This window comes from Carassius carassius, chromosome 6, assembly GCF_963082965.1.
Source record: "Carassius carassius chromosome 6, fCarCar2.1, whole genome shotgun sequence".
Classification (NCBI taxonomy): domain Eukaryota; kingdom Metazoa; phylum Chordata; class Actinopteri; order Cypriniformes; family Cyprinidae; genus Carassius; species Carassius carassius.
This window is the reverse complement of record NC_081760.1, coordinates 34,138,131-34,201,850: the sequence shown is the minus strand read 5'-3', so window position 1 is coordinate 34,201,850 and position 63,720 is coordinate 34,138,131. Positions and strand designations below refer to the sequence as shown.

Sequence of the window (63,720 nt, the reverse complement as noted above, 5' to 3'; positions counted from 1 at the left end):
GCATACTAAACTATCGGAATGGACATTAGCAGAAAATACTGAATCTGTCACATGATCTCGTCATATAGATGTTTTAATTAACAACACACTTTTATTCAAGAGCATTTCTCATGGACTAAATGCTGAATGCTGCAGTAAATAAGTTATTGTATTTCCTCTTAAATAAGCATTAAAATAAGGTAAGTGTAATTATAAATAACTAAATGACCCACTAGATGAGCATTTAATATTACAGTATATTGCACAATAGCAACAGTCGCTTACGAAAATTAACCATGGGTTTATGATTCTTTTTTGGGGCGTATTGATGGCCTTTTGTATAACCAGTTTAACTACAAATACTTTGGGTAAACTGGTTAGTGTATCAAAACCATGGTTAATTTGTGGTGAATTAGGCTAGTAAACCCATGGTTAATTTTCGTAAGGGATACAAAGAAAATGAAACCACGATTCATGCATTTTAAATCCATCTCTATAGGCCTATTTTTATTTATATAATGCTACAGGCTACTTATAGCGATACTGTATATAGGCTACTATCATCTCAAGGTTCCAATTTGTTTGATCTCAAACACATTTAATGATATTAAATAGCCTAGGTCAAATTAATATAAAACACAACATTAACTTTCACCCAGGTTTAAAAAGTCCAGTTAAAATGATGAACTGTTCCTCACATAGCCTATTGTGGAAGTGGATAGTACTCAGAATATCAACGATTACGTTAATATCTTTACAAAGTATAATCATGACCGTATGTAAATACAGTAATATGGAAGTTTGAAGTGTTTTGACTTCGTCGCAATGTTGTGATCAAAACAACAACCCCGTGGCCTGTCCCCAGTGTTGGGGAGTAACTAGTTACATGTAACGCCGTTACGTAATTTAATTACAAAATTATTGTAACTGTAATTAGTTACAGTTACTACGAAAAAATGAGTAATTAAATTAGTTACTTATGAAATTTTTAACGATTACAAAGGGGATTACATTTGAATATTTACACACATCCACATACAGATTTAACTGATTTCTTTCCCAAATTGCGCTGACTATTCTGAGACATACCGCCCTAATAATTTCCGGGATGCGGAAATACAGTCTGGTTCGTAGAATCCAGTCATAAAAACGAAATGCCTAACGCGGACGGAATATCCCACATTTTGGATGACTAAATCAAAAGTAGGTCAGTACACTTGAATCAAAACATGACATGGACTAGTGTCTGTGAATATTAAGCCCCAAAAATGCAATTTATGACTTGCACATTCTGCGTGTCTGTGGAAATCAGGCGCGGACTGGACACCGGGAGAACCGGGACAATTCCCGGTGGCGTGGCAGCCGATTTTGCCCCACTATTTAATATCATTATTGTATAATTGCCTGCCGAATGTACTAAAGCGATCATTTGCGAATCCGCCATTTGATAATTAAATATCTAATAAGTCATTAAGTGTTAGTCATGACTCGCGCGCTCTCCGCGCCTCCGCCAAACGGTTTGGATCAGACTCAGAGTAATCAATGCGAGAGAGAGAGAGAGAGAGAGAGAGAGAGAGAGAATAGAGTGGACTGCTGGAGCAGAGAAGCAGAACTCCTGAGTCCTGTTCAGGGTTTCAGGTCAGTTTCATCTGTAAAGATGCTTTTTTGTCTTTGTTTTTTTATTTATTTAATCAAGCAGCAGCAGGTTGCTCATCAGTCATCACTCAAAATACTATATAAAGGACATCATTATTATCTGTTGTAATGTTACAGTAGGAATTTATCTGAAAAAAAATCCGCTTTTTTTATAGGTTTAGGGGGAGCTACGACAGACAACAACACAACCCTCACGAAAATTTACATTTTAATATTTAACTATAAATCCAGAGAAAATGGTTACTATTGTTTAAATCTGGTAACCAAAAATGTAAAATTATTTTACAAATGTATTTATTTAAAAATAAATACAGATCCATTTGCAAAAAAACAAAAACAAAACAAGGTTATTTTACTTTTATATAGGCTAATAAAAGCAAGGTTAATTTTTGTAAGGGAAAAACATGACTCATGTACAGTATTAGGATTTTTCTATAAAGATATTGTAGTATTGTAGAGTATTGTATTGTAAAGTATAGTTTTGTTCAATCTTGAGTATTAAAGTCATGAGAGAGATGGATAACAGGGCAAAATAAAGAGACTGAAGAGAAAAATGGAAGTGAAGGTGCAGTTCAGGAGAGAACTTTTAATTATTTTGCATGTCCCCAAATTAAAGATTTAAACCTTTTTTATGTCAGGTCCATACAAAAAATAGTTTTGTCCATGAATTTGTTTGTATGAGTTTGAATTTTCCAGTCTGAATTTTTTCCCCAGTCCGCCCCTCCTGTAAATTAATGGCAAAGACATGGTTTCATTTACTACACATAGGACTGAAGCTTGCAGTGTTTTCAACCTCTGCCATTTTAATATAGGAGTACACGAGCACATAATTTCTAGAACTGCTTTGTGTCACTTAATGTGCTTTTTACTTATTTTGAGAAAACTATCATCATATACAAAGAGACAGCAGTTTAAAAAAAACACCAATGTTTCAGGAGTTTATTACACAGAATACGTCACATGCTTATTAGATAACTGTATTTAAGTTGATGTATATGCTTTTATTTATTATTCTTTAATTTTCACAAATTTAGAAAAGTACTCAAAAGTAATTAGTTACATTACTTTAATAAAGTAATTGAAAAAGTTACACTACTATTACATTTTAAACAGGGTAACTTGTAATCTGTAACCTATTACATTTCCAAAGTAACCTTCCCAACACTGCCTGTCCCGCACACAACAGACAGCTGTGTGTTTAATAAGAGCTCATTTCCTCGCTCGTGATGTCATTTACTCACTCCAGCTGCTCAGATGCGTGTCATTTCCTGCGGTCTGCTCGCTCTTCCGTGGGCACCTGCCAGAAACCCGTGTCTGAGTGACCGGCGGCCACAGAACAAACATCAATATGAGGAGAAATCAAAAATACAGCTTTTTGGTATGGAAAACTCTGAAGCAGGAAACTGTCCGCTGTTCCCATGAAGTGTTCACACGGACAGAATTCCCGGAAAGGCCTCGTCGTCCGGAAAGAGTCGAGTTAAAAAGGGAAGTTATTCTGAGAAATGCTCGGAAATCAGTTGTTTGCATCCTTCACTTGGTGTAATATCTTGTTTGATGCAATTAGACAATACATTTTAAAAGGAATTTAGACGTTTTAACGATTAAGAGTTCATATTTCTGAGATGTAAAATTAGGTTGTTTGAAAAAAAAAGATTTATAAAAGTTTTGAATATTTACATAGTTTCATTGATAAATAAACTAAGATCACAACGTCCTTAAAACCTGCATGCAAACTTAAATTAGAAACGTGAGGTTATATTGGACATTGTAGAGAGCTGAAGATATATTCATGAATTCTTCATAAGACAAAGTTCTTACACAATGTGAAGAGACTCCACAGCAAGGGTATCCGAGGACACTGAGTTTGTGATTTTCGGTTATGTAACTTAAGAAACTCAGAAGCCATCAGCAAACCACATTTCAGAAGTCAGAAAATATCCAAGCGCCAAAAGTTGAAATGAAGCATAGAGCATTTGAATGAACCTGAGATTATGTACATCATGTGCATACAGTGTCCACAGAATGATGGGACCTATACAATAAATGTCACTTGCTGTTATATTTTGTTATCTTACATAATAACATTTATAAATGTTTAAGTGTGACACAAGTGAATTTCTATATTTTTATGGAGGACTACATTTCTGTGCTAAATAAAACTATTTTGATAGTTTCCTTGACAGGGAGCCGAGTCTGAATAAATAATGAAACAGCGACATCTATGGCTACAAGTCATATTAGAAACCAGGTTACCTCGCAACATGAAACCATTTTTCTATGGCCAAATAAACATCTGTTACGAATGATTGACAGAGATAATCAAACCCACTATATTTACTTAAGGCTTGTCTTTGAAATGCATTCTTTTCCTGCCAATGCCAATTCATGTTTTTGATAAAACAATGACTGCAGAAATGACAAAACACATGACACAATGTTTTAAACCTTTAAAGCCATGTCACTGACAGAGAGAGGGGACAAGTTGCTCAGCCTCTCCAGAATGTGTAAAGGTGAGATTTGTATATAAAAAAAACCAGATTGACTATTTTAAGGCATCCTTAATTGGAACTGCTTGCCAATATTTTAAGGAATTACACATCAACTTAATTACTTTTAACAAAAGATTCAATTAAATTAAATTCAAGTTTATTTTATAGCGCTTTTTACGATACAAATCATTATAAAGCAACTTTACAGAAAATTACATTTCTACAATATTTAGTAGTAGCTTATAAGTGGTGATCAGTTTATGTGCATATGACAGGATTTTTCAGAAAGATTAATACAAGACATAGTCAGCCAGACGATGAACATTATTAACAGCAATTATTATATGATTCAGTCACACTTGTAACAATATTTGTTAGTTCTGTATCTTGATTCAGGGTTAGCATTATCTGAGGTCCTCTGAGGGTCAGCATCATCTCTTCTCAGGTGTTCTGGATCCAGACTGGAGCTTGTGTAAATCCTAGTTGAGGCAAAACATAGAAACACATAGAGACAACATTAGCGTAGCTGCTGTTCCAACAAAGTAAAATTAATTAGTTTAACCCAAGCTAAAGAATAAGAATGTGCATTTGATCAGATACAACTGCAGTCACAATTTAAGAGATACATTATTCGAATGCTTGGCGAAAGAGATGTGTTTTTAATCTAGATTTAAACAGAGAGAGTGTGTCTGAACCCTGAACATTATCAGGAAGGCTATTCCAGAGTTTGGGAGCCAAATGTGAAAAAGCTCTACCTCCTTTAGTGGACTTTGCTATCCTAGGAACTACCAAAAGTCCATTGTTTTTTGACCTTAGGGAGCGTGATGGATTGTAGCGTGGTAGAAGGCTAGTTAGGTACGCAGGAGCTAAACCATTTAGGGCCTTATAGGTAAGTAATGATAATTTGTAACTGATACAGAACTTAATAGGTAGCCATTGAAGAGACTGTAAAATTGGGGTAATATGATCATATTTTCTTGACCTTGTAAGGACTCTAGCTGCTGCATTTTGGACTACCTGTAGCTTGTTTATTGAAGAAGCAGGACAACCACCTAGAAGTGCATTACAATAGTCCAGTCTAGAGGTCATGAATGCATGAACTAGCTTTTCTGCATCAGAAACAGGTAACATGTTTCGTAGCTTGGCAATGTTTCTAAGATGGAAGAATGTAGTTTTTTTAACATGGGAAATATGATTTTCAAAAGACAAGTTGCTGTCTAATATAACACCCAGATTTGTGACTGAAGAAGAAGTAACAGTTTATGTCTAGTTGCAAACTGTAGTCTACTAGATTAGTATTAATCAAGGCTATTTATGGGTTGCTAAATATACATCTAATGAAAAACTTGTGAAGTTGTTTAACTATGGAAATGGTAAATGAGTCAATAAATGAGTGATCCCTTGTGCACGTGCATTCATCTCCATCTGAAATATTACAAAATGGAGTTTTACAAAGTGCTTGATGTTGTGGATATGCAGTTCAGAGAACGTTTTGAGCAGGAAGGGTTGCTGATGCTAAGGAATCTGGAAAACATCCTCTTAACAGGGGTGGTCGATAATGGGGTACAAATGTACCCAGAACTGGACAAAATATCCCTTAACACACAATCGGCAATGTTCAGATCAAAGCATGATATGCAGTCCAGCAGTGAAGCAGCTAGCATCCTTCAGGGGATGTGTCCAGAAGTCCGTAGTCTTTTTAAGGTGGAAACACTTGTCCGGCTGTTTCTTGTCACTCCCGTGTCCTCAGCAGAAGCTGAGAGAAGTTTCAGTGCTCTCCGAAAACTAAAAACATGGCTTCGTAGTACCATGACACAAGCAAGGCTGAATAGTGTTGCTATGTGTCATTTACACAAGGAAAAACTTGATCAATTAGAGATCAATTAAAATGCTCCAAAATTTGTGGCCTGCAAGGAAAGCCGAAAAATTCAGTTTGGAAGTTTTGATTAAAAATTTCGCTTTGATCTTGAAAATATTAAAAACTTGTAAATACATTGATTTAGGTTTTATTTATATATTTTCATAAAATGTATGTTGTATAAAATTACTGTAGATGTAATCTGTATACTCATTTAACACTTGTTTTTGTCCAAATGTTAAGAAGTAAGTTAAGTTATTGTTCAAATGTAGTGTAATTGAAATATTGTAAATATCATAAAATATCTTTATTTCATAAAAATAAAGTATACAGTAGATGGTCTCACATTGGTCTCAAAGTCCTGCAGTATTTTTAAATTTTGTATGATTTAACAAAAATAGGTTCCAAGGCATGCTCCCAAAATTGCCACCAAATTGGGTGCTGTAAAATGCCAATTGGTATTCTATTTAGAATTTATTGTTATGACCATCAGTTTTGTGTCACATCACCATAAAGCTGCCCCCCCCCACTTTTAAAATGGCTGCTAAGCCCCTGATTGGGATGGGGTTGAAAAAATGCAGACCGCCAAAGCGATCGGATCTGTCCGTGGAGCTGGCGATGTCTGCTATTGGCAGGGAAGATGTGTTGCTGGTGAAGACCGTGTGTCTGAAGAGACAGCAAACATCTGACTGATACAATAGTTAATCAAGCTTCACCATTCAAGCTTAATAAAATGCAACAAGAATGCGATTACTTTTGGTGCATAGTACAGGTATGTAAATTAGCATGCATACATTTACAGCAAAATTAAACACTGAATATAAAATATCTTTTCACAGCTCTTCAGAATACTAGATTCTGATTGGTCCATTAGTGCATTAACTATTTTTGTATAATGACGCTGAACAGTATAAGTTGTCATGAATCCGGACCCGGTGGTCCTCCCTCTCACCTCCAGAGGGCGCCACTTCCATTCTCCCGGACTCATTACCTTGACTCTGCACAGCTGTGTCACGCACTCACACACTTACACCCACACCTGGTCACTAGTTCGACACACCTGTCACATACTCTCACACACAGCTGTTCCCCATTTGTTTACGAGTATATATTCTCCACACTCCCACCTCTCTGTCTGCCTGGAGTAATGTTACTTGTTACTTGTGAACCGTGTCCCTAGTGCTTGTGTTATTTCAGCTTGTTCCCTGTGATTCGTTTTGTTTTTGTCGTGTTGGCCTTTTGGTTTCGTTCTTATTAAAGTGATCTTCCCTGCATCTGGACCCTGACCTTGTTCCTTCCACGGCGCCGTATCTACCGTGCCGTGACAGAGGCCATCTTTGCAAACTCTTTGCGAATCTTCGGCCACAGTTTATTATACAAATATTATATTTGTTAAAGAATTGTTTAACACAATTAGAGATCTATTACCATATTTTCCGGACTATAAGTCGCACTTTTTTTTCATAGTTTGGCTGGTCCTGCGACCTATTTATCAAAATTAATTTGACATGAACCGAGAGAAATGAACCAAGAGAAAACATTACCGTCTACAGCCGCCAGAGGGTGCTCTATATACTGCTCAGTGTAGGATACAGGAGCACTGAGCAGTATATAGAGTGCCCTCTCGCGGCTGTAGACGGTAATGTTTTCTCTTGGTTGTGCGATTTATATATGTTTTTTTCCTCATTATGACATATTTTTGGACTGATGTGACTTATACTCATGTGTGACTTATAGTACGAAAATTAGGGTATAACATCTCAAATAAATAAAATGTGTTTTTACATAATTCTTGATGAGTTTGATGGACAGCAGTGTTGCGTCTCCACAGACTGTATAAATACAGGTTTTCACCCAGTTGGACTATAATTTGCTGCTGTGTTAGAAAATGATAGAAAAACAGCAGCAATGCAGAATTCTGTTATATAAATTAAGCAGTTATTAAATATTGCCAACATTAAAAAATTGGTAGTTTGAGCACATCTTCAGAGTTATGCATTAATTTCCTTTTTGTAATATATATGCTTTGCTTGTAATATATATATATATATATATATATATATACATATATATAAAGAAGTGTTTATAAATTTCATACAACATGAGGTACACTAGGTATTATTGTAAACCATTTATTTCCATAAAATGTCATTGTTTTTAAGACACAGAAAATAAACATAAAAGAAACTGAAATAACAGTTGGCGTGAATCATTAGAAAAAGAATGCATGCATTTCTAATATAAAATTGTGTATTAAATTAATGAAACCCTGTTAAACGACACATTTTATGACAAATATATATTTAGAGGACAATTAAATAAACAGACAAGGAAAAATATGACAACTAAGAAGCATGCACAAACTAATAGATCTGTTTTGACGGAAAGCAAGAGATTTTCCAAAAACCCATCCTACCATCCTACTATAACACTTTCAGTAGGCCCTTCAAATACTTACAAAAGTGTTTATTTAAAAGTCCACAATGACTAAATATAATTTAATGTAAAAAATATCAACAATGACTTTTTTGAGTTTTACAATATTTTTGTTATGCTTGGCCCAATGTTATGTAATGAGATGTAATTAGCAACAATAGCCAAACAATAGCCAAAGTCTTTGGTCTCTGGTATGCTGTAAACACTGACATAGCCACAAGCGAAATCTAAAACATTTCCACATGTTGGTCAAGGCATTGTGATGAATTCACGATGTCACTCCTCCCGGCCGCTCTGCACCATGGAATATTTCTTACAGGGGTTCTTCAGACAGGCAGGCGGCCATGTGATTGGCCAGCAGAAAGAACAAGGCACATGGGTCTGAACGTTCCTCTCAAAGAAGTTAAAAACGGGGTTCCACCAGGTGTGAGTGAGGTAGTTGTTCGGCGAACACTTTAACGTCTGGAGAAAAAAGGAAAATATGAATTAAAATCATAATTAGGAGCAATTCAAATAATCAAAACCAACCAACAAACAAAACAGCATTGTTTTGTGTGGTCAGATGACTGACTACATCTGGCTGTGCACAGGATATAAATGCAATAGAGTTTAGAGATTAAATGACAAAAAGCAGTTCTGGGAAATTTGGTTAGTTGTATTGTGATGACATTTTAGATCCAAAGCAATTTAATAAAAATCACTGTTATCATTGAGGACAGAAGCCCTGGAGCCACTTCAGGAAAGTCTCAACCTTACACTACATTTCAGTTTTCATTATTATTATTATTTTGTGGATGCATTTTAACAACCATAAATATACTTACTGACATGTGACAGTTTTGATATCATAGGCTGCTTTGCTTGTAACAGTATGAACATGATGTTTTGATAGTTTAAAAGGATTTTTCCTGTTTAAAATATCTATATGGGCTTCAATCGAATGTGCAGCACTTTACCACTATCAGGAAGTCATTTCTCAGATGCTCGGCCTAATGGATTTGGATATTCTCAGTGTACTGAGTCATGTAAACACTCACAGTAAAAGGCTTAGGGCCCTTTTTGTTGCCTTGGGTTTAATGACACCCTGAATCTAAATTGCAACTTGAGCTGAGAGCTTCGCTGTGGTTTCAGATGTGTGTGTTTGTAGTTGTCTACATGAGGCTGGAGGTCAAAAAGATCAACATGCAAAATGAAAGCATATCAAAATATGCGAACAAGAATGTATTTTAAAATGAAAATTACATATTTATTCGCCATGAAGTACCTTTTGGCTTACTTTTCACAGCTTTTAGGTAATCTAGACGATTGTTCTACAGTTTGGCGTCAGTTCGATTTTTTCTTAAGAGATGTATCCTTTTATTTAGCAGTGATGCATTCATTTCAACAAAAGCAATAAAGACATTTGTATTGTTACAAGAGTTTTCTATTTCAAATAAATGCTTGTGAACTGTCTATTCTTCAAATAATCCTGAAAAAAAGGATCACGGTTTCCACAAAAGTATCAAGCAACTGTTTTCAACATTGATAATAATCAGAAATATTTCTTGAGCACCAAATCAGCATATTAGAAGGATTTTCTGAAGGATTATGACACTGAAGACTGGAGCAATGATGCTAAAAATTCAGCTTTGCATCAGTGGAATAAATGAGATTTTATATTTGATATAGTCCACTAAGATCGCCTATTTTAACTGGAAATAGATAACAAGAAGACCACCAAAATCCTTATTTAATAAAAGCCTTATTGAAGCATCTCTATTGTTTCATATTACTGATATATGTACCTGCAGATTAGCCATAGTGTGATACCAGTAGAACAGTCGGGTGGTGATGAAATACGCCACCACCACATCCACACTGTAGTGCTCATGGGCCACCAGGATACACACGGCACCCACAGCAGCCGTTAACCAACACAGAAGATGGTACCACCAGAAAGAACGAGGAGAATCTAGAGAGAAACAAAGATTCAGTTATCAATCATTTGAACCTGTAAAATGAATGGTCAGCAAGTGTCTCAGTGTGTTCTGTATGGCTAAAAACAGAATCTAAAGATGCTTACAGTGACCTCAAGTCTGTAATTAGCAGACAGTCTTTGTATTTGTGTCTTAAAATAAAGTTGCCATCTGAGAAAGTGACATACACTCCTTGAGGAAGAGGTACGTGAGTGTGAGAATGACTGTGTGGCCGCTGTACAGGAAGTCGCCGCACAACAGATGAGACCCGGTGATTGATAATCCACCGCCAGAGAGCAACTGCAGAACACGCTGCAGCTTGGCCTGGGAATCTCCTTGGAGCTGAATGACAGATGCAGGGAAGAAGAAATGAGTGAGGATATTGAATGCTGAAAGATGAGTGGTTGGTGACATGATTCATGAATTGAAAAAACATTCCATAAACTGATAGAATCTGAAGCCTTGTAAAGCCTGCAATATTTGTCTTGAGGAAGGATGAGGATATTACAGATTTAGAAGCCAAATGCATTTGCTTATCTAAGATTATCTAGGTATAAGATCCTGAGGGGATCATGTGAAAGAGGCTGAAACGGCTGAAATAAAATATATATATATATATATAATTTTTTTTCTTTTAATTGGCGTTTACCTTTGGTGCACAGACCATGTGCATGCCTGGCACGGGTAGAGTGGTGACGTACATGGTTATGCATCTATACATGTACAATGTGCCCAAAAGGAAGAAATATCGTCTTGCTATAATAGCCCTACATGGAAAAGAAAAATTAAAACAAAGTTAATTTTTGTCATCATTAAACAGATGTGGGTTAGGATGGGATTTCTGATCCTTACAAAGCCTTTTTGTTTTTTATAAACTATGGTACAAATCACATGTTGTAATTACAAATTAGATGATAATAGTCACACATCTTGTCATCATTTTGTTCAGTCATTTTATTATTATTTGTTGTTGGGTTTTTTTGTGTGTAAGTTGTTAATATGTAGCTGTGTAATAATATAAAAATATGTTAGAAGTAACATCAGTTGGACCCTTCCTGGCAGGAGGGCAGAAAGACCAGTAAATAATTCCAATTTCCAATTAAAATTGTAATGTTGACAGTTCAACAAGATCCAACATTAAACCCACTTACCAAAGTTGTTTAAAAAAATTATGGAACCTTTTTTTTTTTTTCATTATGAGAAATAAAAATTTCCCATTACCATTTATTTGTTTGTTTGTTGATTTATGAATGCTATACCTCATTAAATACACATAAATGATATTTTGTTAGGTAAAAAAATGTTAGCCTGAATGCACTGTAAGTTGCTTTGGATAAAAGCGTCTGCTGAATGCATTAATTTTATTTTATTTTATTTTATTTGACAACCTGAAATTGATGAACAACATTTTCAGAAGTTTAAGATCCTATTATAAGTGACTTTAATTTTATACCATTTTTGTGCCTTAAAATGGCTTGATAATATTCATTAGATTTATTCCTTCAATGCAAAATGTATTTTTATAACTGCCGTCAAGATGATTCATTAGCCCTGCTCTACATCATCTTAAACATAACCCCAACAATCCATCAAATGTAATCTAACAGAGCTGATTAACAGGCTACAATGTCAGCAGTAGAATGTTGAGTGATGTCTCTTACTTGTATCTGTGAAAGAGCAATTGAATGGACCATATAGACACCAGAACCATTCCATTGACCTCAGTCACTGTAAATGCCCACTGCACGCGGTCTATATAGTCAAAGAACTTATCCGGCAGAGGTGGGCTGCTCTCCTTGGGTGGTACTCTCTCATGAACCACTGTGATCATAACCGTGGTCAAAACCAGGTTCAAAACAGCATAAAACAAAGCGATGAACGTCTTCCACCATTCTGAGGGCAAACGGTTGCCCTTTCCTTCAGGCACTGATATTTTGACGTAGTCTCGATGTCTGACCAGGGCTTTCCTCAAGCCATTCTGCTTTGCTTCTTCAGCAGCGTGACTGTGGACGGGGCAAGATGTACCAGGGGACGGCGTTCCATCTGGTCGGGAGGTGTCTGTGGGATCCTTATTTCCTTGGTGGTCTGACGATGCCATGAGTACTCGCAACTTCCCACAAATGACTGACTTCCTGCCAAGACTCTCTCCTGTAAGGCACTGTAGGTTACTCTCCTATGCGGTGATAATGAAAGGCCAGCGTTTTCAGCTCTCATATGATGTGGCTGGAACTGTCTTTTACAAAAAGAAAACAGAAGTGCATTAAATATAGAACATTATAGACATATTTGAACATTAAAAGATTTACATCATCTAACATGCACATTAATAAATCAATAGACGCTATTTCAATCATGAATATCACAGGCCAAACTTTTATATTAAAAGCAAAACTAATATACATAATATACTTGCTTCATCACATTAAAACAAAAGATTATGTCAAAGAAATGCACATATTATGTACTAATTTTGCACTTTAAATGAATACTTGATTGATTAAAAGTGACAGTAAAGTCATTTATAGCATTGAAAAAAATATATATATTTCAAATAAATGCTGTTCTTTTGAACTTTCTATTCATAAAAGAAAAAAGATTAAGTTTTCACAAACATATTAAGCAGCACAAGTGATTATAATAATGAGAAATGTTTTTTTGAGCAGCAATCAGCATATTAGAGTGATTTCTGCAGGATCATGTGACACTGAAGACTGGAGGAATGATGCTGAAAATTCAGCTTTGATCACGGGAATCAATTACATTTTACAATATATTTATCTAGATTCACAATGAAAATCGACATTTAAAATTTTCTGTTTTATTGTATGATCAATTATATTGACTAGCTATTAAGTTTCTCAATTTGTAAAAGCAAATTTTGGTATGTTTTTAATGCTTTTTTTTATATATATATTCTCTATAGTCTTTTGGCTAGAAATCTTTGGTTTATATATACAAAACATCTTCTGACCCTCTTTATGTGCTCGATGCATTCAAAAAAAGCAAAGCATATAATTTAAAAACGGAAACATCTGATGCAACTTTAAAATGCCATCTAGAGAAAAGCCAAACAGAAAAAAAAGCATCCATGTTCAGGTTTGAGCCCAGCATTGACTTCTGAACCCAGAAACAAGAAGATTTCAGGAACGGCCTTTTCTGTTTATTAAAGCTTTCAGGTCTGAGAACATCTCTGCTCCATCACACCCAAAGTGCATCACAATAACCCTCATTACAGCGACATACATTATTTACAAACAGTAAACAGAGCTTCAGGACGGACGCAGAGCGAATGATGGATTGTACAAATCATTCAACACGAAGGCATCAATTTCCTCCAAATCAATTTAGGCTGAAATATAATTACATTGGAAATGAGTTCTTATACAAATCTCCCACGAATGAACATTGGATTGTACACAACATGTTCACTCATCGGCAACTAGAGAAAACCTATCATTATCTCTAATAACTTTTGTGCTATTACATTACATGGATGCAACTAAATTACAGCTCAAAACCAACTAAAAGATTTTTTTTTCCAAGCAAATCGCTTTAAAGAGAGATTTCTCCAATTCGAAAGCACTTGCCTGTTGTGTCCCGCAGCTCTACATGCAGAACTGAGCTCTATCGGCCCCACACTCCTCCTCTGACAATGTCTCTGAAACTTCTCTTCATACAACCACGTTCAGAGGAGCATGTTTTCCCAGTCTCCACCCTGCACTCTAATGGTGATGCTTGTGGTGGAGACCTGGCAGGGGAAAATCTCTTCCACATGCTCCCAGAGACAGTAAATGGATGGCTTGGCTGGCTCAGCTCCGCGCGTCCCCTGCCCTGCCTCCGTGCTATTTCCAGCCCTGCCTCCTGTCTCCAGACCAAGCCTGTATTTTTCTCCCAGGGAGCAGTGGTGCCCGGTCGCAGACAAATTGGTAATGATATGGTTGCGAGGCCTGTTGAGCATCCCCCCTCCCAGCTCACGCAGAGGTTAAATTCAGCATCAAAGAGAAGGACAGAAAAAAACGAAGAGACCCCGCCTTACACTTAAAGAGATGAGAGAGAAAGGCTTTTCTTGATTATATTATCCCTTGCAGGCACACTCATGCACTTGTGTTTTTGAACTTGCCCACTTTACTGAATCCTGAATTTGTAGTATTCTACACTTGTGTGTGTGTGTGTGTGTGTCCTTTGCATAAAAGCATGTGCTTAAGGAATAATGAGAATGCACATCTGCATACTACACTAACCTACACCTGGAATGTAAAGTAGTTATGTTTGTATGTATTGTATTGTACAGATTGTATTCTCTAGTTATAGGTAATTATTTATATATAGTATATTTACAGTCAAACTCTCTCAGTAGGTTAGTTGTGTTGTATGTCTGTATTTATGTAGCACCGTGGTCCTGTGAGGCATGGGTATTTCGTTCCACTATATGCCCCCACTTGAACTTGAACTTTAATTTTTTTGTGAACGTGGATTCACAACCAATCTTTAGATATCACCATTTAAATTTTTACTGTGTTTCGTTGTGTTGCAGCTGCTTACTCAAGGGGTTATTTCTACTTGTTCTGGCCTTTAATAACGTCTTTAGTTTACGTAATCTAATGTATTCAGTGATATTTTGACTTGAATACAAAAGTGATGTTGACTTGATGGATATGTGTTTGTGTGTGTGGTCTGTCTGTACCTGTTGTATATTTCGAAATTTTGAAAATTTGAAAATTTGAAGCAATGATCACTATTTAAAAGATGTTTAAATGTATCAAAACGTATAAAATGTATCAAAAGTCTACTGATATCAACAGGTTTGTGGTTTAACATTGGAGTTTAGCAAACATCATCACTTCTATGAGATATCCACACTGATATAGTAAGACCAACATATTTGTGTGTGTGTGTATGTGTAACCATACAATTATCTTCAGCTGTAAATTATGAACTATATACACACCCTTTGAAGGTTTTATGGGAAGCCTCCTCGGCTGGGCCTAAACCACCGTGCCTCCCAAGTGAACTGATGGCTGAACAGGAGAGATGATGGTTACAATGATCTGAAGCTGAGCAATTATATGCTAGAAAGAGTGTACCTTTGTAAAATAAAGCAGCTTTTCAAGTATACATGTGTTCATTGAATTGGATAGACTCTGAGCTAGATGCAACTAGAAAAATAATACAATTAGAATGATCTAGAAACAGGATTATTCTCTAGAGACATCCCACTTTCCTCCATATTTCCTGTTTTACAATTTTTAATCTTACAAAAATTAACCATGGTTTTAGCACAAATAATAATAATAATAAAACATGGTTACTATAGTTAAACCATTGTATTTGTTGTAAAACTGTGGGTAAACAAATGGTAATCAGTACGCAAAAAGTTACTACACTTTTACTACAATAAAACCATGGTTAATTTTTGTGAACGTTATTTCTAATGTAGTCAGCTTTATATTAGGGGCCATAAACTGACATATTTATAACTCAAATAACGTATTAAAATGGAAACATTACCTTATTCAGGCTTAGTTTAAAACGTTTCAATGACCACAAAATATTTATTTAGTTATTTATTTAGCGTGAAGAGGTAACCATAGCAACTGGTAAAAATAAATAACGTTGTGAAAAAAAGTGTTCTGTAGTGCCTTTCCATTGACAGTTATAAAATATATAATAATAAATAAAAAAGTTCATAGTATAATTCACGCACTGCTAGGTAGAAGAATAATCATGTGTCAATAATGAAAAAAGTTTTATGCAACGTTGTTTTGACATTACTTTGTCAAAACAACGTTGTAAAGTCACTGCAAAACGAACTGAAGTTTCGACGGTTTGCAAAGTTTCCCACGTAAATAATTTAATTACTGGAATAATGCAACCTAATGATTTTACATGATAAATTCCTCGATATATATGAAAAATAATTGTTTTAAATGTTATTCGTTAGTTGTGTATGATTTTAAACGTCATAGGTCAAGTAAAGCGTTGGTGGAACTCAAAACGCGATCTTCGGTTTATAGTCGGACTGTTTGTAATGTAACACGGAGTTTTCACATGCGTTTTCTTGTGGATGTTTTGCACAAACACTGTGAGTAGATACACTTCACTTTTCTTCATTTTATTTTGATTATTAGTGTTCGCTGATTGTTATGATGTCGTGACATGAGTTAGATTGCAACCTCAGTGACTTAAAATACAGCTAAAAATTCAAAGACTATTCCGACCACTTATGTGCAGTTGCTTTTTGCACCAAAAATTCATGCTACATAGTTGAACACATGCTCTTTCACTGACATGACTTGACCTCTTGTTCATATCACTGAACTTGTGTGTAACTGCTCCAGTCATTCACTCTCATAATAAAGTCTGTCCCTGGCATGATGCTGCCTAAACGTTAAGATTTTGCATTTTAAATGCGTCCCTTCGTTTCTGTTGCAGATTTCAAGCTCTTCATGTGATCCCCCTTCCACTAGACTGTCAGAATGAAGCCACAAAAAGACAGAGAGAGCCTCTATCTGGAGGTGTCCACTGTGAACGAAGCCGTGTCTCTACCCCTGCACTCTTCTATCGTCCTCTTCCTCTTGTCCTACACTGAGTGCTCATCTTTCAATGTCTGTCTGGTCACAGATCAAGCAGACATCTTGCCGTCTCTGTCAGGTCTGGTGCCCGGGGTTCTGTCTGTCTCTGAGGTGAGGAGAGACGAGCTGCCAGGGCTGGTGAGGATGTGCCGTCTGCCGGCTGCGCTGGAGCCTGCCGCTTGCTTCTGCAGAGCTGGACTAGCTGTCATACTGAGACACATCATTCAGAGAGCATGCCAGCTGATGCCAGGCCGCAGGGATGTAGCGTCACTCTTGGGCTTCAAGAATACCTGTCTCAAGGCGTGTGCCGAGGTGAGACTTCATATTAAAAACAACCAGGAGACAACTGCTTCAAATCCCTTTGCATAATCATAAGTGTGAACTAATAGTGTAGCTGTAGGGTGACAAGCATGTTGACATGTTTTGACAAGTGGAATCACTTCAATATTGGAGGTCAGCATCAAACATTTACATGTTGAAATTTGAGCCCAGTGTTTTGCAGATAGTAGCTATAAGGCATAACAGAGCAAAAACAAGCTTGGGTTGCTTTCCTGTTTCTCTTTCAGCTGTTTTCAGAGCCTTGGGCTGTCAGTGGGACAGGTGTGATGTCTCAAGACACCTATTTCAGTCATGTCTGTCAGATATTAGAAACATTTATGGTATGAAAATACTGTAAAGCTATTTTTATAAGTGCATTTCTTAAAGACATTTTCAGGAAGGTCAAATATATACAGATGATTGGGACAAAATACGAACCAGTGAAACAAATTTGGAGTTTTTGTACATTTATGGTAATGTACGGCATTGTTCTAATTGTTAAATAAAGCTATTAAAGCTATAAAAAAAATCAATCAAGTTAAATAAGTTAAATGTAATAAGTTTAAGTTGAAGGAGTTGCTGATATGGTGTTAAAATATAAATACATAAATAACCCTTTTAATATGCTTTATTTTAATTTAAGAAGATAGCATCAGTTTGTAACATCAAACATTTGTCAGTTATTGACCGTAACTTGTCAATAATTACCAGCTTTTCATTACTGGCTGCAATTTTAATATCAGTGCATCTTTAGTTTGCTTAATTATATGAAACTCTGGAAATGTACAAAGACATGTCACATTATCCGTCCATATATTTCATGAGTCTTACCTCACACATGTCTGTTATTAAATGATTTCTGACTGTCGCTTGCTCCTCAGGTGAGTCAGTGGACTAGACTGTGTGAGCTGGACATTCCCTCCGCAGTGGAGGAACACTTACGAAACCCTGAAGACCAGATGTGTCGACTTCCTGCTGCAATCCTGAACTTAGAGAAGAGGTTAGGGGAACCTGTCAAAGTCCACAATGATGACAAGATACGCCGGCACAAGCTACAACAGCAGAAGAAGAGCGATTCTCATCTAAAAGGCCCTAGTTCAGAGATGGAGAGTCAATCGAATGAATCCCATCCAGGTGTTGAGCTCAGTGCTGCTCTGGAGAAGCTCTCTGCAGATGCAGGTACTGCTCCCTCCACCAGGGAGCGCTCTGACATCAGGAAAGTCAAGACCACAGATCTACCAGCGCTGGAGCATGTGTTTGCAGAAGGGCTGTATTTCACCCTCACCGATGTCGTCCTGCTGCCCTGCATCCATCAATACCTGGTAAAACAAACAAATCGAAAGCAGTTCTTATCTCACTACTTATAAATCACAATTCCTCACAAAGAGAGCCATTCATTCATTAGTTTTAGCAGTGGAGTAGACCTTTGAGGCTCACAGGTGCTTTCAAGTTATATCAAACACCGACGTCTCTCGTTCCTCGGTGACTTCTCCTACTTCAAGGTGATTCTCTCAGTCCTGCATTAATAAGGCCAGTAGTTTCTACTGCACTGTGATGTTCCTGAACTCTTTCAGTCTAAGAGCTTGACTCAGTCTGACACCAGTGTTTGTTAGACTATTACTCTTGAGAATCAGAAAAGCTGTGGCAGCTGATTTAATAAAGGCTGTTCACACCAAGAATGATTCCTAGAAGGATAACAGTTGACCACGTCAACAGACGATAACAGTTAGAGTGCTATTAAAATCATTGATTTTAGCCAATCAGAATCCTCCACTTCATGTAAGTAGACTTCATTTGCTTTCTTCATTTGGTCGGCGGTGTTAAAGGAGTACAGTCGTGGCCAAAAGTTTTGAGAATTACATAAATATTGGCAATTTGAAAAGTTGCTGCTTAAGTTTTTATAATAGCAATTTGCATATACTCCAGAATGTTATGAAGAGTGATCAGATGAATTGCATAGTCCTTCTTTGCCATGAAAATTAACTTAATCCTTAAAAACTTTAAAAAAAAAACCTTTCCACTGCATTTCATTGCTGTCATTAAAGGACCTGCTGAGATCATTTCAGTAATCGTCTTGTTAACTCAGGTGAGAATGTTGACGAGCACAAGGCTGGAGATCATTATGTCAGGCTGATTGGGTTAGAATGGCAGACTTGACATGTTAAAAGGAGGGTGATGCTTGAAATCATTGTTCTTTCCATTGTTAACCATGGTGACCTGCAAAGAAACGCGTGCAGCTATCATTGCGTTGCATAAAAATGGCTTCACAGGCAAGGATATTGTGGCTACTAAGATTGCACCTAAATCAACAATTTATAGCATCATCAAGAACTTCAAGGAAAGAGATTCAATTCTTGTAAAGAAGGCTTCAGGGCGTCCAAGAAAGTCCAGCAAGCGCCAGGATGGTCTCCTAAAGAGGATTCAGCTGCGGGATCGGAGTGCCACCAGTGCAGAGCTTGCTCAGGAATGGCAGCAGGCAGGTGTGAGCGCATCTGCACGCACAGTGAGGCCAAGACTTTTAGAAGATGGCCTGGTGTCAAGAAGAGCAGCAAAGAAGCCACTTCTCTCCAAAAAAAACATCAGGGACAGATTGATCTTCTGCAGAAAGTATAGTGAATGGACTGCTGAGGACTGGAGCAAAGTCATATTCTCCGATGAAGCCCCTTTCCGATTGTTTGGGGCATCTGGAAAAAGGCTTGTCCGGAGAAGAAAAGGTGAGCGCTACCATCAGTCCTGTGTCATGCCAACAGTAAAGCATCCTGACACCATTCATGTGTGGGGTTGCTTCTCATCCAAGGGAGTGGGCTCACTCACAATTCTGCCCAAAAACACAGCCATGAATAAAAAATGGTACCAAAACACCCTCCAACAGCAACTTCTTCCAACAACAGTTTGGTGAAGAACAATGCATTTTCCAGCACGATGGAGCACCGTGCCATAAGGCAAAAGTTATAACTAAGTGGCTCGGGAACCAGAATGTTGAAATTTTGGGTCCATGGCCTGGAAACTCCCCAGATCTTAATCCCATTGAGAACTTGTGGTCAATCCTCAAGAGGCGGGTGGACAAACAAAAACGCACTAATTCTGACAAAATCCAAGAAGTGATTATGAAAGAATGGGTTGCTATCAGTCAGGATTTGGCCCAGAAGTTGATTGAGAGCATGCCCAGTCGAATTGCAGAGGTCCTGAAAAAGAAGGGCCAACACTGCAAATACTGACTCTTTGCATAAATGTCATGTAATTGTCGATAAAAGCCTTTGAAACGTATGAAGTGCTTGTAATTATATTTCAGTACATCACAGAAACAACTGAAATGAAGATCTAAAAGCAGTTTATTAGCAAACTTTTTGAAAACTAATATTTATGTAATTCTCAAAACTTTTGGCCACAACTGTACAACAGTATGATTTGATTTATAAACCTTTAAACTTCTAAACCTTTAAGGACAGACCTACTTGTGATTTCTGAGGTTGTTGATCAAAGGTAAATGCTTTTGTTGAAGTCGTAAAAACTACATTAGCTATGTGTGTATATATATATATACAGTACAGACCAAAAGTTTGGAAACATTACTATTTTTAATGTTTTTGAAAGATGTTTCTTCTGCTCATCAAGCCTGCATTTATTTGATCAAAAATATAGAAAAAACAGTAATATTGTGAAATATTATTACAACTTAAAATGAAAAAAATAATGAAAAAAATGAAAAAATTAAAAAAATAATAGTTTTCTATTTGAATATACTTTAAAAAAATAATTTATTCCTGTGATGCAAAGCTGAATTTTCAGTATCATTACTCCAGCCTTCAGTGTCACATGTAACATCAGTCTATCACATGATCATTTAGAAATCATTCTAATATTCTGATTTATTATGAGTGTTGGAAACAGTTCTGCTGTCTAATATATTTGATGAATACAAGGTTAAAAAGAACTGCATTTATTCAAAAGAAAAAAAAATCTAATAATATATATTCTAATAATATATTTTCTTTACTATTACTTTTTATCAATTTAACACATCTTTGCTGAATAAAAGTATTGATTTTATTTAAAAAAAAGAAAAAAATATTACTGACCCCAAATTACTGACCAGTAGTGTATATTATTACAAAATATTTATATTTTAAAAACATAGCTTCTTCTTTCTTTTTTTTAACTTTTTATTCATCAAAGTATCCTAAAAAAGTATCACATGTTCTGAAAAAATATTAAGCAGCAGAACTGTTTCCAACTTTGATAATGAATCATCATATTAGAATGATTTCTAAAGGATCATGTGATAATGATCCTAAAAATTCAGCTTTGCATCACAGAAATAAATGATAATTTAAAGTATAATAAATTTAAAAACAATTATTTTAAGTTGTAATAAATATCACAATATTACAGTTTTTTCTGTATTTTTGATCAAATAAATGCAGGCTTGATGAGCAGAAGAAACTTCTTTCAAAAACATAAAAAATAGTAATGTTTCCAAACTTTTGGTCTGTACTGTATATTGTGCAGAGAAATCTTCACTGTTCAGAAAACCGTAACAAACGAATCATGGCAAAACAATATTATACCGTCCATCAATGCTGAGTGACAGTCAGTTTCCAAACAATCTCAAACTACTTAAATATTTGTGTATTTGCATAAAATGTGCATATTTTGTAATAAACTTTAAAAAAAAAAGCAGTTTCTATATACAAAATGAAAATCGATAACACTATATTTTACGATGTCTTTTTTTAAACGTCTCACATGTACATACTACTGTAATAACAATAAATTACGTGCAACTAACCCTAAACCAAACCCTCATCGTAACCATATCATAAGTAAATGTAGTTAATTAATATTACTCAGTACAGAGTAGGGCTTGTATAGACTAGTCGAGTAATCGACTACTTCAACCACTAGTCGGCGCTGTCGGAAACAATCCACTACTCGACCATGCATTAACCATAATGCGTACAAAGAGTTTGCAAGTACGATGTGAATTTTAGGATTACAATATTGCTTGTAGCTGTTACTTTCTATGAACTTATCTATGTTGCATGTAAAATTAAAATATGTAAATAGGGGTGTGCCTGAAGCCGAATACCTTATTCCGAATGGCACGTATATTATCTTCAAAAATGAATAACAAAGAAGGAATAATTCTGTCCGAATACTCGGCTGAAGCTGGCACAGTCCGGAGTTTGCTAGATAACAGATGAGCCAGGGGATTAGCGCAATATTATACAGAGACCGCTAAAGTCACGAGTGTGAAGTGAATCAATGTAAACTTTATGAGTAAAAAGAGTGCAAATCAAACACAGCACACGGCATACTTGTTCAGTGATAACTATGAAAAAAATGATAGCCATAACGGTCTTATCAAGTACTGTACAACGTTGTATCCGAATGCAGATACGAAAAATTTTGTGATTGTTACAGACACAAATACAAATACTGGCTTCATGAAAATTTTAATATGTAATGTCATAAGTTTTTACAATTATATATGTAATTGTTGCATAAGGCTATGAATTAATAAGCGTTTATTGATAAAAAAAGAATTAATGTCTTTTCATTTACAGTAGCATGAACCACGAGTAGTCGAGTAACTTGAGTATTTTTTAAATAAAAAATTGACTAGTAGAAATCAGTAGTTGTGCAACCCCTAGTACAGAGTATAGTATAGTTACACTGTAGCAAGGACACTGTATATTACACAAACACAAACGCATTAATTCACTTGAGAATGCCTTTATTAATCCCCAAGAGCCCCGTGGAGCATGTTTTATGATGGATGGATGCACTTTTTTGGGCTTCAAAATCTTGACCCCTTATTCACTATAAATCTTGGAAGAGCCAGGACATTTTTAAAGATAACTCTGATTGTATTAGTCTGAAAGAAGAAAGCCATGTACACCTAGGATGTTGTATAAGTGAGTAAATCACAGGGTAATTTTCCTTTTGGGTGAGCTATACTTTTAATGCCACGCACATGGTTGATTGAGCAAACAGCTATTTAATATTCCTATAATGCTTATTTTAAATTGTATTACTATTTTTAATGGTTAAAATTTGAATTCGTCATACATCCCTGATATTATTGCTCATACTCAGGCTTATGGACAAGAATGATACCTTAATGTATTCTCGACACAGATCTCCACACCAGAGACGTACTTTGAAGTGATAGCTAGGGAGCAGAATATCATAGTGAATTTGTCCCTTCAGACACCCTGTGGAGTGTCTTTGAGGTCTCCATCATCCATTTCTCTTTCTCTCTGGCTCTTTTCTTTCTCCTCTCTGCATTGTTCATCCTCCTCTTGTCGTTCTTTCACTCGTGGCTCTCTGTAGTCAGAGGCGCATCGGTGCCTCCTAGTTTCCCACTCCGTCTAGCATGTCTCCCTCCTTCTGTCCTCCTCATCCCTTTCTCCTTGTTTTTCCTCTGTGGAGCGATGATAGAGCGTCACAGCTCTGCAGCTGATCTCGGTTCAGTGGGCACAGCTCTTTGATGGGTTACTTAAGATAGAGCATTTTGCTGTCAGAGTGCATTTTTGTAAAAAATTGTAAAATTTACAGACAGAATGCCAAATAAATTGTTAATATTTATTTATATATATATATATATATATATATATATATATATATATATATATATATATATATATATATATATATATATATAATAGCTATGTGAAGATATAATTTAAATATCATATATATTATAATATTCATTTAAATAAATTAATAAGTGTGTGTGTGTGTGTGTGTCTGTGTGTGTGTGTGTATATATATATATATATATATATATAGCTTACATTAAAGTCATAAAAATAATTCCATGATGCATAAACATTTTGCAAAAAAAATACAATGTGCTTATTTGTCATGAAAAATATTGCAATACAAAACATGTGATCTTTATAACAGTCCTAAATGTCATAATTTTCTTAAAGCAAAATAGGCTATAATTTCATATGTGAATTTCATAGTCAGACGTTGATTTTTTTTTTTACATATTTTATTATGCCTTTCTGTTCCAGATCTCGCTCCAAAAGCACACCCCCTCCACACTTTCCCATCTCCCCTTGCTGCTGAGATGGTACCAGCGTGTACAGGAGCTCCCCAGCGTACTGAGGGCTGCAAAGGATTGTGGGATGGCCCTCCTCGGTCTCAGCACGGCTGACCTTTGCCCTTCGCAACCAGAGAATCCACAACCCAGTGAAGCAGAGCAGAAAGGGCCAAAACTCAAGCAAGAGCCCTTCACCGGGGGACCGCGGCCAACTCTCACCAAACTGCAAGTAATTGAATTTCACTCACTTTCTTTTTCTCCCACTCTCTTGCTCTCTTATTTGATTCTCCTTGTTCCTCTTCCCCTAACTTTTCCCTCTCACATGCCGATTACACATGCCGTGCACAGAAGTGCTTCATTTTGCCACTTCACTAAACATGTCAATAGTGAACTCACATAATCCCTAAACAGTGATCTGCTCTCAGTATGTTCAGGGCTGTGCTCTCGTCCCTTTACGGCAGCCCTGTGTACCACTGGGGGCCTGAACCATGATGATAAAGGATTTATGCACTCCAGCGAGGCAGAACAGCAGCCGACTATTAACTGATGGGGCTCTCTGCCACTTGATACTTTAAGGAGGCTGGTATTACTGGGCTGTCTACACTGCGATTTCTTACAGCTGTGAGTCTGACGTTCATTAGCTGTCGTAAAGAATATGTGGAGGGTAAACTTTATCATATAATGAAATGCTTACATGCATCATGAAATGTTCTAATCTCTAAATAAAAGAAAGCATTCATGAGCTTTATGTAAAAAGATATGAATGTGATCACAGTAACCTAATTTCATGCTTAAAGAAGTCAAAAGAACATGAGACTCATGAATTCAGTGCACATTTGCTTATTTTTTTCATAAAAATAAGATATTGCATAAAATAAATATAAATTGTGTAATTCTTCATACTCCTGCAGACTGTAAATCACAATTAAGAATACCATTGCTATGTTCATAATTTAAAAATAAAGCCTCTCTGGTAAGTGGGAACTACAAACATAAAAAAATTTGTTGAATTGTTAAATTCTGTAGCTGTTCAGTCTTGATGATAATAATAAATGTTTCTTGAGCATCACACGGTTTTTGAAGGATCGTGTGACACTGAAGACTTGACTGAAAGTTCAGCTTTTCATCACAATAATAAATTACATTTTAAGATATATTTAAATAGAGACCTGTCCTTTTAAAGTGTAATATTTCACTGTATTACTGTTTTACTGTGTTTTTGATCAAATAAATGCAGCCTTGGTGAGCATGAGACATTTTTTTTTTTTTATCTTACAAATCCCACACTTTTTATCAGTAGCGCAGCTAGGTATTAAATATTAGGATTTATTTTTATTGAACAGTTTTCATTGAGAATGAGTTGGTATAATGGCCTTAAAAATAAATGGCTCTCATGAGTCAGACTCAAATCTTCCTCGATTAATAAGAGAAAAAGTAAACGAGTTTCATATTTTGGTTCATTAATTTTATTATAAAAAAATAAGTACCAGTTAAATTTATCTTCATTGCTTTAAGAATCCTGTGCACCACATTTTCATCTAATTAACAGAGATGCATTATAACAAAACTCTGAAAAAAATGTTTATTTTCTCACAGTAATCTTTTTTTTTTTTTTTTTGGATATAGTGTTCAAATTAGTTTGGTCCCAAAGTACGACTTACTTTCCAAGTGCTGTTTACCCTATACCTCTGTACAATTTTGTGCTTTTCCCACCAATTTTAAACCGTTGTAATGCAGCATTTGTTTCTATATGTTGAATCACTTGCTGTAGTCAGTCACAGACCCCCATGTTTCCTCACCTTTCCAGATAATAATGCACCCAAAGGCTGTATTTCATGGAAAGCTCAGCTTGTGACATCATTACTGTGTCCTGATAAGTGCCCTCTTTTTCCCAGGAGGTACCGCTGATTCAGTCCATAACCTCCTGTGCAGTCTTCTGCCTGCTTATTCAGTTTTCCACCACTTCCATAGCAGACCTGCTGATTTACCCAGCATCTAAACGGCCCACAAACTCCTACAACACTACACCGTTGCCGAAATCTGCCAATAATGAGTAAAGAGTCTCAAACACTTCTGCTGTATGATTCCCACAGGAGAGGCAAACAGAGTAACAGTGCTGGCTCTCTTTTCTGTCTGCCCCGGACCAAAATGCAATAGTCGGGTCCCCAGCAGGTGATAAAAACACACAGCTGCCGTCGAGTTTTCAGGCCTGCTGCAAAACTTCTCTTCCAGGTTTTTCTGTGTGTGTGTGTGTTTGGTGTTTGCCATCTCTGGCATTCTGCAACTATAAATCAGATATTTCCCGTCACGCTAGTGGATATCAATTTGGTGTGTGTGAATGTGTTGGAGCTCAGCAGGCTCTCTTAATGCATAGCAGTCCACTGGGATCTTCCAGGCTGCGTGCTTTCTGCTTTAGGTCTGCTCTGCAGCTGTTGCTGGTGGCTTATTGCTTTAGAGCAAATTACATTTTCATGTGCAAAGCCAAACGTTATGGTCAGCCCGGATTTGTAATGACAGAGCAGCAAACCGAGATGCATCCTCACTAGCTACTGTTTAACAACCAGAACCAGACCTGTTCTAAATCAATGACCAAGAGTGTCTCAAAAATTCAATTTAGTGGTTTAAGAGAGAATTAATAAGATTTGTGAATTTAGGTGTAGCTAAAGGGTGTCGTTAGGCATGACCCACAGCATTACATTAATATAGTGCATTTTAGCATGTCTGTAGTGTTGTGTTGACCAATCAGAAGCCAAGACTGGAACTATCCTTTTTATAATCTTGTTTTGGGACTCTCTGGAGTGATTTTCAATCATTTGTAGGAGAAAAATGGGACCTTTAATTAACTTGATGTACAATTCTTATGACCTTACCCTTTTGCTTGTAGACGTAATGTTTTGTACACAGTTAAATTAATATTTTTTTATAATAGTGAAAGAAAGCATCCAACAAATGATAGTTCTTGCTATACCATTTAATAATAATAATAATAATTATAAACTGTTCAGTTAACAGTAAAAATCTGGATAGAAATTCACCATAAAAAAATGTGACAATGTCTTGGGTATTACAGGATTGTCGGTTGTATATTTAACTTAAAACTGTATATTTCATTAAGTGATACAATTTTAAGATGCTGAGTTTAACTGCCAAAATATGCTTTTTAGTTTAAAAATGTCCTGACCACTGTAATATTACAAGTCACAAAATGGATCAGAGTTGATTGCAAGTGGCAGTGTCCATAAAACAGGATCAGTAATACACACAAAGACAGAACACCACTAGGTGTTAAAAATAAGAAACAAACCTGAAAACTATTCCTTTAATTGCTTATTGTCTGTATGTTTTGTTAAACATAAAACATTTCCTAGAGGTTTTAACACCAATCTCACTCTGTCTTCAGTCTGTTCCACATGAGTTTGTTTGGTAGTTCAGGTTAATTTCATTCTAAACCGGTGACTAACCTCATCTTGCCAGACAGGTGAAAATTTGTTGCTGCTACTAAAAAAGTACCGGCATAAAATCTCCTAAAACAACACCATATATATTGACTAGTGTTTGCATAGGCGGAAATCGCGGGGGGGTCGGGGGGTCCGGACCCCCCCTATCTGAGGGTTGTCCCCCTCTAAAATATAATTGAAATATGTGTATTGTAAATAATATAATGATATATAGTTAAACTAATAGTAAAACAATACAAATGCAAACGGAGCAACAACAACAAAAAAAGCTTTAAACATCTCGAGTTCTCCCTGCTTTGCCTCACGTTGCTTTGGTCCACTGCCTGCTCCCATTTTCATCTCACCTCACCACCGACATACACACAGTCTTGTACGTTAGATTAGATTAGCGCGGGTGCGCTTTTAGATTTTCCCGCGTTCACTATGATTTAGTCGGTTTACTTCATTTAATATAGTCAATCTAATATAACATCACAATAAGAGTGCAGTTGTTCTCCAGATGATTCCTCCATGTGATTTAGATTTAAAAAAAAATTAAATTGAATAAACAATAAGTTAATATTAAGTGCATTTTAGGCACCATATTGCCTGTTTTAGCTCTATTTCACCAACGAAAAAAGTTGAAAACTAATCTACAGCAGTAACAGCACCAATTTTGAGAAACACAATGAGGAGGTGTTTCCTAACTGAATGAATCCACTTTTTGAACAAATCAGTCATTGACGTAATAATTATTTTTGGTTTTCTCCCCTCTCTTTTACTTCTATACCGATCTCACTATACAGCAGGGCCGGCCCGCGGCATAGGCGGTATAGGCAAATGCTAAGGGCGCCACTCATCCATAGGGGCGCCAGAATGAGTGAACGAGTGAATTTTTTTTTTTTTTTTTTTTTTACAAATTTTTTTTATAATAGGCTACTATTTAAAAACCATTAATTCGAAATACTACCAAATAAAGCAAAAAAAAAAAAAAGTCCGGCTCTTCAATCTTCCCCCGCCCATCGAGTGCTTGAAGTGCGTCAGAAACAGAGCGCGCGCGATCAGTTGTTGGTAATTTATTGTGTAGCGTGCCCGACGCCGCATCCAATGTAGACAGCACTGCTTTTGTTAACACACAGCTCGTAGAAACGGGCCTGGCAGCTCGCGCCAGTTCTAGACACGGTGAAAGTTTCCTGATTATGACGGAAGGCCGAATTTACATGACACATTATAAATGAGCATAGTCTGCGATACAGTGCCAAAAAGAAGAGAAGAGGATAAAGACAGAGGTAAAGAGATGTAGTGAAAGAACAATTTATTGCATAGGAGTAAGATACTATAATTTTATGGCAGTTATTTTTACCTTAAACTTAATGTTAGAAGTTGTTCTGAGTTCTGAGTCCCCTGACTGTGATTTTGTACAATCATGTCAGTTTTAAGACGCATTTTTTATTATCACTTTTTAATTAATGTTTTATTCTACAGTTGTGCAGTTTTGGGGGGATACAGTACAGGCCAAAAGTTTGGAAACATTACTATTTTTAATGTTTTTGAAAGAAGTTTCTTCTGCTCATCAAGCCTGCATTTATTTGATCAAAAATACAGAAAAAAATGTAATATTGTGATATATTATTACAATTTAAAATAATTTGTTTTCAATTTATTATACTTTAAATTATCATTTATTTCTGAGATGCAATGCTGAATTTTCAGCATCATTACTCCATTCTTCAGTGTCACATGTGACATCCAGTCTATCACATGATCATTTAGAAATCATTCTAATATGATGATTTATTATGAGTGTTGGAAACAGTTCTGCTGTAATGTGTGTGTGTGTGTGTGTGTATGTATATATATATATATATATATATATATATATATATATATATATATATATATATATATATATATATATATATATATATATGCTAAATCATGAACACAATGACAGGGTGAAATGGGCTGTGATGCATGGGGCGCCAGGTAAAATCTTGCCTAGGGCAGCAAATTGGTCAGGGCCGGCCCTGCTATACAGTTGTGTGAGGATGTATGTCTAAGAGTGTGTATGCCTTCATTTTGCTAGGCATGGCAAATGTTTTTATATATGCATGTTTTAATTATAACTGTGAAGCAACAACATTGCTATTAAATGTGCTATACAAATAAATAAAAGTTGAAGTTAAGTTCAAATTCCATTGTATTTTGGTGGCTTGATTTTGTAAACAACTTCAAAAACATTGCAAAAAAAAAATGTTTTGCAGAATGTTTTGGTCAATTTAGTCAGCTTTTTCATTGAACCAGAAAGAAACTTTGAGAAGAAGGATAATGGAACGTTCTCCATGCAATAGTAAGGCTTTCCTCTCTGTACACATATCCTTAAGTACAATCTTGCCTGTTTTATTGGTGTCCCCTTCAAAACTTGCTCGTGAGAAATGTTATGTTTATTGTCCCCCCCAACATTTAGATGAGATTTTCGCCCCTGAGTGTCTGTAGCATTCTATCTGTTAGTGCTTGGTTTGCATCTCATATTCTCAATGTGGAATAATCAACATAGCACACTTTTTACCAATTCCCATCTCTGATTGTTAAGCACCAACTAGGAAAAATTTAAAATCAATTGTAGGACTTCAAACTTTAAAGGAGTTTCTAAAGTGTGTTGAACTGCTCCGTAACTAGTTCCTGATTTAATTAGCACCTTGTCTCAGGTGTTCTGAGGAAGTGTGAAAAGTATTCAGCTGCAGTAAAAAGCTCTTGCCTGGAGGCTTCTGTCAGTAGTCTATGGTTAAACCTGTGTTTATATGTTCTTTTGTCCTGCAGGAGAATGGGATAGACGCTGTTTACTCCGCTCACCCTTGCCCTACATGGACAGTTGATTGGGAGAGCCTGCCGGCAGCTGTCAACCCCACTGAAGGTAACCTTGGGTGTTTTTTTCCACACGTTATGCAGCCAATGCATTTAGTCAAAACAGGGTTTTATTGACAACATTAAGTAGAGAGAGGCAAGGAAAAGATGAGTAAGGAAAGGGGAAATTCCTAGTCTCTCTCTACTCTACATGTCAATAGAACCTTTTTTTTTTTTCATTTTCATCAGCCAATCCTGTAAGGACGCTAACAACTGTTTTCCGGCTCTCCTTTGAAGCATTCAAAATTGTAATCCACTATGCATGACAAAAAACATCACTTGTCAAAGAAATAACAGTATTGCAGTACTTGCTTGGTTTCCTATATTTCATTTTCAACTGTTTCTGCTTCACACGGTGCCTGAAATAATATCAACAATTGATGTGACCCCTAAAAACAAGAAAATTGCAAGGAAAGCAGGCAGCTGTTTTTCACCAGGAATGAGCAAGATGCCAATCAACTCGCACAGACAGTCAAGTGAGCTCCATGGAGAGACAGAAGTCCAGTACATTTAAAGAGTCTAGAAACAATCCTCATCGACTCACGCCTCTGAGAGCATAATTTACTGGAGTCAGAAGACTACATATAAATACAGTTGGTAAGAAAAGTCAGAGTTAGTGCTTTAGAAATTTGGTACCTAATTGTCTGCTTTTTTAGGGAAGATTTTGAAAATAAACCCCTTTCTCAAATATGTAAGGAGGTTAAAACATTCTTTCCAGTGTTATCATTAATTAAAACTAAAATAAAAAATTAAGACTAAAATTATATTAAAAAACTGTTACTTAAAATAAACGTTACCTTAAAACATTTTAAAAAACCTTAAACTTTTTTTATTGTAGCTACGTGCCAAGCCATGATTTCTCATTTCCTTTTATTTAAATTTGAAGTACTAAAACTAAAACTGAAATAAATGTTTATTAAATGTGCCTTAGAAAAAAGACGCGTTTCCACTGTCACTTCCGGGGCTTGATTGTGCCTCGTCGGGCTTCCTCGGGGCCAGTGGCCTGGGTTTTTTGGCCCGATGAAAACCTTGGGCCAAAGTGGGCCAGCTGGGGCTAGAGGTGTGGTTATGAACAAATGCGGATTTTCTCTGCGTCTGAAGAGTGCCTGCGTCGCTGATCATTTGATAAAGATAACTGCTACAAAACCATCATTAAAAACTTTTTAAAATAAGTTGAGGTCAAAACTCACTTTCAGTCACCAGAGAGTGTTTGAAATAACTTGATCCAATGTGGATTATTTTCACCATACAAGGCAGAAATATTTATAAGTGATGTAAAAGACATTTTATGGTTAACATGGTTAACATTACCATAGTAAACATGGTAAATGTGGCCTCTGGAGAAATCAGACGTCAGCTTCTTATTCTCTATCACAATCATGTATTTATTTAGTATCATATTTTATTTGTCACAAGTCTCGTCTTGTTTAGTTTTTGTTCAGGAGCTTTTATAAAAATATAGAAAATTATCATTCTTTCTAAAAGTGATTTATATATTAACAGAAATAAACAGAAACAGACTCAAATGAATAGCAGACTATGTTCATAACGCTTTATTTCTGTGTGACCATTTTTCAATCCTGATAAATTAATTCGTTATGATGCCTCACCTTATTATAGGAAATATTGATGCTTTTGGATTTAAATATTTAACAAAGCATGCAAACAAACTGGCGCTTTTATCGTGTTAATTTTGTGATCGCGCTATTTCCAGTGAATAATTTCTTATTCGTTTTCTGATAACTTCTCTTTGTTGCTGAAATGATGGGGTTGTATGACGCTGTTCCTGAGAGGCGTGTAAAGGGTGGGTTTTTGTGAAGCGCAGCAGAGCTTCTGGCCCGACAGTGGAAACACAGCACTATTTTGGCTTTGGTGCTACTGGCCCGAGGCTATTAGCCCCGCCCGGCCTGTTTTAAGCCCTGGCTCACACTGGCCCGACAGTGGAAATGCGGCTATTTATACTAAAGCAACACACTTCCTCTCTTCTTGTTCCCCCCTGCATATTAAAGAAATACAGTAGTTCTCCCAAAAATTAAAATTGTCAAATTCAAGATTTTCAAAACTGTATCGCTTCCTTTTCTTCAGCCTCAAAGACCACAAAAGGAGGTATTTATTGCATATTGCCCAAGCTGCTCTTTTCCATGAACAAAGTGAATGGGGACCACAGCTATCAAATTAGATTACACAAAGCTATTATGCCTTCAGTTGACTTGTAATATAGTGACACCTACTGTATTTTTTATTTTTTTGGTGTTTGACAGCCTCCAAAATTGCTTTGCTTAGAAGAGAGCAGCATGAACATTTTTCTCTTGTTTTCCATGAGTGAATGGAAATACAGGTTTGGAACAGTTTAATAAGTGGTTTCTGGGTCCCTTTTAGCCAAGTGACACATTCAGTGTATTTTACTGTTAGTCCAAAGTAACTGCTTTGACCCTGGCCTATGCAGGAAAAAGGAGTTTTTTTTTTTACTTTCTTTCAAACGAATAACTGAATATCTTCCATTTGCATTTTAAGATTGCTTTTAATTTTAGGCTTTTAGGAGATGTTTTTCTCTCTCTTCAGTTCAGTCTGTAGTGAAATTCCATTGCTCTGTTCACATTTGCATCAGACTCTATTTCAGAGATGAACTCCCAAATGAGTAGAAATGAATGTCTGCAACGTGCTGTGGGAACACAAGAACAAATTCCCTGGACATTTTAGAGGGTCCTGGAGTCATGTTGCCTCTGCTGCTGATTTTCTAGTGTTTTAATGCAGGGCCCTTCAGAGAAAACAGTTTTGAAGACACTCACTGAACATCGGCACTTAGTTGAATCCCCACATGGAAAAGTATGCTGCTTTTATTTGATACCATCTTTTCCTTTACTATAGTAGCTCTGTCTGTCAGCATACACCCACACATGCCTCCTTCTAATGTCTTTTCAAGTACTGAATTCATGAGCAGTAACAGAGAGAAGGTGCAAGAACAGAGAGGCCTGTATATGTCATGCTGTTTGTTACAAATCCTTTATCACCTCAGCGCTCCACTAATCGCTCTTGTCATCTTTCAACAGTCAGGTAACCTGTGGAGTAAAGACAATCTCCATTGTTATGGGATTGTCGTAGTCTGGAACTGTTGGAGAAGTTGTATCAGCAGTCTGCCTGTGCCGCCCAGAGCACTGACACTTAAATTGTTGTATCGTAACTTTAAAACCACATTACTCAAGCAGACATTTAGATGTGCTGTCAGCAGATCCTGGCTTCCAACACAAAGGAAAACATGGTCTCCTGATGTTTAAGTGCTAGTCAGTAGATCTCCTGAATAGAAGATGGTGTAGGAGTGCCTCAAGGCACCGTGTTGGGCCCCTCCACACTGTTGAACTAAACATCATCTTTACATGATTTTCCCACTGTGTGTATGGTGATCATAACCCCATGTTTACATTGAACAATGAGATTGTCCTCTGGGACATTTTTTACTACTCTTGATATATTTTTACCCGCATTTAGTTGTTTCAGGGTGTGTTAGTTTTAGGGATGGGACGATAACCGGTTTTATTGATAACCGTGATAAAATGTGCTGAAGGTTAGTAATATCGTTTAAAAATGAATTATCATTAAAACCGTGTTTGATTATCGCGGTTTTAATAACTCACTATTAAATCATGTCCAGCCAGCAACAGTCTGACGCAAGCGCAGCGCACAATGTTTTTTTTGTTTTTTTTTCGAGAAGGAATGGCGAAAGTCAGTGACTTTTCTATGCTTTTCTATGCTTCTACACTTTTCATTGTAAGGAAGGAAATGCCACAGAATTTAATCTTTCTTTAAATTAAGTGCATAGAGTTGCTTGTTTTATTAGTTGTTTGTTGATTATTAAATATAAAACTTGCTGAAATGTTTTCAGTGTGAGCATCAACTATTTTTGAACACTTTCATCTTGTTTCAACAAAACCGTGATAATATTGATAATCGTGATAATTTTAGTCACTATAATCGTGATATTAAATTTTCATACCGACCCATCCCTAGTTAGTTTCAATGTCTGCTTCATGGCATAAGATGTTGATACGTGGGCAGGACTATAGAGGAGCTGTCGTATGGACAAGATTACATAGTCCGGTTTCATTTGAGAGATTGGCTTCAGTACTAGAGTTTTGGAAATTTGACATGCTCTGTTCCCAAAATGGCAGTGAATTAATTTTATTTATTGGCCATTTTCAATGGGAGCCATTTTAGCTAAATATTTAGACGTTTGTGAGACTACTGCAACTACCACCCACATTTTGAAAGCCACCTTCTGAGTGCTGATAAATATTGTTTTAAATTGAGGGCAGTCTGTGGGAGGATTGCATCGCCAGGGTGTCTATTATGCAGTTTGTCGAGAGCAGGAGAGAGAGCTAGTCGCTGTCACCACTACAGAGAGAAGCCCCGGGGGCCACCTGGGAAACGTGGCAGGCGGTGGTGCCTTGAATATGAATTCATTTCCACTGTCAACAGCGGCCCTGTTGAGCATTAAGACACTTCAGTGTGTTTACGTTGGAAGGGGCGATTACATGGGAGGTGCATTCCGGACACATCGGCCTGTTTTGGCAGCTACTTGTCTGAAATGCTTCATCTCTAGACAGTTTATGGCCATAGAGGAGAGAAGGTCAAATGAAAGCCTCCTGAACCTTAAAAAAAGCATTATTGCTCAGTCACATGATTGAATGATTTAGAAATCACTTCTAAACCCTAAAAGACACGACTCTTGACAGGAACTAGACAGTTGGCAAACATTTTGTCCGTACTGATTTTTAGACTGGAAGAGACCTTTTTTGGCTGACTTATAAAAGTGATCAGCACAGTACAAGGCTGACATGCAACCCTGAAGCAACATTGCAGACATGAGTTTGTTTCTTGGTAGCTCAAAAAAACCTATGCACCCCGATATTGGAAACCGTAGAAGCTTGTTAGTTAGATTTCAATTTGTTATTGCCAATAATTTTTTTTTTTTTTTTTGTGTAATTTGCATCAGGCAGTCTGCGGCAGTGAAGTCTGAAGCAGAGATAACCTGCTGCTTTGCCTTTTATTGCTCACTTTAGTGGCTTGGCTGTATTTAAACATTTAGAAGCATTGTAAAGAGTTACTGTAGCTTGTCTTATACCTGAATTAGTCTGTGTTGTTGCTGCCACTTTTGAATGCAACAGTCAGAGTTGAATTGAAAATACCTTTTAAATTACACTTCAGCTCTTGAATTTAGAATTACAGTGATGTGGAATTCCAGTTTTTAATATAAGAATGTAGAATTAAAATAAATAAAAAATAATGTAAATTCGTATAACTGTCACTTTTAACTTTGAATATTTGCTTGAAAAAGCCTTTATTAAAAGTTTTGAAAAATGTTTTTTTTTTTAAATTTTTTATAAAAAATAACTTTTGTTCGTCAGGGTATAAGAACACTTCATTTCCCAGAATGAATTACCTGTATTTATAATTACATTTCTGAAAGTTTTTCCTCCTATCATTCCAATTCAACTTTGTGTGGATTGTGGCCAATTCAATTCAAATTCACACTTCTAGTGATCCAAATCTTTATTCTGAAAATTATCTGTATTCACCAGCTATTTGAAGGTGTATAATCGGGGGGAAATATTTATTTGACCCCCTGCTGATTTTGCAAGTTGGCCCACTTACAAAGAAATGAGGTATCTGTAAATTTTATGCTACATTTATTTAAACATACATGTCCTTCTCAAAAAATTAGCATATTGTGATAGTTCATTATTTTCCATAATGTTATGATAAAAATTAAACTTTCATATATTTTAGATTCATTGCACACCAACTGAAATATTTCAGGTCTTTTATTGTTTTAATACTGATGATTTTGGCATACAGCTCATGAAAACCCAAAATTCCTATCTAAAAAAATTAGCTTATCATGAAAAGGTTCTCTAAACGAGCTATTAACCTAATCATCTGAATCAACTAATTAACTCTAAACACCTGCAAAAGATTCGTGAGGCTTTTAAAAACTCCCAGCCTGGTTCATTACTCAAAACCGCAATCATGGGTAAGACTGACGACCTGACTGCTGTCCAGAAGGCCATCATTGACACCCTTAAGCGAGAGGGTAAGACACAGAAAGAAATTTCTGAACGAATAGGCTGTTCCCAGAGTGCTGTATCAAGGCACCTCAGTGGGAAGTCTGTGGGAAGGAAAAAGTGTGGCAAAAAAACGCTGCACAACGAGAAGAGGTGACCGGACCCTGAGGAAGATTGTGGAGAAGGACCGATTCCAGACCTTGGGGGACCTGCGGAAGCAGTGGACTGAGTCTGGAGTAGAAACATCCAGAGCCACCGTGCACAGGCGTGTGCAGGAAATGGGCTACAGAGAAGCAGCACTGGACTGTTGCTCAGTGGTCCAAAGTACTTTTTTCGGATGAAAGCAAATTTTGCATGTCATTCGGAAATCAAGGTGCCAGAGTCTGGAGGAAGACTGGGGAGAAGGAAATGCCAAAATGCCTGAAGTCCAGTGTCAAGTACCCACAGTCAGTGATGGTGTGGGGTGCCATGTCAGCTGCTGGTGTTGGTCCACTGTGTTTTATCAAGGGCAGGGTCAATGCAGCTAGTTATCAGGAGATTTTGGAGCACTTCATGCTTCCATCTGCTGAAAAGCTTTATGGAGATGAAGATTTCGTTTTTCAGCACGACCTAGCACCTACTCACAGTGCCAAAACCACTGGTAAATGGTTTACTAACCATGGTATTACTGTGCTCAATTGGCCTGCCAACTCTCCTGACCTGAACCCCATAGAGAATCTGTGGGATATTGTGAAGAGAAAGTTGAGAGACGCAAGACCCAACACTCTGGATGAGCTTAAGGCCACTATCGAAGCATCCTGGGCCTCCATAACACCTCAGCAGTGCCACAGGCTGATTGCCTCCATGCCACGCCACATTGAAGCAGTCATTTCTGCAAAAGGATTCCCGACCAAGTATTGAGTGCATAACTGAACATAATTATTTGAAGGTTGACTTTTTGTATTAAAAACACTTTTCTTTTATTGGTCGGATGAAATATGCTAATTTTTTGAGATAGGAATTTTGGGTTTTCATGAGCTGTATGCCAAAATCATCAGTATTAAAACAATAAAAGATCTGAAATATTTCAGTTGGTGTGCAATGAATCTAAAATATATGAAAGTTTAATTTTTATCATTACATTATGGATAATAATTAACTTTATCACAATATGCTAATTTTTTGAGAAGGACCTGTATAGAGACAGAATACCAACCAAAAAATCCAGAAAAATAAACATAATATAATGGTTAGAAATTGCTTGCATTTCAGTGAGTGAAGTAAGTATTTGATCCCCAAGCAAAACATGACTTAGTACTTGGTGCAGAAACCCTTGTTGGCAAGCACAGAGGTAAGACATTTTTTGTAGTTGGTCACAAGGTTTGCACACATCTCAGGAGGGATTTTGGTCCACTCCTGTTTACAGATTCTCTCTAAATCCTTAAGGTTTCTTGACTGTTGTTTGGCAACTCGAAGGTACAGCTCCCTCCACAGCTCCCTTTTCTATAGGAATGAGGTCTGGAGACTGGCTAGGCCACTCCATGACCTTGATGTGCTGCTTCTTGAGCCACTCATTTGTTGCCTTGGCGGTATGTTTTGGGTCATTGTAATCCTTGAATACTTATCCATGACCCATCTTCAGTGTTCTGGCTGAGGGATGGAGGTTCTTGTCCAAGATTTTACAGTACATGGCCCCGTTCATTTGCCCCTCAATGCGGTAAAGTAGTCCTGTACCCTTAGCAGAAAAACAGCCCCAAAGCATAATGTTTGGAATGGAAGATACAGATTGTGTGGACAGGTGTCTTTTTACACCTAACAAGCTGACATTAGGTGTAACTTCTTATGCCGAGTTCACACTGCATGATTTTAAAACTCATCGGATCACTGTTGTTTTCGCACTGCGTTTCTATCTGGGGTAGCATTCAGTTGCTGCTGTGTTCACACTGCAAGATGGATCGGCGACAGGGGCTTTCACATTGCATGACTTCACAATAGGAAGAATCGCAGACAACTCTGTCTGGTCTGCAAACTACATTTCGCAACAAAACACGTGAGAAGTAATGAGAAATTACGTGAGAACCTGCGTGCGTCAGACCAGAGTTCTTAAGCAGACTGGAATTATTACAAATATATGTATACAGCCCACATATTGACTGTGAGCTGATTTCCAGCTACAAGGAGAAAAAGAAAAACCGATTATGCAGGAGGGAGATGCAGGGAACAGGGATTGGGTGTTCTGCAAAGAGAGTTGGAGGTAAATTATTTTGAAGTACTGTAACAGTTATGCTGATGTTGTGGCTGGTCAAACAAATGTTTGTGTTTGTTTCTGTATGATATAATTGTTCATATATCTATTAAAATACTAATATTCTGGTCTATATACCCCCCCCCCACACCCCGAATTTCCCTCTGCTCTGTATTTTGGTCTCTCATTGGCTGTAGGTCATCGCCGATGTAGTTTTCAGTCAGAAATCATTGCACACAGTGTGATTGTGAATCGCCGACAGCTCCAAATATTTAGCATGTCGGCGATTCCCTCAGATCTTGTCTTTGATAATTCACACTGCTTGATTGTCACTTGCATGAACGAGCACCGATTTGCCTCCGATTTCAGGCATTTGTCAGCAATTTCGCAAAACCTGTCAGCGAGTGAAAAATCATGCTAAAATCGTGCAGTGTGAACTCTGCATTAAAGTGACCGGACTAATCTGTGTTCCACATGGGCACATAACCAATCTGTGGGAGCCAGAATTCTTGCTGGTTGGTAGGGGATCAAATACTTATTTCACTCACTGAAATGGAAATCAATTTCTAACTTTTATATAATGTTTTTTCTGGATTTTTTGATTGATATTCTGTCTTGATTTGTAAAATAAACCTACCATAAAAATTACAGACCCTTCATTTCTTTGTAACTTAGAAAATCAGCAGGGGATCAAATAAATATTTCCCCCACTTGTAGGTCCCACTTTTTCCACCATACATGTGCCAACTACAAATGGCACTTAACCTTCTTAGAGCCGATATTTCATTCAGTTAGATTAATTGAGCCTCCATTTCATCAGTTGGATTGGTTCAGTTAATCAATACCAATTAAATATTGCTGTCAAAGCCGGCTTGCAGTTTTGTTGGTCCCAACTGGAGATACATCAGCACTTTCTCGGCTTGGTAGCGGTTTCAATATAGGCCACAACCCAGAGAGATTTAAATTTAAAGTTTAAAGTTTTACTAATTGATGAAATGTTTGAGTCATGAATTTGAGTGCAATACGGCAGTCCTTTTTATTTTCAAAATGCCATCTAATTATTATTCCTATATTATACTATATTATTATTATTATTATTATAGTGTCACTTTCTTAACCTGGCAATGATATTTTTCTTATCATGTGAAGTAATATGATATTTGCGTTTTTTTTTTGTTTTTTTTTTTTTTTTATAAATATCTTATCCTTTTGCAGTGCTTGGGTACCCATGGTTAATGGTTAATTAAATTTATGCTTGTGTTCTAATTTACAGCCTTGTTACAGTGTTAACTGAGCATTTCTTCTGCTCTCTTCTCAGCCTTTAGATTTTCCTTGTTAATTTTCATGCTGTGTTATTCTGTTGTTATCCTGAATAATACATTGGATCAGGCCACAAGGAACCATAAATTACAAGTGTTATTTGCATTTTGTGTTCTTTTTTCCACCCTCCTCATGTCTCGCTCTTCTGCATTTTCACTGGTTTTTCTTTTCTTCCTTTTCAGATTCTCATTTTATATGCAATGTCTGTAGTTAGCCATCATCCTTCAGACGCTGACCTCCACCTGTAACTCTTGTCTAGCCGTCAAGTTTATTTTTCACCCAAAATGTCCACTTGGGCATACTGTATTTCTGCTTTCAAATGATCTTTCAAGTATGTGTATATATATATATATATATATATATATATATATGCCATTTGTGCTGAAGACTCAATAAAACAGTTTTCTTTTGGATTCATTCGAGTCTGTTTACAACAACACCTGTAGTCACATACAAAACTCTCTTTTCTCTTTTTTTTTTTTTGGTTGAAGATGCTCATGCTAAACTGTAAAAACTGCTTGTTTTCTGGGATTTTGGCCAAATTCGTGTCCTTTTTTCATATGTTAAGCCTTTAGCTGCTGACATTTCTTCCTGACAAAAATCTTTTTTGTAAGCCAAGTGATGACTGCTGCAATCTTTTTGAGGGCCTTTTTTTTAGTTTTATCTATTACTTGAATTGATCTTAGGTATTTCCAGATGCATCACAGTTAGTGAGTTGTGTACCTTTTTTTTGGTCTACATTACAATGCAGGTGCAAAAAGATGGATGTAGGCCATTTTTGGAATGCGAGTATATTTGCTGTCTTCAAGTGTGACGGCTATTTCCTGGAGTTCAAACATCCGTCAGTGTCAGTTCAGGGAGCCAGTGCTTCACTTAAATTTCTCAGTTGAATGATAACATGATGTTAAAGGCAAGATAGATGCATCAGTTATGATTCCTCTGGGTGTTTAAAAAAAAAAAAAGGGTCCTAGATCACACTTTCTGTGTGAAAAGGTAAACGAGAGTTCTTCATGATAGAATGAAAGCATAAACGAATCTAGTGCATTTACTGCCTGCACTTTTTGTATCTGTGAAGGCGTCTCATCACCCATTGCATGCACGTCTTCATAGGGTGGTCAGCACCCAACACATCTGTTTTTATAACACCCGCGCTCCCTCACAACTCAAGTGTGATTTTGAAACTCTCTGGTATGGCAGAGATGTGTTAGACAAACAGAACAACTATTGTGCACATCGCCGTGGAACAATGTAATCTCTGACGTCTTGTTAGAAGGTGTTGTTTGGTTTCAGAGGTTGTATTTACATTTCTCCAGACTAGGCATGTATATGTTTTGGCGGCGTCTTTATCTGACATGAACCCACATACTGAACGTATGCATGAGGACATCAGTGTTATCATAGCTGTGTTGGATTGGGTGTTAAATACAGATTATTTCCAGGGGAAGCAGTGTAGTGTTTGTTCGTGTATAGGGGTGTATGGGTGTTCCCAACTAATTGTCTTTACCGTAACACCTAGCATATCTAAAGCTTATAGCTTTTAAAGCACTTCTACTTAAGTTTAACATTTATTTACATTAGAACAGCAATGTTTTACAAATGCCCTCTGATTGCAACACTGAATATTGGGTCTTTGGTTTCATGTAGTTAATATGATCTTTTTATAGGTGTTTTGTATTATAAAACCTAATTTGGCTTTGTCTTTCAAGTGTTTGAACTACTATGTTAATATAAATTCTTCATTTTATAATGCAAAAACCTCCATTGTCCAAAAAGAGCGGTTTAATCTGTGCTTTTGTAAAATTAACACTTTTTTTTTTTCTCTCGACCACAGATGTAAATGCTTTTATTAATCTGTCTGAACAGTTTTAAGGTTAAATAATCTAATTTCTTTGTCATTGGATAATATGGATCCATGAATTTATTGATGGGCATTTCAAAGTACTGAATGGAACCATTCAATCTGGTTTCATACTATATAGGTCAATATATTATTCATAGAATTATATAATGTAATTCATACTGGTATTCTGTCGTTTGATTTACAATTTAGCAGTAAATGCACACAGTTGTTGAGGGTGCAAAAATCTTTCCCTGCACCATGAATTAACTGAAATTGTTTTAGATTAAAGCATCCATATAAATGTAAAATATAACTGTATTATTCCAGCTGATATGACAGATGTAGGGGAAGTTCTGCAATAATTCTGCAACTTTCATCATTACAACTGCAAGGCCTTGGTTAAAAACCTGCTGTAGAAAACTTTGGAGGGGCAGGGAATGTGAGATTTTGAGACCCAGCACTCTCAGGAAAGAGTCCCATGTGGCTTGCAGCCGCAGGTTGAGTACCTAGGCTCTAGCGTCTGTGAAGATTTTCTGTTTTCGTTCTCAGATGGAGATCATTTCCCAGGCCTCTCTTAAATCCTGACTTGAAGCCGGGCTTCTCTGCACTGTGCTCATCTTTCTGTGAGAGTAAAATATTTCTCGATCGGATAGTTTTTGTCAGAACTGGAATCATTCTGGCTGAAAGAGCATAAATCCCAGCAGGCTTTTGATCATTCCTGCTTCTGCATCTTGCTACCCAGGTGGGTCGCTTCTGGATGCTTTTGTCAAATTAGAATCCAGTCCTTGTCTTGACAGTTCACTTGTGCACAGTGAAATGAAGGCGCAATGTCTTCCGGAGAGAATGAAGTGTTGCACAGATCACTTCATATATTCTTTTCGCTCTGCCTAATGGCTGTTCTGCCTGGCTTTTTTGGTTCACTAATAAACCGAAGGGCTGCTTGAATCTCTTTACTCTCTCTGACAGCATGTCTGCCTGGAGATGGGTCGGCTTTTTCTAGCTCGCGTCACCTTTCTCCTTCTATTCACAGTCTGTTTTTGAAAGAATGAGATGTGCAAGTCCATCCAACCCAAGGAGGTCCATAATAGCTGGCTAGAGCTGGCATTGGACCTGTAGAAGTATGCGATGTGACCTTTCCAACCGGCTATCCTGAGCAGAGGTGTCAAAAGCTGAAGACAAGGAAAGACACTCATTCCTTTTCAGAACCTTTCAAAAACAAATTGGATTCTTGAAAACATCTACTATAATAAAATGAATGATATATGTTTGTTGCTAAAATCATGATAAACCATGCTAACCAGACATTGATAAAGCATCCCTGCTGCTTTATTGCTGATTAACTATAAAACTGCCAAAAGGCAGTTTTTTTGTTTTCCTCTAATTGTTCAAGAGAAATTTGATGTTGAGGTTTTGCATTTATTTTGTCTCTCTTCAGAAACACTGCAGTGATTTTGGTTGCCCTCAGAGCGGCAGTCAGGGAACGTCATGTCAGGAGTCAAGTGCCATTGATTTATTACATGACTCGTGGTAGAGGTTCTTTAGAAACCAAGGCTTCCTTTATTTCTCGTACTTCTCCTGTAATCACATAGTCAAACCTTATATATATATATATGCACACAGAAACTAGGAGTGGTAGTATATTAAAAGCAAATACAAAATTATTTCAAATATTTGATAATTTTAATAAATAATTATCACTGATTACTGTAATAATGATAATGTTCATGATAACTGTATTTATTTTAAATATTTTATTTTCTTCCAAATAACAATTTATCCTGCATAATAAAATATTTTATAGCTTGCCTAGAAAACTAGTTTTGTAGCTTAAATACAAAAAATGAATTTTGTTAATGACATTTGGAAGTGTAAAATACACTCTTAAAATTGCATCATATATTCAGATTTTTCCAAGTTTTTATTTTACTTTTTTTTCAGTTTGTTTTGAAATAAGACCACTCTGAGTATAAAACATATAGTTTTTTTTTAGGCACAGTTTGGTCCATCTTGCGTTGTCTGAGAGCTTTAAGAATGTTCTGGAACTCAAGTTTCAACAAAAGCGTCCCTGTTTTCATTGTGATCTCTGAGATATTGGCGTCCAAGGCACAAAACATGGCTGATAGAGTCCCGATAAGAGACCTTCAGCATATAGAGTCAGGAAAGAGTTTGAAAGATTTGCTCAGCAGGATTAAACTTTTTTTCACTTATTATTTGGACTTTTCATGCAAGTTTTCTACTGACTATCTGTTTTTTGTGTAAATTCTGTGCCTCTGTGAGGACAGGCTGACCTGTGAGCTTCCATTGGGATGATCTGAAGTGTTTTGGATGGAAAACAAAAGCGGACACCTCGCCCAGTGCTGTACGTGAGCAGAATTAACATTGACTCGAATTGCTCGTTGTCATTGTGAGAATGAAGGTTCTGTATTCATTTATTGCCCTTTTTTATTTCATTTCCCTTCCACAAAAAGCTTGTCGGTCAATAACGGGTTGCACTAATCAAGCTGCCATCTTTACTAATGAGTTACAGTGAGTATTGGTTAACCTCAGAGTCACTTCATGGAAGTAGCTTTGAGCTTCTGTTGGCTGCCATCAGCTTCCCACACAATCCACGTGGGCTCTCTGGGAACGTGAGCTCAGCCAGATGAGCTGCACCGCCATGTTCGCAATACAGCTGTTGTTTTTCTCTCTCAGCAAATGTGTCTCCAAAGGAGAGCTCAGGGCTGGGGGAGATTGCTGTCTGTGCTGCCTCCCCGTCCCCACAGCTCTTCCAGTTTCCTCTGAACAATGTAATCGTGGAGGCGCAGGCCTTAAGTTTATCAGAAAACAGCCTTCCTGTCATACTTCACGTGTATGTTCTCTTTTTGAAATCACTAAGAGGTCATTAAAATGCTGTTAGATGGTTCGGTGGAAAGCGTCTCTGCATGTCTGCCGTGTCATGGTTTGTGTTTTAATGCAGATGTTTGTGTGGTTAATCTTTTAGGCTTAATTTAACACAAAGCCACATCATGATGTCTGTCTGGAATGCCTCATACATGCAGGGTAATGCAAACGTGGTTTCAACTCTTGCTTGCCTACTTTGAGAATTAACCTTGTACACGGTTGACCTAAATGTGTCAGTTTTTAGGAAGTAGTAGTTTTTTTATAGCTGTGAAAATAACATGTCAAAAAAGCAATTAATACAAATTTGACCTGTTTCGAGGCTCTGTTATCTTGCGGCATTCCAGCTTGAGCTCAAATTTCACTGTTTTGTGCCTTTGCATAGTAACCAGAACAACAAGAACAAAACATTTATTTCATAAATGAGAAAAATGTTGATTGATTTTAAGTCTTGGAGGTTTGGCTCAGTTCCTTGTGAAAGTACAAATCTGTTTTTTTAAGCACAAAAAAGCGGCAAATTTGCTTTTAATGGCTTTATATAGCCAGAATGTGAGCAAAATGTGGCTTATGTTCAAATCCTCTCAATTTTTCAAAGCTTTTATGTAGTTATTCCCAGAATACACTCCCTCATTAGTGTTTGTGTTTTCATTTGTATGCCATAGTGTTAGAGGCATGTATTATGAAGAAATTAATGAAAAAGAAACAAAAAACGTATCTTACCATAAAGTGCTGCTGTAGAACAAGTGATGTTTTAAGTTGTAATACCACGGTATTTTGAGATGGATGTGTGGCCTACCAATAATGTGCTTGTTTTTCAGTTCATGAAAGTTAACTTTGGAAAGCAGTGTTGGGTGGCATGTCCACATTTTCACTTCCAAGTGATTTGAGGTCGCTGATTTTGGCCTTTTATCTCTTAACTATCCGTGCATTTTGTTTCAGCTCCCTGAAGCTGTGCCTGTGAATAGTTTGCAGAAAAACAAACTTGAGGATGTCCTCCTAAGCAATTCTTGCTTAAATACCTTCATTCAGACCTCTCTTAATCTTGCAAACACAGCTGTAACCGCTCAAACAAGCTATTCGGACCGTCCACTCGAGGGGCCTGTTTTCTTCTGCTTTTGTGTCGTCTGTAAAAGTTCCCCCTCCCCTGCTTGTGCTCACACATTCACACTTTACAGCAGAAAGGAAGGAAATTGAGGTCTACTCTGGATTGCTGGAAAATATTCTCCCGTTGGTTTGCTGGCTGGAAGACTATTGGAAACTCTTTTAGGCTGAGTTATGTTGAAAAGAGACGCTGTTTTTCATTTTCTCATCCTCCATTCCATCGGTTTTGAAAATGCTAGTTCAGTGGGAACATTGCATGCTGCCATAATTTGCTGTTCTGAATCACATATTGATTCACTACTGTTCAGATAGAAAGCCAGTAATTTTAAATTGACTAAACAAATGTAGCCTTGGTGACCATTTTTCCAATCATTTTAAATCTAAATTACGAAGAGGCACATAAAACATGGATCTAAATAATTGTGAAAAAGCAAAATCATGAGAAGAGGAATTGCATCAGTGCAGCCCTGATTAGACCTCATGATCTTTTCTTCTTTGTTTCATCTTTCTCTTCCCAACACATACACCTCTTTCTCGCGTCTCGTCTCAATCATCTCTGTCTCCACTATCAGGCTCTCTGTTTGTCTCCGAGGACTGCAGGGGGTTGTGAATCAAACGTGGTTGCTATCTCGGGTAAATTAAAACTCTGCCTGATCAATATATCTCATTATTCTATGAACGTCTTTCTGCTTGGTTTCTCCTTCATCACTTTCAGCACCACAATTTTCTGCCTGCAGAATACAGCTTTTGGTGGAGTTGATCATAGTGTATTTTGAGAGTTTCTTCCTTCCTTATTTATGATTATTTATTTGCTTACTGTATTTATTATTATTATAAAAGGACAGCAAATTATGGGAAATTAGAGGCTTATTTATTTGCTTATTTACTTACTATATTTTTTTTTTTTTTTGCATTTTTGTTACTTTTGATTTGACAGTGGTGAAAGGACAGCAAATTTTGGGGGATGTGATTAACAGGTTTCAAAAATATATTTAATTTATTTGCTTGTGCTGTATGTGACAACAAATTATGGCAAATGTGATTATTGGGATCCAAAGTGTTGGAGCGTGTGACAAAATTGAAAGTCTCATTTTTTTTTTAATGGATTGCTGTGGACTGTAGACTAGGGATGTAACGATGCACTCCGAGCCGGTTGAAAATCGATAATAATATGTGACGATTCGGGTCGGTTGAGATGTTAAACGAATCGCGATACACGTGTTAAACAGCAGGGGGCGCTGAAGCAGTAGCCTATATTTTGACTTCGCTTTGCAGGCGCGATAGCAGCGAACAAGCTGTAACTTTAAACAGTAGCAAAAATGGCGGGTTTGAGTGTGCCCCGCGTGAGCCGTTTGTAGGGCAGAGTGAGGCGTATTGCTGCCTTTTTTCACCGAAGCTCCACAGCTGCGCTCGCAGCCAAACAGATACTGCTGCTGGAGCGGAACGCTATCTCAAACAGCAAGCGGCTGTGACAGCAACTCTACTGACCAACGACGTTCGACTAAATGTCCGTGACATCGATACTTTGGATGGCTCAAACATCCGTGATGCGGAGGACATAGTGAAGCTTCTAAAGCCACTCAAAACGGCCACCACTGTGCTGTGTGACGAAAAAAAAACCCACTGTGTCTCTCATTGTGCCCTTAAAGCATATGATCGAGCATAACATGGCATCCAACGAAGAAGATTCCCCCACTGTGAGCAACATAAAGAGAGCTATACTGAACAACCTTTACAACAGATACACTTAAGAGTACAACCACCTGCTGGAGTGCACCGCATTAGACCCCAGATTCCGGGCTCTGCCTCATCTAGAGACAGACCAACGCGATGATGTATTCCACAGACTGAAGGAGAAAGCTGTACTGATGTTGCAGAACCAGGTAGCCTATTGTATTTATTTTACTCTTTCTCTAAATTGTATTTATTTTACTCTTTCTCTAAATTGTATTTATTTTACTCTCTCTAAATTGATTTTTTTTTATTATGGCATATTTTTCTAAATGTGTTTCCAAATGTGTTTGTGTAAACTGAGTATTAATGTGGATATGCTGATATTTCTTTAAAAAAACATGTAAAAAATAAAAAATAAAAAAAATAAAAATTCTAAGCTAGGAAAGAGCACTGGCAAAGCCTTAGTTTGTTTATATGAAAATATTTATTTTATTTGTATTATTTTATTTGGGATTTGTTTTAATATTTCAATTTAGTTTTGTTTTTTGACAAAGATATTTCAGTTTCAAAAAGAAATGTACAGCATTTTGTCTGAGTGAGAATGAAATAATAAAAGGAAACTTTTTCATTTATCTTTCTTAAATCTCATTTTGTACAAACAATTGTGAGAACATCGTATCGTGAAACCAGTATCGTGAATCGTATCGCATCGCAAGTTCAGTGAATCGTTACATGCTTACTGTAGACCAGTGATGGGTTGGAAATGAAATATGTAGACGTCTGCCACAATCATTTTAATATACAATTTAATAAGCTTCTTTTGGACTTTTAGCTAATCAGCTTATCTGGAGGTGCTTTTCATGAATTACAGTAAGTGTTTCACGATAAATTTATATTAGAATCCTAATATCAAAAGCTCATTGTTTATAAGAAGGATTGTAGGTTTCCAGAAGGATTTGATTCTCTTGATGTGTTAGAGATCATTTGCAAATGTGCTCTCAGTTAATGAGTTACATCTCTGCATACTGTGTATCTGCTCCACTCTGATAGCGCTCATGCCATTCGAATCCTGTTAGAGAAAGACAACACATGCTAATTCCACAGTTGTCTTTGCGAAAGAATCAGCATGTTTGTCTTTTCTGCCTCACCTGAGTCTGATTGATTCTTTTGTAGCCTGTCAGAATCATAGACAATAATTATTAGGTGTTGATAACACATGATAAACAAAACTGTACAAAGCTTTGTTAGCGTGTTTTGCGGTTTGTTTCCTATTTGGCTCCAGGTAGTACTTCCGCTCTCATCAGAGAGTTGTGCATAAATGAGTGCAGCAGTGCACAGCAGACGCATCTGTGATTTATATTACAGTGATGGTGTTTCTTCAACGCAGCTTCAAAACAGGAAATCTGCTGCAGATTGATTCCCCTTGGCTGTGTGAAAACAGCCTTTAACTCCAATTAAAGTTTGAGATGACTTGAGTGGCTAGGAAAAAAAGGTGTAAAAATGTATTTTTGAGAGCTTTCCTGCTTTTAACATTTCTCACACAGCCGTTGAAATAATTCAATCCGTTTAATCGCAGCTGAGAGTGGTGTTTAGCAGTTGTCTTTTCAGTTTTTGAACTGTAAGAATGCTAAACGTCGTTTTTAGGTATTCATTAGCTTGATGTTCAGAGACTGATGTAAATTGTGCAGAGTCAAGTGAGGGACAAAACAAATGGAGAAGCAAAAGAATTATTAGACGTTTTAATGATACGTAACATACCCTTGCCTTATAACAGTGTTAATATGTAATAATTATTACCCAAATGTTGATGGTTTAATAATATGACCAATTTCCTACATTGCTAGAATTATTCCACTTTTTTCCTTGTCTTATAATAAGACAATTTATGCCTATGTTTTTAAATACATAAACTATTGTTTTTATTATATGTATTTACTTTTATCAGTTATTTCCTACATAGCTTTGCTAGGCTCTAGAATCATTCTACCTTTTTTCTTCTCTTAGAATAAAATGTAATCTTATTTAAACCAAACAAAACAATAGTTTGTTTTTATTTTTTTATGATCTTTGTTTTTTTGTTCTTTTATTTGTTTATCTGTTAATCATATCGGTTATTCATATAGCCATATTGATTGCTTCTCTTACAATAAAATAATTTTAAATTAATTTGTTTTTAAATAAACCAATAGTTAGTTTGTTTACGGATGTATTTTAGCTGTTATTTCCATTTATATCTATTTGTTATTTATTTATATCTATCTATCTCTATATCAATCAGTTTCTTTATATTCGTCTGTTATTTATATAACCACCTTAATTTATTTAATTATTGATTTCTGCAGAATCAGTCATTCTTATAATAAATCCATTCGAGTTGAGGGACTGATTGTGATCTCGGTTTAGTTTGATATGGACACTTATTTTAAATTTGGATTCGGTTAAGAATCTTGTTGCACTGTGTTGCTGTCGGCCGTCTCAGTCTTCACATTTGCTTTTCTCCAAAGGTAAGATGTCAGACGCCCGCGCTGTGCGCAAACAACAACAGCTGAACAACCTGCTTGCCGTGGTGAAGGAGCTGGCCCGCCCCGGGCACACGGTGGTGGATTTCTGCAGCGGGGGGGTACGTCTTGGACTTGTTTCTGTTTTTTCACGAGAGTCTGTATGTGTGTCAGTAAGCATCTGTTCTCCTCCCTTGTCTCCTCGTGTAATCTTGTTATTCTGTGCATACTGTACATACAAGCCCTGATGTTACAGCCTGAGAGCAGCAGGTCAATATTCTGATGGGCGTCAGTGTTCTCGTGAGCCGACTGTGATGTGATGAGCTCTTTGAGCTCTGTTTCTCCAAGATCTTTTGCAGCTTTCTCTTTCTTTGTTTTCTTAGGGGCACGTTGGGATTGTTTTGGCGTACATGCTTCCTAAATGTCAGGTAAGACTTTCTGATTTGTTCAAGTGTAGCAGGTTCAAGTTAAATGTTACCTCATTTGTTGACACTGGAAAAATAAACTGATTCCACTCATTTTTTTTTTCCCACGAGACATTTTTGGGAAAATTGTACTCTAACCAGAGAGAATATGAAAATCAAGTCGATACTTACTCTGCATTAGAATTCTCTTTGAGCGTTAATACACTTTTGATAGTTCAGTGGACTATTAGATGTACTTAATTTTCTTAGCTGATTGTGCTGAAACGGCTTTTCAAAGAAGAGCAGTTTGAGAATCAATGAGCAATGAACCAGTAAACTGTAAGAGGTATTCTATGCGGCATGGTGAATTATCCCTTTTTTATTGTTTGTTATCGATCAGGTTATTCTCATTGAAAATAAAGAGGAGTCACTGGTCAGGGCCAGAGAGCGAAGCGCTCAGCTTGGATTGACAAACATCGGCTTCGTCCAAGCTAATCTTGACTATTTCACTGGAAACTTCAACATTGGGGTAAGTGCTGCTTTATATTATACGCATGCATGATATTTGTCTGTGAAGTGTTCGATATTTCAGCAAGTGTGTTATATATATTTACAGGCATTGTTGTTTACAGTGCATAATTCTCAAAAGTTCTCACTATAATAATGCTAACAGATTTAGGTGGCATTTTGGTTTGGATTTTTGGAAATGGTTTGTAATTCATCCAGCATCTTATTTGTGCTACTGCGATCATTTGATTTAATCAGCATCGGTAGCACGATTTGTTGTAAAACTATTTTTATTTTTTCAATTGGTCAGAACAAAACTGGCAGCCTTGCTACTTGTTCAGGTGACATTTTCTGGTGAAAATTCTATTGTAAAATTTTATTGTAATGAAGTACAGTGAACTGGTGCGTTGACTGACAGCCCACACATAGACCTCAAAACATTAGATTAATCCGTGCCAATACTCAACCCACGTAAAGAAGATAATTCCACAAATAACTGCAATTGCAGGCTTCAAATGGAGATTTACATTTAGTCATTAAGCAGACACTTCTATCCAAAGCGACTTACAAATGAAAACAATAGAAGCAATCCAAACCAACAAAAGGGCAAAACTTATGTAATGCAGCTTTAATTTTTTTTTACATTAGATTTTCAATTCCTTATTTTCAGCATGCTCTCAGACATTTGAACCCCCCATAGCCTTTCAATGAAAATTGCTTTTGTTAATGTTTGCTTATAGCATTTGTCTTGCTATAGAGAGCGGTGTAAGTAATTTCACATTAAGGTGTCCCTTGCATTGTAAAACCTGTTTAAAAGTTGCAGGTTGCAGTTTGATTCTCCCTGCCATGCATTTCATTTCAAAAGCGAGTGGGTTTCTCATTTCTGCATTTTGAGCGATGAAATTAACTCATCGGCATGACCCTATCAAACATACCCAAACAGAGTGCATTCAGTTTTAGCTTAATTTTTCATTTGCTCAAGTGTTGTAACCACAAAAATATTAGAAATTAGACCAAGTTTCTATTATAGAATCTAGCTGGACTGTACCTGTGTTAAGCACTCTCTGACCTTATTTAATACAACAGTTTGCCAATGTGGTAATAAATAAACTTAATGCAAGATATTTTGTCTGAAAACAGTTTTTTTTTTGCTGTGTAATCTTTGAGGGATACTGTTGTATTTGTAATAAATGAGGGAGTATGTGCTTGGTGCAGTTCTTGTTTGTTTCTGGAAGTAATGAGATGTTTGGGACTGCAGCCCCTGGCCTCGTCTCCACAGAGAGCTGCAGATGCAGTATTGAGCTTCACACGCGCCCAAGGTTGGGGGATTATCTGCTGCCCACACAAAGGGCTTTTATCAAACCTTTACTGTTTCCCAAAATGAATATCTGTATATCTATGTAGAACTTCTTTTGGGCAACTAGCACAATCATAAAAAAAGAAGAACATGCAAGATTTATATCACATGGGCACCTATAGAAATTTGTCAAAATTAGCATCCTAGGTTTATCTAGTTATTTTTTCCCCTCAAACATTTACCAATGTGGATGTGAAATATTCCTTGACTTATATCAGCAATAAGTGATAAAAGTGTAATCGGATTATTTTAGCACATTTGAAAGCGATAGGACTTTTTTTTTTACGCATTAAGTTGTTTAATATTACATATCTTTTAGTTTATAACATCACACAGCAGTGGATTGAAAAAACTGCTTGTCTCTAGATTACTGAAAAAATCTGGAAATATCAGGGACATTTTAATATTGTGGTTTATAGACTTAAAAATAACACTGTGTGTGTATATATATTTAAATAAAAATGTTGTTTTGCTTTTAATTGGAATATTTCTTTATGAAGTTTGACATGCTGAATACGAAAATCACAATACTTTTAGTGTATCATTCACAATGTTTACAAATTACTCATGCATAACAGGTGCATGGTACATGCATAATATTGAGCAAACATCAGTTGAACGTTAACATAAACCGTTACATAGTGAGTCGTCCAAAACTTCAGAATTGGATGAATTTTGTCTTTTCTGACTAGTCCCACAAATGCTCCGGAAAGCACTAGAATATTACTAAATATTCTGCAATGTTACAGAAATGTTGAGAATGTTACCGTCATTGCAAAAGCAATATATCTTAAAAAAAAAAAAAAAACCTTCTGTACTAAAGCAATGTTTCATAATTAATGATAGCAGTCATAATAATTTACCTGACCTGAATATTTACAAAAATATTGAAATTAATAATTCAATAATAATTAGCATAAAAAAAATTACAGATAAGACCATAAAAAAACAAATTACCGGTAAGTGAAATAAATTTTGGTCACATTATGCAATTAGTCATTGAACTGGTTTTATTAAAATCTTGTGGAGCAAATACAAATGACAGAAAACATGGAAACACATTCAGATGGAAAAGATTGTTGTGGTGTATGTGTTGAGTTTAAAGAGTCATTCCACCATCGATTAACAGTTAATATGAAAGTGTTATGACAGCACTCTGTGTTGGTAATACTGTATAAGACAGATTGCCTTGCTGTTTAGAGACAAAGAGGTCTTTTAAGGCTTTGAATTTTACCTCGTCTTTGAGTTTCTAAACTATTATCTTGCATAACTCACATTTCATTAGCATTAATGATTAAAAGGCTTTGCTTGCTAAACAGATACGTATTGTTTCCCAGAGGGTTAGATACATGAAAATAGCTTCTATTCTTTTTTAAGACAGTCTGTAATAAGGCTTGTAGCTACACCAAAAAAAAAAAAAAAAGACTAAACGTGGGTAATGATGTGAAAAGTGAAGTTATAGGCTGTTTGCTCAAACTTGATTTGTTGTACCTGTTGAATGATGGTGAAAAACAAAACAAGCGCACTGCTGTGCTCCGTGGCTGTGAGTAATGAATTTGCTTCGTAGTCATGAAGCTGTGTTTTCCACACCTCGGGCAAACTACTTAATTATAAAGACAGAAATGTTTTTTATCCCTATTGAAGGGAAGAAAACGAAATAGCATCAGCAAAAATGTCCCGCTACAAAAAAAGAGACAAAAAAATCCTAATGAAGAAATATGCTTTTGCAGCATGCTTTATTATTTTGCCATCCAGTGCTGAATAATTTATGCGAGGAAAAACAAGCATTGAGGCTGGCGTTCAACTCTTTTTCAACGTCGTAATATTTTCAATGCTTTCAGAAAACTTTATTTTGTTTGCTGGATCCTTCAGACCACACAAAACTGATGTGAATTCCGCTTTATTTGCTTGCAAAGGGAAAACAAACTTGAGCTTCTGTCCCGTGCTAAACTAGATTCATCTGATCTCTTGGGAGACAGCCCACGAGCTTGGTCTCATTATGACTGTAAATTCGTTCTAGAGACGGAGCATCCAACATTCCGATGAAAGACTTCTGATGTGTTTTACAACCTCTTTCCATTTGTAAAAGTAAATATCTAATGCCAAGAATGATTTTACGTTAAGCTCAAGTGTAATTGCTTTACAGTATTATTCCTGCAGTAAACATTCACCCACAAATATTAAAAAACAATATTTTAATGTTCTTTCCTATTGACCAGTTCTCACTAAATATTAAAATTCAACAAGTTTTTGTTTTGGACTTTTGACATTTTATGTATGTATTTCTTTTTGGTTTGGTTTGGATTGGATTTATACTTTTTTTTTATATGCTTTGGTTTCAGTTTTCCTATTTATTTATTTTTTGCTTTAATAGGAGAACTGTTCATTTTGTCCACAAGAAAAACAAAAGCCAACAGTATTCATGCAGATCAAAGATTTGTACTTTGCCTACCTAGTCACATTTTTTTGCTAAGCTCTATTATTACTGTCAGTACACCATTATTGTTTTAGTTATCATATCTTCTATTCCTTTATCATCCTATCACTATATATCTACATAAAAGGAATGTATTTTATCAGAGCGGGTAATATCGTTTCTCAGTTGTGCTATATCTTGCATTAAAGCATTTGCCTGAATACTTTTTCATTTTGCCTTTGGTGTGAATAGACTTGTCTGAAAAATTCCTGTATTTTGTACCTGATGTCATACACTAGTTGTGCATTGATTTACTCTTAAAGTCTCTTGTCCGTCATTGTAATATCTGTAGTATTGGTGCATTGCAACGATGCAGTTTTGTTGCACTTATTTCAGAAATTCACCTGCCCGACGTCTTGGAACTCTAGGTTTTCACGCTCGATTTTGCTTTTTGTGGTGATGCGTCGCTATGTTGAATGGATGGCCCCATTATGAGATGGTGGCCTACTACAAAGAGCCGAAACCCTGCGTTAGTGGATTCTGATCAGTACATAAGGGTGGCCCTTGAATACTCAAACACCTGCCCGGGGTTTTTGAGAATGCTTAATTCCAGATCCTGTTTAAAAGACATTATGATTCATTTCGATCTATTTAGCGTCTCAAGAACTTAATTACAATCCACACTGGACGCTTTGCCAATATTGCTTCTTCCTAATTTATTCAGTCACGGCCTATAAAATGTCAGCTAAGGAGTTCACAGACATATTTCCTCCTCTATGGCAACTCCAAGCAGAATGTAAAGCGAATCCTCTGTGATTCGGCCACATATACCAGAAAACGTCTTATGGGGCATTTAAAGGGTGTTAATCCATGGATTTGGTCGTCTGTGCTCGCACACACTCACTGAGACAACAGTTTGCATTATTTGTTCCAGTTTCTCACTCTAACAGTGATGGATATAGGCACTGGTCCGTGAGCCGAGCTGAACGCTTGATCTTCACTTGAGCTTCTGTGAGGACATCTAAGACTTTCCTTTACCCTCCATCAAGCTGTTTGATCCACTTTTCCTGCTAATAGGCAGAGCGATGTCTGCTGTCATGTGGTGTCACAGTGACGGGGTATGACTGCCGCTCTCTCTCGCTCTTGTGCCTAAACCACTAACAGATCAATGAGAACACCGCTAGATACACAAAGATGGGAAGAGCTTAGAGATGATGTGTGGAAATGTGGTCAAGCACAGGCTGAAAGCAGCATGAAGAGTTTAATCTGGTTTTGTCCTGCATTAATTTACACCACCCTGAACACTGGAAAATAGTCTAAAACACACATTTATAATGATATAACAAATTGTATTTTATGTATTACACTTTAGGTGCAACAACCCTACTGGTTTAAATGTCAAGTTCCTAGTAATGTAATCTTTTAGGCTTTCATGTTGGCTTCATACAGGTTTGAAAAACTTTGAAGATGAAATTAAGAAATTAATGCAGAGATGCATTAAATCTGTCAAAAGCGACATTTATAATGTTACATAAAAAGTTTATTTTTCAAATAAATTCTGTTCTCTTGAACTTTCTGTTGATCAAAAAATTACATAAAATTATTAGGCAGCATATTTTTCATCTGTTTTGAGCACTAACTCAGAATATCAGAATGATTTCTGAAGGATCATGTGAGACTGAAAGCTTGAGTAATGATTTACATCGCTCTATTATTGTTGTTTTACTATATTTTTGATCAAGTAAAAGCCGTGGTGAGCATATGAGATTTAAAAAATGACATCAACCCTTTTATCCAAAAGTGACACATTATTTTCTTGCTCAACTGTGATTGGTTGGTTACCAACTGTTGGTAAAGAACCCATGTCTTTAAGGTGTCTTGTGTCTGTTTCAGGTGGCCCTGCATGCGTGCGGAGTGGCGACAGACATGGTGTTGGATCGCTGCGTTCAGGCGCGGGCGGGATTTGTGATTAGTCCGTGCTGCTATGGGTTCATTCAAAACACACTCAAGTTCAAATTTCCCAAGAGGTGAAAAACATGTCTTCTGTCTCTCTGATCTTTGTTCATTCGTTTGCCTAATTCCACAGTACACGGCGACAGTGTAGATCTATTATAATCCACTGTATTAAATGTTAAGCTCTGCATGCTCTGAAAAAAATACTGATGAGAATGAATGATGACGATCAAAAGTAGTTCACCATGATAGATTACCATAATAAACATTCGTTATTGCGGATCAGTTATTTCTCTTTCTCTTCACACCAATGTTCAGAATTGAATGTCCTGTATCAACAATCCCACAGCTGAGTCTCATCATTCCCACATTTAATGTTGGCAAGAACATGTAAAAAAGAGAGTGTTTTAAAGCTTCCTAACAGTCATCAGTTTTTCCCCCAGTCGCAAGCTATCATTCACCAAATCTGGCGTAAACTTTCATTTAATCTCAGGCAGGAATTTTGCCGCAGGGCATGAGCATCAGGGTGGCAAGAGCAGCGAGCACAGGAAATTATTTTTCCGTGGTTGTTCACTGTGTTGCCAAGACTTTGTCTTTGTCATTTGTGACATTCGACAGTAGGCCAGCAAGGTTTCTGAATAGACTGTCCTCTCCTTAAACTTTTTTTTTTTTTTTTTACATTTCATGTCATTTTTCATTCACGCCACAGCGTGTGTCAGTTCATTAAATCTGGCCCCCTCCGTCTCTCTCCACAGCGCCAGGTTTACAGAGACTCTGAGCTATAAGGTAAGTGTTTCACTCTTTTCATTATCGCCTACACGTGTGGGACGTCACACTGCCTGATTCTGAGTGGAAAACCCCACAGGAGAGCCTCATGTATGTGAAGAGCAGTGTTTAGTCATGTTCAGCTCATGTCTGACAAGAGGTCATGACACTTTAATTGGAATGAGTCTTATTAGCCTGATACTGGAAGCAGATGTTCAGACCTCGTTTTTCCACTTCAAACAGAATACTCTTGAAACCTGGCATAGAAAATAAAGTACTAAATGCTAATATTTTATATATCAGTTGTTATTTTAGTAAGTAAAATAATATATCATATTAATATATAATAGAGAAGCCATATAGATTTAAAATATCGACCAGTGTTTATTGCCGTAAAAAATTTGGTAACACTTTAGATTAGGGAAAATACTGTATATTGCCTACTAAGAGTTTTCCTTCAATAAACTCTTAATTTGCTGCTTATTGATAGTAAGTGAGGTAGTTGTTGTAGTAGTTGTGATTTTAGGTATTGGGTAAGGTTAAGGGATCTAAAATATGGACATGCAAAAGATATATGTGCTTTGTAAATACTAATAAACAGCCAATATGCTAGAAATATGCATGCATATAAGCAGCTAGTTAATAGTGAATTGTTCCCTAATCTAAATTGTTACCAAAAATGATAGTTTCAGCCAGAATTTCTGTACCAGTGCATCTCTAGTTATAACTATAGAGGACAAAATAGAAGTTGAGGTGAATCTCCATCAACTCTTTGCTCTCACAACCAACTTTGTGAAATGTTACTGTACAAGAACATGTACCATAAGCCGGTGTTTTCCCTTCACTTCAAGCGCTGCTGAAATAGTGTATTCCTGGGAATAGGGTGGCTATGTACTGTAGTTGCACGTTGTCTTTTCTCCAGGCGCTGACGGTACAGTGAGGCAGAAGTGTGAGTAATGGATGAGGTTAATCAGTCGTATCTCACAGTCACAATGTTCTCTTGACTCCTGCATCTGCCTCTCTCACACTGCGCTCACGGCCCCTGCAGAGATATCATCTACATAGGGGGCCTACAAGAGACAGGCAGTTCCCTAGAGAGCGATTTCATTAGTGTTGTTTACCAAAACAAACATCACTTTTGCTATTACTATTGGAATTTGAACAAACTGAATAATGAATTAAACTGTTTGGACTTGTTGAGGATACTGTAGGTGTGATATTACTTTCCTAAGCTATTACAGACATAGCAAACCTGGCAACCACCCTTAAAATGTGATCTACACAGTTAAGATGCATATACTTTTGTTAATTTGCAACTGGTTTGGTAAATTTGACTGGATTGTTCATTGCGTTGTGATTTAAAATCCCTATGCAGTGATTGCATTGATAAAAATGATTTCAGTGCATTGAAATTCCCTACGGAATAAGCTATATTATTTTAATTATTAGGACTTGATTTGATTTTGATTTGTTTAAAATGGAATTAAAAACTAACATAATCAATGCGATGTTTCTCATCGGTACAAATACTAAACCTGCTCTAGAAACACTTTACTGTGTTAAAGCCTGTTTTTGAGACGTTGTACTGAATTATAGCATTGATCGCAGCTATTAGCCTAGAGGATTGAACTTGATAGGAGGAATCAATCTGCCAGGGCTGTTACGTTCCTTTCCATCAGCACTTGTTTCACTCAGTTAATTCAGAATAATGGTTGCTTGAAGCCATCGTTGGTCATCAACAGCAGAGGAAGTCATTTTGCGGCACTTCCTTGCAATGTTCCCTGCAAAAAATGCAATTAGATTATATTGATTAACATAAAATGAACTGGGTGCTGCTTTTTCCTCTGTGTTTCCCTTTAATGGCTGGTTGTAAGGGTTGATGAATGGACCGTTTCCTCACCACAACCCTAACGATCTGATGCATTGATATTTCTCTAAAATTTGCACTAGCTGAGCCACATGCATGCTGTTTATCAGATATTTTTGTGCGTTTATGTTTATGTGCAAATGTGTTTATTGATGTGTCTGCATGTGTTCGGTATGTTATGTTTTCCACAGGAGCACATGGTCCTGTGCAGGTTTGCAGACCAGACGGCTATCAGTTTACCCCCAGAACGACGATTAATCGGTAAGATGTGTGGGTTTTTTTAACAGGTGGTCAGAATTGTTGTGCCTGTTTTGCTTTAGGAGGGAAAATACTAATAGAGATAGTCCATATGGCTAAAATTTGTAGGCCAGAATAAGCTGCCGTGTTGACTATTATCACTAAAATTGAAACTTAAATGGAAACTTAAACCATGAAAAATTTTGATTTTTTTTTATTTGAAATTAAAAATAAATCCTGCACACTATGCAAAAAATATCAAAATATTTATTTATTGACAATGTTTCGGTCGCATTACCTGCATCATAAATTTTCTGAAAATTCAAACAAGTATTTTTAGAAATTTCTTTCTCCAACGCACCTATCTGTTGCCGTCAGATGTGCGGAGTTTAATTGTTAATTTATTTGAATCAAAATAAACATTAACTGAAAACTATGATTGTGTGTGTGTGTGTGTGTGTGTGTGTGTGTGTGTATATATATATATATATATATATATATATATATATATATATATATATATATATATATATATATATATATATATATATATATATATATAAAATGTTTCATTTCAGGTACTTGCCAAGGAATTATTTCTCAATTTGTTGTAGTATTAAGTATTAAAATAACAAATATATAAAATTAAAATTAAAAAGCTATTTAGAGATGAAAATGACAAACACACAACAAAATAACTAACACTGTAACTAAAATAAAAATGTGCAGTATGTGATATTGACAGCTAGTGGTTGAAATGGCTACTGCAGTCCAAATTCAAAATATTAGGGAGAGGTGTTTCTCTCACCCCCTCCCGCTCAGACTTGACACTCCAATGGGTTGACAGATTGAAGACACAGAACAGGAATGAGTGCAATTGAAAATGGAAGGCGATGAGCCTTTCAACTAATGTGACTTTAGTCAAAGAGCTTTGTAGATGGATGCCAAGGCTTTTTAGGTTGGGCAGATTCTGCGATCTCTGACCTGTTCGTTTGATGGCTTCCATGGCTGCAATACACTGTGATTTCCACCAACTGGCAACCTGGGATGTCGAATTACTATTGGTTAAACTGGCAGTGGGCAGAATCACACAGACCAAAACAAAAACAGTCATTCCGACATGGAACGCACATTTCAAACAATAACTGGCTGTAGCGAGCAGTTAGTAACTTGCAAAACAAGTTACATACAGCACCTTTGAAATGAAAATGGAAATTATAAAAAATAAACAAATTTAAAATATTAATAACAATTAAAATAGTATATCAGTAATACTTATTTTAAATTTGACTCAAAATACTAGTTGATGGTTAATTGTGTGCACTTCCATTGGACGTTTAAAAAACTTTGTTAATGTTTCTCTGGACCAAAAGCACTTGTTAGGTTACCAATAAACCCTTTAAAAGCATTTCTGTTTAGTATAAATGGTGAATCTATGACAGTGCACAGACACATGCTCAGTGACCTCTCTCTCCATCAAATTTCTTGCTACACACATTCAGCCTCACCGTCTCATTGCACTCTCAAATAAATCTGATGCCACTGTCATCTTTCCTTCCACTGCCCATCTTTTATAGCTGGCGAGATGACAGCCTCTTCACAAGACACATGCTAATCAGCGCCGGTGCCTGTGATGTGTCAGTCAAAGTCGAGACCTTCCAAAGGCTTTCAGAGCCAGATATCTTTGAGTTTAGATGAGCTATTAATTACAAATTGATAAGATGATAAAGTTTGTTTTTAAATCTTTAGTGTGTTTTCAAAAGGCACCGCTTTAAGTTTTACTGTTTTATCCCTGAGCTAACAGAGTATCTTTAAAGAAATGTCTGTTATTAAAGTCATTTGAAATTCCACTTTGGAAAAAGTTTTTGAAAATGAATTCATGAAATTTGAAAGATCTTTCTATTCATCATCAAATAATCCTGAAAAAAAGTTTCATGGTTTCTATAAATTTAGTAAGAAGCCTAACTGTTTTTAACATTGATTCAACTTTACATTTCTTCTTTATGCACCAAGAGCTTGTAACACTCCAAAGAGAAAGGAAAAATTTAAATCGCATCATATGACCCCTTTAACATATATGTACTAACTGCTTAATAAAAGCAATTTATTAAAAAATTTATTTCATTGACTGATAATAGAACTCTTTAAAAAAAAAAAAGTTAAAAGTACATTTAGGCATTTTTTGACCATAACTAACAGTGCTTGAGTTGAGTAGTTTTCTGGCCTGTTTCTCAATAAAGATAAAGTTTCATAATTCATCTAATTTCCAAACTGTTTCTCCCTTAATCACCAGGAAAGCGCTGTATGGGGCTGGTGGACTTGGACCGCAGTTGGGCCGCTGAGACTCATGGGTATTCTGTGAGGGTGATGACCATGGTCCCTGAGGGCTGCTCACCTAAGAACAATATGTTGGTGGGAATACCGACAGGATAAAACTGAGACTCGTGAGAAATAGCCACGTTATGTCAGGACCACAAATACCTCCATGAAAAGGATTTTATTTTTTATTTTTTTCACGAGATGCTTGATGTCACTACTTTTTTGTTTTTACTTTGGACAATTTATATTTGTAAACAACTCATTTTAAGTGATCGTTCAACCAAATATTACAATTTTCCATTAATTCTGACAAAATTGTTAGTCGCTCTTTTCAATACATTGGTATGATTGACAATATTTACATTTTTGGGTGAGCTATTCCTTTGGATTGCTACAGTACAACGTGTTTGCACACACACACTTGAATCATGGTTTGATCTAATTGTGCAATTAGTATATTTCAGATTTTTAAAAGGCTTTTAAACTTAAATTCATCTAAACAATTAGAGTGATTTTTATTTCCGTAACATCTTATAGATCAGTACTTTCCACTTGATTTACATGCCCGGGGTTTGTTTGTAAAAAGGGTCAAAAAACCAGCATGCCCCTCAATAAATTAAACATGATTTCAAATGCCGTTTGCAAATCGGACACATTGAATTGTAATGCAAAACCACCTTAGACCCTTTCCTCCACCATTATCGTGTATTATGCACAAAACAAAGGAGTCTCAAAAGCCCGCTTTTCTCAAGTTATTACCAATGTAAAATTATTCAATGTAATTTGCTCTTCTTCCTCACAAGAAAGCAGAGACGTTGAGCTTTTGTCTCAGTGTTTGATTAAATGTATTGAAAGTAAACATGAGGAGGTATTTATTGCAAATTCCCTTGTTTCAGGGGCGGGAGAATTGGAGGGGTTAATATTTATGAAAGGGTGCATGGATTAATCTGACCATGGTTATGAATATTTGATCAGGCCACGGCTCACACAAATGTCAAAGTCATGTCATTGGTCTACAGCGTATGCTGATATATTTACTCTTCCTGGACCCATACTGGCATCAAGCTCACCTCCGGTTTGCTCACTACAGAAGAGCTACGAACTGTCACGTTTGTGATATAGAGATGAGATCTGTTCCCCTGCTATTAGGAAGTGCACAACCTTTAAGCTTTGAGGGGACAAGCTAGCAAAGCTCATCTGAATTCTGGTAGCGGAGCCAATCTCTCTGAGTGTGAAAGACCGGAGATGGGGACACCTTCCAAAGAGCTGCAATCATTTCAATGGGAAACAGTGCTTGGATTGGCTCTGGGCATTGACTAAATGTACATGGGAAAACAAATACATACAGTATAGGATAGAATGAGGCTAGATAACTGCATTACTGTAATGCTGGCATAAAGATATTGGAAGGTTGTGTCTTTTGTTTTTTTTTATTGTCAGCAGAATTGCTGATTGTCAAAATACAAAATGATGCAATATGCCAAAAATCTGACCACAGCGCCACATGTACAATGCTTAAAAACAGGCCATGTAAAGCCCATACTGACGGCAGAAGTGTAGGTTTATGTAGAATTTTGGTGTTGAGCTTATTTTTATTTATTTTTTGCATAAAACATGTTGAAAATACTAATCGACAAAACCTTT

General features: G+C 36.6%; 2 protein-coding genes across 5 annotated transcripts; one reads left to right on the top strand and one right to left on the bottom strand.

The window, feature by feature from the left end:
- Positions 1-8,563: 8,563 nt before the first annotated feature.
- LOC132142000 (phosphatidylcholine:ceramide cholinephosphotransferase 2-like) lies at positions 8,564-15,960 on the bottom strand. 4 transcript variants are annotated; one of them, XM_059551643.1, is made up of 7 exons: positions 15,882-15,960; positions 15,322-15,384; positions 12,035-12,606; positions 11,023-11,140; positions 10,562-10,715; positions 10,203-10,369; positions 8,564-8,880 (listed from the first exon to the last, which is right to left on the bottom strand). In XM_059551643.1, the coding sequence occupies exons 3-7, from the start codon at positions 12,469-12,471 to the stop codon at positions 8,695-8,697; spliced, it is 1,062 nt and encodes a 353-aa protein (XP_059407626.1). In that variant the 5' UTR covers positions 12,472-12,606; positions 15,322-15,384; positions 15,882-15,960; the 3' UTR covers positions 8,564-8,694. The 4 variants fall into 4 exon arrangements, with proteins under 4 accessions (XP_059407626.1, XP_059407628.1, XP_059407629.1 ...); XM_059551645.1 differs by having other exon boundaries at positions 12,035-12,602; positions 15,882-15,934; XM_059551646.1 differs by lacking the exon at positions 15,322-15,384 and having other exon boundaries at positions 15,882-15,950.
- An 827-nt stretch (positions 15,961-16,787) lies between these two features.
- Positions 16,788-62,935, top strand: LOC132142707 (glutathione S-transferase C-terminal domain-containing protein-like). The gene is made up of 11 exons (XM_059552777.1): positions 16,788-17,257; positions 18,145-18,585; positions 24,289-24,546; positions 30,575-30,668; positions 50,258-50,373; positions 50,635-50,679; positions 51,056-51,184; positions 56,829-56,962; positions 57,644-57,674; positions 59,712-59,781; positions 62,051-62,935. The coding sequence occupies exons 1-11, from the start codon at positions 16,850-16,852 to the stop codon at positions 62,188-62,190; spliced, it is 1,866 nt and encodes a 621-aa protein (XP_059408760.1). The 5' UTR covers positions 16,788-16,849; the 3' UTR covers positions 62,191-62,935.
- The last annotated feature ends 785 nt before the right edge of the window (positions 62,936-63,720 follow it).

Coding starts and splice junctions, on each gene's coding strand:
- LOC132142000 (XM_059551643.1), bottom strand. CDS start 12,471: ATGGCATCGTCAGACCACCAAGGAAATAAGGATCCCACAGACACCTCC. Junction 11,141..12,034: donor TTGCTCTTTCACAGATACAA/GTAAGAGACATC, acceptor TTTTCCATGTAG/GGCTATTATAGCAAGACGAT. Junction 8,881..10,202: donor ACACTATGGCTAATCTGCAG/GTACATATATCA, acceptor TTTTTTCTCCAG/ACGTTAAAGTGTTCGCCGAA.
- LOC132142707 (XM_059552777.1), top strand. CDS start 16,850: ATGAAGCCACAAAAAGACAGAGAGAGCCTCTATCTGGAGGTGTCCACT. Junction 50,374..50,634: donor TGGATTTCTGCAGCGGGGGG/GTACGTCTTGGA, acceptor TTGTTTTCTTAG/GGGCACGTTGGGATTGTTTT. Junction 56,963..57,643: donor AAGTTCAAATTTCCCAAGAG/GTGAAAAACATG, acceptor CTCTCTCCACAG/CGCCAGGTTTACAGAGACTC.